This window comes from Haliotis asinina, chromosome 15 (genome assembly GCF_037392515.1).
Source record: "Haliotis asinina isolate JCU_RB_2024 chromosome 15, JCU_Hal_asi_v2, whole genome shotgun sequence".
In the NCBI taxonomy this organism is placed as follows: domain Eukaryota; kingdom Metazoa; phylum Mollusca; class Gastropoda; order Lepetellida; family Haliotidae; genus Haliotis; species Haliotis asinina.
In genome coordinates, this window is record NC_090294.1 from 25,926,241 (window position 1) to 25,988,117 (window position 61,877).

General features: G+C 41.8%; 4 protein-coding genes across 6 annotated transcripts; 3 read left to right on the plus strand and 1 right to left on the minus strand.

Moving 5' to 3' along the window:
- The first annotated feature begins 5,159 nt into the window (after positions 1-5,159).
- LOC137265298 (acid sphingomyelinase-like phosphodiesterase 3b) lies at positions 5,160-11,498 on the plus strand. The gene is made up of 6 exons (XM_067800657.1): positions 5,160-5,289; positions 6,907-7,099; positions 8,603-8,847; positions 9,489-9,652; positions 9,860-10,037; positions 10,821-11,498. Exons 1-6 carry the CDS (start codon positions 5,217-5,219, stop codon positions 11,339-11,341), a joined length of 1,374 nt encoding a protein of 457 aa, XP_067656758.1. The 5' UTR covers positions 5,160-5,216; the 3' UTR covers positions 11,342-11,498.
- Positions 11,491-23,482, minus strand: LOC137265299 (1,5-anhydro-D-fructose reductase-like). 2 transcript variants are annotated; one of them, XM_067800658.1, is made up of 10 exons: positions 23,247-23,482; positions 19,057-19,224; positions 17,158-17,274; positions 16,826-16,903; positions 16,031-16,153; positions 13,996-14,108; positions 13,501-13,582; positions 12,868-12,951; positions 12,108-12,190; positions 11,491-11,920 (listed from the first exon to the last, which is right to left on the minus strand). In XM_067800658.1, the coding sequence occupies exons 1-10, from the start codon at positions 23,319-23,321 to the stop codon at positions 11,848-11,850; spliced, it is 996 nt and encodes a 331-aa protein (XP_067656759.1). In that variant the 5' UTR covers positions 23,322-23,482; the 3' UTR covers positions 11,491-11,847. The 2 variants fall into 2 exon arrangements, with proteins under 2 accessions (XP_067656759.1, XP_067656760.1); XM_067800659.1 differs by lacking the exon at positions 23,247-23,482 and adding an exon at positions 19,384-19,515 and having other exon boundaries at positions 11,769-11,920.
- A 5,196-nt stretch (positions 23,483-28,678) lies between these two features.
- Positions 28,679-36,176, plus strand: LOC137265504 (acid sphingomyelinase-like phosphodiesterase 3b). Its single transcript, XM_067800918.1, has 6 exons — positions 28,679-28,780; positions 30,841-31,033; positions 31,968-32,212; positions 32,935-33,098; positions 33,489-33,666; positions 34,391-36,176. Exons 1-6 carry the CDS (start codon positions 28,714-28,716, stop codon positions 34,900-34,902), a joined length of 1,359 nt encoding a protein of 452 aa, XP_067657019.1. The 5' UTR covers positions 28,679-28,713; the 3' UTR covers positions 34,903-36,176.
- Positions 36,177-38,974: 2,798 nt separating this feature from the next.
- LOC137265917 (acid sphingomyelinase-like phosphodiesterase 3b) lies at positions 38,975-58,943 on the plus strand. Of its 2 annotated transcripts, none has more exons than XM_067801396.1 (6): positions 38,975-39,102; positions 54,644-54,836; positions 55,313-55,557; positions 55,972-56,135; positions 57,137-57,314; positions 57,983-58,943. In XM_067801396.1, the coding sequence occupies exons 1-6, from the start codon at positions 39,036-39,038 to the stop codon at positions 58,495-58,497; spliced, it is 1,362 nt and encodes a 453-aa protein (XP_067657497.1). In that variant the 5' UTR covers positions 38,975-39,035; the 3' UTR covers positions 58,498-58,943. The 2 variants fall into 2 exon arrangements, with proteins under 2 accessions (XP_067657497.1, XP_067657498.1); XM_067801397.1 differs by lacking the exon at positions 38,975-39,102 and adding an exon at positions 54,188-54,267.
- The last annotated feature ends 2,934 nt before the right edge of the window (positions 58,944-61,877 follow it).

Here is a 61,877-nt window from a genome sequence, read left to right on the forward strand (position 1 = left end):
CTGCATTCACAATATTTCGTAACCCGTGAAGGTCCCAGGGTAGAATAGGCCTTCAGCAACTCATGCTTGCCATAAAAGGCGACTATGCTTGTCGTAAGAGGCCACTAAAGGGATCGGGTGGTCAGGCTCGCTGACTTGGTTGACACATATCATCGGTTCCCAGTTGCGCAGATCAATGCTCATGTTGTTGATCTCTGGATTGTCTGGTCCAGACTCGATTATTTACACACCGCCGCCATATTGCTGGAACATTGCTGAGTGCAGCGTTAAACTAAACTCACTCACTAGTCTTAACATATATTTAGAATATTCCGTATGCACAATATTTTGTATGTACAACAACAGTAGATTTTCTAATTTTAGTACCTCATATTTTAGCACCTTATAATAAAATAGGTAAAACGTTACAATCAAATATTTTCATGTAAATATCAATATTCAAATTGTGAAATTAATACATCATTCTTTTCATAGAAATGAGTGCTTTGTTTGCTTGTCTAACCATTGCTGTACATGCTTGTGAAATGTTATTTCTACATGAGAAGACAATACCATGATGTTTATAATATGATACAATTTCTATTTTTTTTTACCATAAATAAACCATGTTTTATCTTTTCATCTTCTCACCATATCTGTGTAAGATTAGGCTGATAATAGTTGCAAATTATTTTTACTTGCTCACTTGCAAGGCCAACGTTGTTGGTGAAATGAGCTCAGAGGACGGATTTCTGCATGATGTTTTGTTTGTTTGCTGTATAAGGTCGTACTAAGCAACATTCCATCTGCAGTCTGTTTGACTAAAGTATTATGCCCGTGAATTGTTGAACAACTGAGAAGCAACAGGAATAGACACATGCGGAAAAGGGCGACTCAAAATCTATTCTGAATGTTCTATGACTTCGTCATCATTGGGATCAGAGTCAGTGCTGATGGGAATGGCAAGGGATGTGACAGTTGACTGTTGGACACCATAACGACACAAGTAACCTGCTTCAATTTCAAACTCGCTTGCCTAAGATGAGACCACATGTATCACATGTGTTTCGATGTGGGAAAGGGGTGAAGTCCTATAAACTCTCAGGAGTCAAGCTGTCCATCGTGATCACCCACCCAGGGACACTCGGCGCCGAACGTTGCTTAACTTCAACTGCCTTGTAACCTCTATCCACAGGACAACCATAACTAGTCTTAAATTCCAAAAGCAGATGCTGTCTCTTTCAAGTCCATTTGAGCATGCATTCTTTCTATTTAAATCTGGATCGGTGGGGAAGCCCAATGGTCGCGATTCTGAAGACCTGGTTCGATTCCCCACCTGGGTACAAAGCCCATTTCTGGTGTTCACCGCTGCGATAGTGCTAGAACATTGCTTAACTCACACAAACAATTTAGATCTGCTATGAAACTTACACAAAATCGAATCAACTGAAAACTATAATACAGATTGAACTGAAGATACCTGAAACTAAATGGTATTTTGTCACCAGAGCCACATGGATAATATCATATAATACAGGGACATTCTCTTTCAGCTCGCAGACAGCAGACATTACTACAACTAGATATTTGTATAGCGCCGATATCCGGTTGGCTCAAGTGCTCTTTTCCCTCGATCATTGTATGTCCATCACAATGGCATATGGTATTTTCAATCTCAACTCCCTTGGGTTCATACCAGGCGTACCGAGTTAATGTGACTTTCCCATCCTTACGAGGTACCCCTTAATAGCTGGGTGAATTGGGGACAGATAGTCACAGTACTTTGTCCATGTTTACTGCACGTTGCTGTACCCGCAACTAGGTGTTTGCACGTATTCATGTGGCCAACATCTGGTCATATACCAACGGAATCGTGGGTTCTTTTAAGTGCACAGGGTTGTGTACTGCACATTGGGTGTTGTAACAACACGGAAAGAGTCTGCACGCAAAGATGACTCCCAGGTTTTAACGCCCGATCACAGGTTGGCTCGATCCCGTGACCTCCAAGCTCGCTGGACTAGTACCCTGACAACTCGCCCACCGCGCCCCCATTAGTGTCTGCCAAATTCGTTGATGTTTCATTTTAAAGAACACTATCCTGGGGCATCCATGATTATATTTGTGCAGTGATGGGCTTGTGTCAATAGTTTTTTTTTTGTTTTTTTTTTTTGTTTTTGTTTGTTGTTGTTGTTGTTGTTTTTGGGTTGTTGTTGTTTTTTTTGGGGGGGGGGTTGTTTGGTTGTTGTTGTTTTTTTGGGGGGGTGATTTTTTTGTGGAGATTAGAGGCTTACATAAAATGGGCTCAACCTTATGCTCTTCAGATTACCTTATGGAGGCGGTGATATTGTCACAGGGTCTAATTCAGTACAGCCATCATCCAAATATCCAAAAAATAAAACCTATATAGCCAAGCCATCTGAAACTTAATTGTAATTATTTATATGACTTTAATCAGCATGGTTAATCATTATCACCACGGCATTGTGCATTGTCTTGTCAGGCACCTTGTTCAGCTCTGTCACTTTCATTAATTACTGTGAATGGCAGTTATAGTCTTAACTGGTCAGCATGCCTGTCCGTGTTGGTTTACTCCCGGGAAGACGATACGTGTGATGTTAAAACAAAGCATGCAAGGATTTTCAGGTCAACTGCCCCTGGAGAACAATACAGATTCTGTGTAATTTTAACCATATGGATGATACTAAATCAGGTAAATAAATGAAATACTCCGACGAACCATTATTTCTACCCCTTAAGAACACATATCACATTCATCCGTGTCCATTTTAACGATAATATGCAATTTGTATGCATCGAATGTCATTATTCTCATAGAAAGTTTACGTAAACAACATAGCACTGAATGGTTTCCTCAGTATTAAATACATTCAAAGTGCATACAATTTTCATAATAGGAATTTATTACATAGATAAAAATGGAAATCATAAACAATAACACTACAAATATCCATACGCCATTCTTAACATCACCCGCTCCACTGGAGCTCCATCAGCTACGATACTGCATCTGTGGGTGAGAGGAGGAGGTGTGTGTGTGTGTGTGTGTGGGGGGGGGGGGGGGGGGGGGGGGGAGAGGTGTGTGTGTGTGTGTGTCGGGGGGGGGGGGTTAATGGCTTAACGCGGTCAAAGGTTTCACGCTGTCTGAGAGATTCACCTGCATCCTCAACCTTGTCTTTCGCTTTGACCTACTTTGTAAGTGATTATTTTCTGTCAGTTTTTGTACTATGCCAGACAGTCCCGCATTCCCATCACTTTTGTTGTCCTCACCCACGTAGTATTTCTTCCTGGAAGTACCAACTGACGCCTGGGCTTGGTTTTTTCACACGCTGGCATTCTGTGAAAAAAGCTGCGCAAGGAAACAAATATGTCTGGTCTTTCTGGGGAAAGCCAGTATTCCCACGAGTAGTCTAGATCTGTCCGTTTGCTCTGAGACGAAACCACTGCTAATGTTTGATCATCGAGGGAGAGAGTTTATTTCAATAAATGGGTCATCGGTCCATTATACAGGTACGTTGGTGATACAATGAGTTGTCGAAGCACCATAAAATATACACAGGCTTAGTTCTTGATAGGGTTGGGGTTGGCGGGAGGGGGGTGGAGGGGGGAGTCTCTTGCATGGACCCGTTTTGCGAATCTTAAGAGACGCGAAGATGTCAAAGACACACAGTTCGTGCTTATTGCAGTTTGCGTCGACGGCATGCTTGACGACGCACTCGTGCCTGTTGAAAGTGCCTGCATATTAAACCCAGCCTTCCAAGGTTAATAGTCACCCATCCAAGGACATTCCGACACCAACTGCTTTGTAAAGTGGGATCTGGGCAGAGGACAACCACCACCACGTAGGTCGGAGGTTTACCATGGGCAATACATTTGAAACATCTTTAATAAACGACCTACCACCATCTTATACTTACTACTGTTTTTTTTACATCCTGTCACCAGAATCTGGAAAATAAGGAATTAGATATTGTTGAATGGACATTAATGAAAGTTAGTTATGACACTGGAGACGAATCCACTTTATTTTCAGTGAAATATTCCAATGATCAAATGAACATTCTAAAACACTTCTCATATACTTTAAAACTCCAACAATCTTATAACTGCCATCTTATAACTGATATTTGTCCACTAGATCTGTTAACATCATAACGAAAAGTGTAAAACCCCACGATTATCTTCTGTGCACTACCATTTAAATGTTGTTGCAACCACACGTGCTGTCACACTCGGTTACAGAGAAAGAAAGACTGCCAGGTCTTGGACTATCTTTAATGAGTGAGTTTTTTTTCCGCCGCACTTAGTAATATGCCAGCCATAGGGTGGCCCTTGTAAATAATCTAGTCCAGCCCGGACAATCCCATTATCAACAAAATGATCTACGCAGTTGGGACTGTTCTGTTGTGTACACTACTGGCAAACAAGGATGAGTTGAGCCTGACAATTGACCTGTATTAGCATGTATGAGTGTCAATAACTGGCGCTTGCCATTGTGAGCGAAGGGGTCCCTGGTTGCCAGCGTTCAAGTGTAGTGATACACCGACCACGTGGGAGTCTCATGAGCAAGGCGTGTGCAGCGTGTGGAATCAATTTCATTGTCATGTACTACACGTGCACTAGCCTACACCTGCTCTCCCTTTCACAAACCAAATGGGTTTGCTCATTGCCGTGCACCGCCTACTTCTCGTAAACGCGTTCTCTGCGCTGGTCCAACTTATCCTTGTTTGCCAGTAGATTGATAAACGTGAGGTAGGAAAGGAAGGCCTGGAAACCTTCGCCTTGCACTCACAGTTGTGTGTCCAACTTTCTGGAAACAGAAACCAGGTTTATGAAGACTGTCTGTATCAGTCGCTATTTTGACTGAATTAAAAACAAATACGGTTTTGAAGCAACATTTTAGTCATGTGTTGGTTACAAAATAGTTTGCCCATTATGCTGCTACTGTTGTTTGCTTCATGTTTGTGACCTTGAACCCAACATGCACTTTCCATTTTCTTTCCATGTCAGCTTTACTCTAGCAGGGACTTCAGTAAGAAAATGAGATGAAGATAAATATGTATGTTTTCTCAAATATTGTCATCTAACCAAAAAATGAACACCGGAAGATTCACTCTTCGTGTGTATGGAATGCAAAGGGCAGACGGTATTTTGCACACGACACTGCATTTTCAAGCGGTCACCGGTAAGACCGGTAAGGTAAAAGCGCTGCGGAGAAAATGCAGGATGAAAGTTGGTTCAAGGTGTGCGCTATACTTCTGCTATATCCAACATGTGCACATGCACACGAAGGTAAGGAACCGTTTGTAAATTATGGCTATGCGTTGGGATGATGATGATGATGATGATGATGATGATGATGATCGACTGCTAAATGTAGAATTATTCGATCAATGACTTCTCAAAAGAAAGCATGAGTTGTCAATGTCTCCTTAACAAGCTTCCACCAATCACCCACGTTTAATGCAGATATACCATCATCCATTTGTGTCGAGGTTATCATTTAGTTGAGGGTCAAAATGGAGTTTCGATCGACTTATAGAAATAACAATAAAGAATAGGTACGTGTCCTGAATGGTGACCGATAGGCCAGTCATCCATGATTTTGTTTATATTAACTTTTAAGCGATTGCATGCGATCGGCAAAGCAAACGTGTCCGGCCTTGTCAAGATGTAGAGAGTCTCAACAGAAAACATTCAATTTTCGCAAAGACACGAGGGCCTGTGGGTGGGATCCTCAAATCTGTTCTATGGAGGTAAAAGGGGAGGGGTATCATCAATTTGAAATTGGTAGTGATCGCTGAGTTGGTTAGCAGTGTGTCATCGTACGTCAACTGCGTGGGATGTGGCTCGTATTATTGCAAATCGGGTTGGATTGTTATGCAGCTAGAGGGCTGTCGGTGGAGTCAACCAATCTTTTTGAAAAAACAACAATAAACAAGGATATATATACTATACTATTACACTGTGTTGACAGTGCAGAACATTGTGCGAATTTACTACTGATGTATAGACAGTTTTTTAAATGAGTGAGTTGTTGAATTGGGTTTTTACGCTGCTTTTTGCAATATTCCAGCAAAATCACGGCGGGGGACATCAGAAATGGGCTTTCACTCATTGTAGCCATGTTGAGAATAGAGCGTGACGTCACGTCTATGGTGCCCCAAGGGTGTATTTAATTCTCGCCGAACAGGATGTCAGATATTATGCAAGTCTAATTTAATCCAGGACCTGTATTATCGTGCACCGATGTTGAAATGTTTATGTCCAAACGGAAGCCGTTGTAAGGACGGATCTGCTTGTGTGCCACGCCCCTAATAACGTCCGATGATGAAACGCTTGGTTTTGCTGAGACGTGTACTCGGTATTGCTATTTCTTCCTGTTCATCGATAGGGTTGTGTCATAACGGTTTAAACTGGGTCGAGAATGAATGCGCTAAAATTAAAATAGTGTTCTGTGACATTTGGGGTGAGACTGGGGTCCACTGTAACATGTTTTACTTAACGTCTTGTAATTCGATTCTAGTCGACCACACAACTGATATTCGGTAAGAACTAGTACATTATCATCTTCACTTTAAACGTCAACATCATTAAAAGTTCACTGTCATGTCGTTACATAAAATCTTCATCATAATTTGCTTAATGACACAAGGAAAAATTAGATGAGGACAAATGCCACCAATAGTAGTAGCCATGTTTCCTTCTACATCACATGTAAACTTTTGGCTCCTGAAGTATTTCTTCTTCAAAATGTGTCGTTATGCCTCAGTTTTACACTTGAAAACTTAAGTTAATACCAAGCAACCTTTACTGCATTAATAACATTTCGTTTCGTTTCGTGAAAACAATTACCTACCTATGTGAAAACAGATTGTCCAAACTGTACCTCATTTGTGTCTGTTTAAGGTTTCTTCTGGCACATCACGGACCATCATTACGACCCTACGTACTGGTCTGAAATGCGGTCCTGTAGTGACGAAGTTCCGGTGCGTGGTATCTATGGCGACTACTGGTGCGACTCCCCCTGGCGGCTCGTAAATAACAGCATCAACGCCATGGTCAGCATCAAGGACGATGTTGACTTTATTCTCTGGACTGGGTAGGCATGATATATCAATCATACTACGTTAGTGCAATCAATAATCAATAAGTACAGTACAAGCAAGGATCATACTTAAAGCAAAATGGGGGATTCTAACCGGCGAAAAGCGATTCGTAAACGGATTAAAATAATAATCCAACACGGCCAATTTCAAATCTTTCGCTCCTTAGCCCCAAGTGAACCTATTTTTAAAAGGAGAAATACATTTGTATAGAAATGAAATTCAACCCATGAGAAATTCGATCGTGGTAGATCAGCGTGTAATGTGATAGTATGTTAAACTACTTAGTCTAAATAATCCATTGCAATTGCAACGTTACAAAGTTTATTATGTGAAGGGGGCTGTGGGGTAACCTGGTGATTAAAGGGTTCGCTCGTCACGCCAAAAGACCGGGTTCGTTTCACCACATGAATACAATGTGTGAAGCTCATTTTTGGTGCCCTTGGCCGTGATAATGCTTGAATATTGCTAAAAGCGGCGTTAAAGAATACTCACTGACTCACTCACTGATTATGAAATTAATATTGTAAAAACAACTCCTTTGCTATTAATAGAGATATGCCATAGATTGTTGTATTTAAAGATGGTGGTGGTTTATTTAAACACGAAAGGTGATTTTATGAGGCTGTCCAACTGCAATGTCTGCCCTCATATAAATATTTGGGTGTTGTTGTTTCTTTTGAAAACACTTACCCCGTTCAAAACGCACTGATAACATTGCTTTACAAGCAAAACGGGTTCTTTTGGGTATCCTACGCTCGTTGTCACATATCAAACCATTGCCTTTGAGATTGTATTTTTTTGCATTTTCTATTCCAAGGTTCTCCCAATCCTGATGTATGGTGTCTAAGTTTGGGATTATCGGTTAGTAAGGAAATTGAATCTAACCATGTCCTGGTCTGTAAACGGGTCTTGGGTGTAAAAACAGGAACGTCTAATGAAGTTGTCAGCGCTAGGCCCGGAAGAACGCATTACACCGAATGAATGTCTCTTCGAAAATAATTTTACTCTTTTTAAACTATTTTTCCGAAATAGAACATCAGGTCATGGCAATGTTCAAACTCCATGTATGAAAAACTGTATAATTTCCCGCTCATATTTGCATGTGCATTTGTTGTATTATAATTAGCCAATCAGATCGTCGGGGAAAGTTAAGCCCAGCGCTTACGACCTAGTTTTGCATACTTCCGGCACAGCAGCTCAATCTTTCTCGATTTAGAAAAGAAAAACAAATGCACCTCAGTGGAAGGCGTGTGTATACGCCCCGTACAATCTTCAGAAATATTGACAAAATCCCTTAATACGGGTTAGACCATTAAAATACGATACATTCCTCGATGTGTGCTTATCGTCCGGTTTTTGATCATCTATCCGTCTTTAGTGATAAACCTATATATTACAAAGTACGAGAGACTGGATAGAAAACAGGAACTTAGCTTATTGATTTTCTCACCGTAGTGGGGGACTATGATTACTCCTGTATTTCTGCCGAGTCACAGGGACAACATAGGACATGTTGATGATCAATACGCCAGTGAGACATACGTCCTGAACATCCTGAGACGTATCACTGACGCCTTGAAGACGGCATTCCCGCGGGTCAAGGTCTACTCCACGATGGGGAACAACGACTGGTATCCGTCCGACCAGCTCCCAGGCACAACGCACTTCCTGTACAACGCCACTGCGGAACTCTGGGAAGACTGGATTGGTGATGGAAATCAACTAGAAACCTTTCGTAAAGGTAGACAGGCTTTCTGTCAGGTACAGCGGAGCCGAGGATTAAATGATTCAGTTTTGGTATCTGTGTTGCTCCATCTTGAGTAAGAGGGATATGGATTTCATATTAACGCATATCAAGTTGAAACGTTTCGTAAAGCCACTATCTTGCTTCATATTGATAGTTATTAAATGTACCTGGTTTTACAGACAGTTCCTACGGTATTGTGATGTGGTTTAGTATTTGAATATTATATGTATATTACAGAATTTATTTTAATGTATTGGTGTTCCGGATCTTTCATTGAATTCGAGCGTAATGTAAACATCTGTGTCCCTTAACCGTACCTGGATCCGTTGATAGAGGGTTCGTTGTGATTAATATCCTTTGCTTGTGTGTCCCTTACTACATGAAGTTTAGCATCTGTGACTTTTGGTGTTGAAATAAATACGCCATGTTATAACTGGTGTGCTGCTGGTGTTGAATCTAATGTACTTCCAAACAGTTAGAATCACAGCGGGTTACACCAGAAATGGGCTTCATTCATTGTACCCATGTGGGGAATCGAGCAAACACTTTAGGTTACTAGGCTATACCATCGATCCTTCCAAACAATATTCTGGTATTTTAATCCGTGAATCCCCGATGAATTAATTTCATGCCAGGTGCCTACTACACCGTGAAGACAGCATACGGACTGAGGATCATAGGACTGAACACAAATATATACTACACGTCGGACAAACTGACCGCTGAGATGACCGACCCAACTGGTCAGTTCGCCTGGCTGGAGGAGGTCCTCAAGAACGCCAAAGCTGCTGGAGAAAAGGTAGTAACAAAGCAAAGTATCATTGAAACTGATTTTAGATGATAAAAAAGTAACTTGCTTTTAAAACCCTTAGGAGTACATGCTTTTTTATCACACATGAACGTAAATATTCGGATTTCGAAAAGCATCACATGCCTGACGACGCTCTGGTTTGATTCTATTGTTTGGGGTGTTATGGTGCTTTCATTACTGCTTTCCCTGCTGAAGGTGTTGATGACCGCCCATGTCCCACCGGGCATCCACGTCCCAGGGAAGGTGAAGCGTTTTTACACCCATTATAACATCCGCTTTCTTGACATCATTCGTACATACTCCGACATCATCGTAGGCATGTTCTTCGGTCACGACCACTACGACGGATTCAAACTCTTGCAAAGGAATGATGGTGAGTCGCTATTTTCATTGGTTGTTTGCAAACATCACCATGTTATGCGTCCATAATATCGAGGAATGAAAATAGTAAGAGACAAAACGGCCTAGATCCAAACAAACCAGAGATGCAGATAGGGCAGGTTCCAACATATATTTCCTCAGCATCCACAAATTCCGCCCGTTTGGAGGATCAAGCGTAGCTATAATTGTGTTCTTAGAGCTTAATATTTTGAAAGTGATAAACATGTTTATTATAAAAATATTATCAATCACGATATATTCTGAGTATAATTTTGACATGATATATGTTATATTCCAACAACCAAATTCTGTGGTTGGGATGGCTGTTGCAAACAGCAAACAATAAACACGTTGCTTTTGATGAACCGAATTTGTTTTGTTTTGTTTTGTTTAAATAAAAGATTTAGTCATATGTAGTACTAACCGTCATCATTAAAATGTCGGTAAATATCATTTAAGTCCTTAACGTTTGTCTGTTTGGCAAAATATGTGCATATACGATTTAGATAATTATGCGAAAGTATCTTTACTTAATTTATGGACAGTTGTGCATTATATCCTACTCAGTGGAGCATTGGAAGAATTGCGTTTCGTGTTCGTCCAGGAAGGACATCACAAGATGTTCTTCAGACAGGAGAGGTGGATACAAACTGGATAAACTCTAATCCCTTAGCGCTTTATCAATTTATCAAAGTATCGAACATGATTTCTCAAAAGAGTTAACATGACTGTGCGAGATGATTTGGTCTATACTGGTTTTCTGGGTACATTTAAGGGCGTCCGGGTGTACCAATGTTCATGGCTCCATCAATCACTCCCTGGCGGTATAAAATCCCTGAGAAAAGCGGCGATCCCCACAACCCAGCCATCAGACTTGTCAAGTACAACCAGAAGACCGGAGTCCCACTTGACATCCACCAGTATTATATGGACCTGACTGCTAGCAACAGAAACAACGCCTCTGACTGGAAACTTGAATACAAAGCCAGTGAAGCGTACGGGCAGTCTGATCTCTCAGCAGTTTCCGTTGATAATATCATAAAGTCCTTCAGGACTGATAAGTATCTTCTTGATAAGTATATTAGATACATCTCTGTCCTGGCTAACGAAGAAACTGCCGTGAATGCTTGTGACGAGAAGTGTCGAGCTGAATTAAACTGTGGCTTCATCCACATGACCGAGGATTCGTTCGATTCCTGCTACACAGCAATAGTTGGAGGTTCGGCAAGGTTGTGTTCTTCATCCTTTCTTATAGTCATGTTAGTTTCCGTATACATGTATTATGGACTGCTCTAGAGAGATGTTCTGATTTAGAGAGAAATTCTGTTTAAGATCTATTTCTGAACACAACAATTTGAGAGTCGTTTTTTTTTATTTTTATACTTTACATTTTACATATAAGGACATTTTATATTCTGCAATCCACTTACGTAAATAAAACATACCCAATCAAGAGACTTGTTTCGTCCTAATTATGTCGATCTTACGTAACTCATACTGTCGTAATGGGATCGGGTGGTCAGACTTACTGATTTGGTCTACACATGTCATCGTATCCCAGTTACCTAAATCGATGCTAATGGTGTTGATCACTGGATTTTATGCCCCAGACAATGTAATACGGTCGCAATATAGGTGGAATGTTGTTGTATGCAACTTAAAACTACACTTATTCACTCACTTTGCAGGTCATACGTCATTATGTTAGGGTCGCTATGGTGTTTACAAAATATTGCTGAGCTCGATGTCAAACAACATAAAATGTAGTGCATAATTAATATTTTTACTATGATTTGTACAAATCATATTTTGTTCTTGGAAGACTCTCCGTTCTGTCCTGCTGTGTTAAAGGGATGATACTTATGCTGGGGAACACTGCAATATGAAACAAATGCACTTAAACTATAAATTCATTATACCATACACGATACCAAGAGTTAGTTCCGGCTACATATAACACGCAGATCACAATGTAGAAATAATGTTGTTAATGGACGCAAAGAATCAGAGTACAGCAACTGTCAATAACATTTCATCAAACAAAGGTTTTCAGTGTACTCACAAGGGAAACGAACAAGCCCTAAAGTTCCGGTTGAGGTTAGATATGACTTTCATGTCGTCCTCCGTCAGTTCAAAGTCAAGAATCTGTGAATATCGAAAACATCATCCATGGAAAACTCTGTAAGATGAGGACAGGCAAACTATAGGGCTAACAGGGTTGCGCAACACAGAGAAATTACCTGTTTTTCCACATACTAGCGAAACGAGCAAAGGCTGCAACGTGCTTCCCTAGATTTGGTTCGAAAGATATTTATATCATAAAATAAAATGTCAGAAAAACTAAAGGTAGACACCCATTTCAACAGACTGTGCTTTCAGATTCCTAAAATCAAACAGGAAGACTGGTCAGTTTCGCAGTTTGTTGCGTAACTGTATTTGCGCTACAGCTTGTGGGTAGAATGTGTAAACCCATTTCTAGTGCCTCCCGCTGTGGTGTCGCTGGAACATTGCTGAAAACTTTCTGCTCAGACATGAAAAGGATGCCGTTATTGCACAGAAAAGTAGTGAAGGGAAGGCAGTGTATATGAATGAATGCGGTGGTTCATTTTTTTTTCGAACGAGGTTGAACGGCGTCTAACGTACCTATCAAATAGTTTATAAGAAGCCACCATTTGGTATGTCCAGCAACCAAACTTGTATAGTGTGCTGAACTGTGATTTTACAGTGAGTTAAAGAATATTTACTCATGTTGCGACTTGGGATAACATAACATGTTCCAGAAAAGGCCCTATGATAAAAGTCATAGGGTTTTCCTTATATACCTGTATATTCTCCTTGATCCTCGATGGTGTGACGCTCTTCGGAATGACGGAGGTGTTCCTCTGTATCCCCCAACGCAGTGCAACCTGTGTTCAGGAAGACGACATATTGAATTTAGGAACGTGGCTTGTAATGTTAAAAGATGGAGTTGATGAATGTTGTTTTGACGATCTGACCTTATTTCACGATTTACGGATAATCTACATACGACTAAAACTACCGGAATATATTCAATGAAAATAATGTCATAACTATTGATAATCTATACCTTTAATGAGGTAAGTAGTTAAACATCGAAGAGAGCTCGAGGTCCTTCCTCCCGTGTTACACTTTGCTGCAAACCTCTTTAGGATGGTGCTCGTGAAAAAACGGATTAGAATTGATTTTCATCGAGCCATGCTTGTCGTGAGAAGCGACTAGAGGTACTGGGTGGTCAGGCTCGCTGACTTGGCTGGTTCATGATAGATTGATGTCCATGCTGTTGATCACTGAATTGTCTGATCCAGAAAAACCGCTGTCATTTAGCGGGAATATCGCTGAGTGCGACGTTATAAAACAAACTAGCCAACATGAAGATGAATTGACTAGAAGTTGAGAGTACATGATTGTTCTTATTTTCTATGGTCCCAATTTACCTGTGCTGCCGTTTTACCATACTTTCTGCCTAGTTCCTGTAATACTGGGTCGTTGATGACAAGTGGACGATCCTTCACTGACCTGAAATACATGTAACGGTACGTATAAGTAATACAATAAACTCGGTGCGCCTAGTGGCAGCAAGAGTTGTATACTCCCCAGGGAGTTGAGATTGATAATACGATGGGACGCTGACATGGACATCTAGTGATCGATGGAAACAAATACCAGCGTCTTGAGCAAGCAATAGTTGCATGGATATGTGCGCTATATAATATCCTATAATAATATTATTACTACTAAACGCCAGCCCTTATGATTACATATTCGTTGTAGGAGATCAAGCATTGTTTTCGGTTTACCTTTGGTCAATATTGATGTGAATGAATGAAACGTCATTCAACTGAAAATATGTCGAAAGTATCCATTTCCTAACGCTGGGACTCTGACATACGGAGAGGTTTACTTATTCTTATAATAGCGAGGTGACTTACTGAAAAGCAGGGTTGTCAGCTGACCCAAGGGGTGCGTATGCCGTGATCGTCACCCCTCTATCCTTGCAGAAGGATATAAGTTCATCGTTGGTGAGATACGGAGACACTTCAATCTGAAAAGTATAAGAAATACGTGCACAAGATTAATGACATCGTGATGAACTCGTCAACGGTCCTGAATTTTGTTGTTGTTGATGTGGTTGTTGTTGATGTTAGTTTTTTGAGTGTTGTTTTTTTGTTTTGCTTTGTTTTGTTTTTTGTATTGTTTTTGTTTTGTTTTGTTTGTTTTTTGTTTGTTTGTTTTCTATTTGTTGAATTGTATTGTTTGTATTATTTGGGGGGGGGGGAGGGGTGTTGGTGTTTTATTTTGTTTTGTTTTGTTTTGTTTTGTTTTGATGTTTTGTATTGTTTCCTCTTTCCTATTAAATAATAGAGCGTGGACCAGACAATCCAGTCGCTTGCATCATGATTATCGATATACACAGTTGGGATACGATGGCATGAGTCAGCCTCAATGATTTGATGACATATGGGATTACTTACGGATTTAACCACTGTGAGACAAACATGGCATATTTCCAACCCTAAGCCATACATTCTTCGTGATGGAAGAACGCAATGTGTATACACCCATGAAGTACAGACGATGGATAAAGTACAGAATGTTCACTGAAATCTGTTTTGCTAACATTTCGAAACTCTCGAAAAAGATGAATGAATGTAAATGGGAGTATTTTAGGTTTTGCATATTTCAAGAAAGACTCAGATAGTTTGAAACACAGGACATGTTTGTTCGGCAATGTAGCTCAAATTACCGTAGCCGATCACGTAATATATACAACACAACTCATCGTCAAAGAAAGATACTAACGTACAGTGAGCATTGACTGCTGAATATTTTCTGGGTGGGGGACAAGCAGTTGTCACTAAGGTGCGATAATCCCCCACCGTAAATGATCAAATCAAACTTATTAAGTATATATGTGAAAGTCGTAGTACATAATGAAATTAAATGTCTTGATATCGTGTTCTTAAGTTGTTCAACACTCAAATATTTGCAACACTCACACTGACATTGACATGAATGTCATGGTGTATGAAACGTCCAAAGAATAGTAGTAAAGACATTGGTTATCAAAAAAACATCCGAGAGAAGTCTTGAAAGTGTATGAACAAAGTCTAGTGATCCGTTCTTGAGATACCTTGTTGACAGGTTTACCTTGCAGATTTTTTTAAAAGTCGGTGTGACCTTGACACCTACACGAAGGTCACCAAACTGGTGTAAGCCATGCGCCTTCCCTATATGGATTTTGGTATTACACATGAAGAAAATATAGTTAACGGTTCTTGAGATATCTCACTGACCAGCGTAATATGCAGGTTAACATGCTGAAATCTTCCAAGTGCCTCTGTTACCCTGAAAATTAGGTGAAGGTCACGCAAATCGACTGGGCTCTGAGCCGTCCCTATATTGAGCGTGGAATCAAATATGAAAATACGAGGGTAAAACGTAAAAGTTTCTTTGTGACCTGAAATGAAGGTCACCAAAAAGCTGGGACCTTTCACTTACTGTGATGAACCTGGGTACCAAGTATGAAAAGAATCTAGTCAACAGTTCTTAAGAATTCCAATTTGTAAGTTTGACCGTCCGGACGGACGGAACCGAATGCTATATCCCCTGCTTTGCACTAAACGCGCGGTGGAGGATAATAATGGAGCTTAGTGGGGTTATCATAAATGGTAATGCTTGCAATGATACAAGAAAGTACAATGCAACACGCTTATGGACGAAATGAGGGATGAACCGAATTCTCGTTTTGAATTAGCAGCTATATATCCGTCGGAATGCTTACAACGAACTGCGCCTTTAACGAACTAGAATGTGTGGCCCCTTAATTACACTTACAACCGTAATTACTGCATTTCGACACTGACGGACACATTTCAAAATCACTGCATTGTCTGCTAAGTTGAAATTACAGGTTTCAGAGAACTGATGCTGTCAGTTGTGTTGGTAACACATTTGGTAACATACCTGGTTGGTAACGGGTTTAACCTTAAGCCCGTCAGTTTTCAGCAACCGTTCCATTTGCTCTAGGTTAAAGTTGGACACGCCGATGGATCTAACCAGTCCTTTCTCAAGCAAGGGTTCCATTGCCTGTTCTCAACCAAACAATGCATTGTAATTTGAAGTCATTTCATAAAAATAGGTGTAAATTTCTAAATGATTATGAACAAATATATGATTGCATATACGCAGTTGACAGGGTATATACGTTCAATGTGTTAGCCTCTCAGAGTGAGCGAGTGAGTTTGGTTTTACGCCGCCTTTAGCAATATTTCAGCAACATCACGACGGGGAACACCAGAAATGGGTTTCACACATTGTACCCTTATGAGGATTCAAACCGGGGTGACGATCGATCGTTTTAACCACTAGGCTACCCCACCGTCTCTCAGAAAACATCAATAATATACATATGCACGTCTTAATTAACACCATTGGATAGTGCGATACGTTCGTGGTATCTTCAGCTCTACATTGCCTTCCGCCATTTTCGATTAAAGAGCTATACACCTGAAAAATATACATGGATGTTGCGATACTTTCTACCATGCGTATATATCATGTTAGTAACCATGGACGTATGTATATAGAAATAGACTTACTCAGAATATCCGGATTACAATCAAGAATGTGTATAACAATGATACTGTGTCTAAGTTTACGATATCAACATGTACTCGACTGATCTCAGGTTATTGACTTAAAATCTCAACTTAAAATCTCATTCACGCTCATGTTATAAAGGTAAATACTAAACCTGACCTTCCAAGTTTCCACATAGTCTATGTCAGACATCAGTACGTTGCCGTCAGCGTCTCTTGGACAGATTTCATCGGACTCCTTCTCACAGGCAAGAGTACAGTTTAACATTTGCCACTTGAACATTTCAGGTTTAAGCATTTCGGATGACATATGATTTGCGTTTTCTATATTTTAGGAAAAAAACAATTGAAATTTAAAATAGATTTAAAGCAATTCGTTTTAGTTTGGCATTTCAAAGAAACTTTGATGGTAAAGGCATTCTCTTGATATAAAGTTTCATTTCACTTTTGTAATCGGGCGAAAAGGAATGTTCGGGTTAGCGTAGTGTGTACCTTGAAGGCAAACGGTGTATGCATCAGGTAGAGGTCAACATAGGACAGACCCAACTTGTCGAGGGAATCCCTCAGCGCCATCTCCACACGACCAGGTTCGCGGTGGGTACACCATAGCTGATGAGTAGGAAAGAAATAGGTTTACGTCCTATTTGTAACGATGCTGTTGATTAGGTTTGTTGGTTTGTTGGTTTGTTGGTTTGTTAGTTCGTTGGTTTGACACGCGCAGTGTATATGGCCGTGGATGTAAATAATTCAACAGACAATCAGACAGACTGACAGTGTTATCGCCCTACAGAGTTTGGCAGCGATTGATCAACGTGTCATTCAGATTCGTCGTGACCTTCTTTATGCTGTCTGCTCACTGTCCCAATTGTGACAAAAGATGCCAACACGAAATAGTAAATTCCAATTTCGGGCGGACGTGGCTCCGAATTTGGTCAAAAGACAGTGAGCATCGTTGTTAATCAAGTTACAATGCAATATTCGAAAATAACATGGCATACATGTCTGATTATATCACCATTACCATAAAAGTGTTTTGATAATCATTATAATATCAGTGTCACTACAGCAGAATCGGGAAACTTGAGCTACTCAAAGTCAGCCCTTCCAACGGGGTCACATCGAGATGGAAACGTAACGCAATACGATGGCAACACGCATCACGAGGGTTGTACGCAGACACGTTGCCTTCTTAAGACTTGGGCAGCATCTTGTTTCCCGCGCGTCATCTTCGCAAGGTGAAAAATGGTACCGATGGACAGACGAAGCCAATACGAGGATGGCACGAAATCACAAGATGCCGTCTTGGTAGCAGTGCCAAGGGCAAGAGGAAGGCACGTATACATCACGAAAATGAACCTTGCACTGGGTGTTGGAAATGTATTGTCAAAGATTTTTTCTCCGGTGGCGAAGAGACTCTACCGGCGACAAAACAATGCCACTAGATGCCCTTACGAATGGCCCGATTGCTTTACGAGCCTTTGTGAATTTGTACATTTAATTTGCGTTTCCATTTTATGTCAGAATCGGTTTGGCATCTGCATTACAACCAGCATGAGTTGCTCGGCAACATTCTAAAATCAGAATCTTAATGGGAGTCACAGGTTAATCTAATGACGACTGACGTTATGTGACGTCGCGATAAGATAGTTTATGAAGGTGAGTATTTTTATTTCGCTGAAACATCGTCAAAGGCACAGTCTAAGTAAACTTCGTCTCAGTGTATTTCGTTACACTACACCACTGAGTCTAACAAAACCTAGTAGAAAGTCGCGTCAGGTAACCTTTGAGCAATCAATGACAGTCCAATCAAATCCGAGACGGTTAAATAGATTTAACCAATCAGACAACGGCTGCTATTTAGGGATCGGAGGGACTTTCAAATTATTCAGGTCACCGACACAGATCTCTCCACAAACAAAACTCAGCATATAACACAGTTATTTGACCTGCAGTATATACGCTTTGGGGTTCTGTTGACATGGTTACCATTAGCTAACATTTCCGCAAGATAACATCCTTGAATATTGTCAAAAACACTATTTTCAGCGACTGTTTACTCACCGTTGTCATGACAGTACGTACGCCGTGTGCATCACCCGGAAGCTATCGTAAGCTAAATAGCATTCGGAATCGTTCGGGTACGAACCTTTTCGAGATAAAAAGTTCATAAGGGATGTGCGAATGTGCTTTTTCGCGATTTGGTAAGCTGTGTTCTGATTGGTCAATCTCAAAGGTTACCTGACGCGACCTCTCATAAGGTTTTGTTAGACTCAGTAGTGGAGTGTAACGATAAGTACTGTGGATAAGTTTACTTAGACTGGTCAAACGCATCACTTATATCGTTTAGTAGAACTGAATTGTTGATGAATACACAATAATTTACTTTCTCACCTTTGTGACAATGAACAGGTCCTCCCTTTTGACTGTGCCATCGTTGATCTTGGCGTTGATCCCGAGACCTACCTCCGCCTCGTTGTTATAGCACCAAGCACAATCAAAGTGGCGGTACCCACTTTCAATAGCAGCCTTGACTGCCTCTGTAACCTTCCCTTTCTCAGACTGGAAAACATATGTAAGCATGACGATTACTTAATTTCATGACAAGCACATACATGCATGCATGAACATACAGACACACACACAGACACAGACACACACACACACACACACACACACACACACACACACACACACACACACACACACACACATACATACCCTCCACGTCCCTAGGCCAATACTTGGCATACATCGACCGTTGTTGAAGGAGACGTTGGGAACTCCACCTGACATGTCGACTCAGCCACGAAACTATACCGGTAAACTTCCTATTGTCTCCTGAGCCTATCAACCCCCAGTCACATCCACATAAAACCACATATCACATGACGTTCTCCTGAAGATCGCTGCAGGGAAGGTGAGAGTCCCGAGAGCTATGTTTTCCGAAGCGCTTGTAACAGTCTTTTTTTCACTGGGCCCCGGACCATGCAAAGCGTACTGCATGTGGCGCGATCGGGAAACGAATCAGTGTGCAGACAACGCTGTCGAGGTGACCTCGCATGAGCTAGACTTTTTGTGGCTTCTACAGATATGACTGCCAGGTAATCTGCAAATCCACCTTGGTTACGACATTCTTTTTCACTAGCATAGTCTCAAGTTACCAGAGCGATGTTTGTTTGAAACCCAGTCTTCAAGTGTGCAGATGTTTTAAGGCAACCACATGGAAAGTGAAAGTCGTGATAACTCAGTTGTCCCATAACGTAATGGTTCAAGTTACTACACAGGTAAGTTCTACCATAATGTGTATATTAGAATTTATCCTAACCACACGGGGAACAAATTATATTATTCCAAGATCATCATAGGAAATCAGGGGCTTTAAACATTTTACAGATGTGACGAGTCGTTACCAGGTTTGGACGAGAGAACACCTTAATCACTATCTGGCATTATGAATGTTTCGCATATCAAACTACATTGTGTCGAAGAAACCAACGTAAATGTAGGGGTAACCGAGGTTCGACACAGCAGCGAAATGATGACTCAATAAAGTATACCCTAGGCCCAAACATTGCTTCAGACAGTCGTAAGTTCGACACAGCCGCGAAATGACTGAAGAACATTTACCCTAGATCCAAGCTTTTTCTTGAGACAGTTGCAAGTTTCGACACAACCGCGAAATGATGACTGAAGAAAGTTTACCCTAGGCCCAAGCTTTTGCTTTAGACAGTCGTAATTAAGTTCGACACAACCGCGAAATGATGACTGAAGAAAGTTTACCCTAGGCCCAAGCTTTTGCTTCAGACAGTCGTAATTAAGTTCGACACAGGCGTGAAATGATGACTGAAGAAAGTTTACCCTAGGCCCAAGCTTTTGCTTCAGATAGTCGTAATTAAGTTCGACACAGGCGTGAAATGGTGAAATGATATCAAGAAAGTTACCTTTAGGTCCAATCTTTTACTTGAGACAGTCTTAAGTTCGCCACAAAAGTATTTGGCTGTGCAGTATTACACATACATAACAATGTTTACAAGACTTGAACCATAGTGTAAATATTCAACATGGCGGTGGAACGTTGCTCGTCTTAACCCAAAGAACATAGGAGAACACTCAACAACTAATCCTAACTCACAAATTTCATATTAACTTCGATAAAACATGTATAAAAGCTTCGTTTTGTGATGAAATAATTCTAAATGAAGGCTTTTAATCCACATCAAAATTTGCAGACGTGGTAATGTTTATATCATGCCGACCCGTGAAGGTCCCGGGGTAGAATAGGCCTTCAGCAACCCATGCTTGCCATAAAAGGCGACTATGCTTGTCGTAAGAGGCGACTGACGGGATCGGGTGGTAAGGCTCTCTGACTTGGTTGACACATGTCATTGATGCGCAGATCGATGCTCATGATGTTGGTCACTGGATTATCTGGTCCAGACTCGATTATTTACAGACCTCCGCCATATAGCTGGAATATTGCTGAGGGCGGCGTAAAACTAAACTCACTTACTGACTCACTTATATCATGCCACTATATACGTTGCACTGAATGTAGTGTTTACATTATTTACATAGTGTAACCTTGATACTCCCAATGAGTGAGGGATCGAGTGAGTTGAGATGTACGTGGCAATGTTCGAGTGGCCTGTGTTGCCACGTTTAGCAATATTGCAGCAATATCACGGCAGGGGCACACCAGAAATGGACCTAACAGATTGTGCCCATGCGAGGGAATCAAAACAAGGTCTTCGGTGTGATGAGCGAACGCTTAAACCACTAGGCTACACCACTGTCCCTTATTCCCAATGAAGAAATATGCTTGAGATGGGTTGATCTGATCTCCTGTATCCGAAAGCTTTCAGTGATATTATATTGTGAAGTACATTTATCCCAGAGATGATTGTGTGTATCACAGTTCTAAAATACGTCATATTTTCCTCAACCATACCTGAACAATTGAACGTCTTGATTTTTTTGTTGAAGAGTGAGATTTTTAAGAAGGTATTTTTTCCCAGCGAGACTAGTATTGTGAACAGATAGGAGTTATTTACCCCTGAATCTGGGCCCAACAAAGCCGTCAGGCTGGAAATGGAGATGACTAGTGATAATCTGAAATGGTGTCCTGCCATTTATTTACATATTCAAACACATATACAACTGACAAAAAAAGAACATTTATTCCGGAGAGTACGCTGTTGTTATTACACTGGCGTCAGCATTAGTTATACATGTTGTCATCCGCTGTCGATCATGCATACTTTATTAAATGTCATAACGGAATGCGCTGTGTGGAAAAAAAAAACAATATAACCGTAACGAGTTGAAGCATGTACTTTGCCGCCACACAAAATTATTGTTGTTGATTTGCATTAATGGTACGTTAACCCACTGTATGTAAATGCATCGAAAAACAATTAATACATTCGTAACTGTACAACAAGACCATCAGCTATTGCCAATCGCTCACCGCCAGCTACAGTTACAGCTACAGCTACAGCTACATCTGCAGCTCCTACAAATACGTAACACATCCACCATTACTGATGCAAACAAAATTCATGAAATGTCCTACCATGTCACACAATTTCAACTAACACGCATATGTACAACATACATGTACATTACGAAACAGACATGATTCAACACCTCGCACACATCAACCACTGAAACATTTAATCCACAAATGAATAATTGTCTGTGATCCATACCAACACAATGTATCACCACACGGCGCCTTACACGAGTAATCACCAGTCAACCAACCACCATACAACTTCACTTCACTTCACTTCACATGAAGAAGAGACTAGAATCTGTCTCGAAACGTTGTGACCTTGTATAATAAAGACGTTGAACCATAAAGCACTTTTAGTTTGATTCCTCCAACTTCTAAATGCCTTTGAAACAACTCACCATACAACAACTGTATACCATAGATACGTATCCCCACAATACAACCTTCACATACCAATCAGTCCCGTCAGTCTCAAGCCACACCGCTTCAAGCACAACACATCACTTATCACCCTTCATTTACCACCCACACCACTTCAAGCACAGCCTATCACCAGTCACCCTTCATTTACCACCCACACCACTTTAAGCACAGTCTATCACCAATCACCCTTCATTTACCACCCACACCACTTCAAGCACAACATATCACCAATCACCCTTCACTTACCACCCACACCACTTCAAGCACAGCCTATCACCAATCACTCTTCATTTACCGCCCACACCACTTCAAGCACAGCCTGTCACCAATCACTCTTCATTTACCACCCACACCACTTCAAGCACAACATATCACCAATCACCCTTCATTTACCACCCCACATCACTTCAACCACCCCACATCACTAATCAGTCGTTACCCGTACGCTACTTCAAGGACATTTGACGAATAACCCGTCGCTTAAACAGTCATATACAAAGCACCTCGCAGTAACACGCCCATGTACGGAGAGAGAGAGAGAGAGAGAGAGAGAGAGAGAGAGAGAGAGAGAGAGAGAGAGAGAGAGAGAGAGAGAGAGAGAGAGAGAGAGAGAAGCACATACCCATAACCACCACGTACGCACCTTCCACGTCCCTAGGCCAATACTTGGCATACATCGACCGTTGTTGAAGGAGACGTTGGGAACTTCACCTGACATGTCGACTCAGCCACGTAAACTATACCTGTAATCTTCCTATTGTCTCCTGAGCCTGTCAACCTCCAGTTACATAAACCACATATCACATGACGTTCTCCTGTCATGTAGGTCGCTGCGCGGTTGGAGAGAGTCCCGACAGTAATGTATTCTGAAGCGCTTGTAACAGCTTTTCGACTGGGTCCCGGACCATGCAAAGCGTACTATACATGACGCGATCGGAAAACCAGTCAGTTTGCGGTCAACGCTGTCGAGGTGACCTCGCATGAGCTAGACTTTGTGTGGCTTCTACAGATATGGCTGCCATGTAACCTGTTATGAGGCTGTGTATACCTCGAGACTGTGAGGTGAATGGGGTTATTGCTGTTTGGAGTGTGCTGACTGGTGATGATACGTGTCCATGTATGACATAATCAACGAGCTGCGAGTGATAACGGACTATGTCAAAAGTGAAAATATTATTTCATAAATGAGTGCAAATATCAATGAGGTAAAGAATTGTTAATGAAAGTGTGGCCCCCTCATCAACATACCATCTAGAGTGTTCAGTTCTCACCAATATGGGGCAGTGGGGTAGCCTTGTGGTTAAAGTGGTCGTTCGTCACATCGAAGACCTGGGTTCGCTTTCCCACATGGGTACAATATGTGAACCCATGTCTGGTGTCTCTCGCCGTGATTTCACTAATACAATACGCTCTCACTCACCTAACCAATCAGTGTAAATGCATTAATATGAAGATACGCTCCTAAACCATAAAATAGCGTCCATGTCATCTTCCCATTACCCCGGCCCTGACCCACCCTTGGTTCTCCCTGCCTGGGCGATGCAGACAAGGCACTTACTTTGCATACTTAACAGCCGAAGAAACGCAACTCAGGCATGAAATGAATGTGCGTTGAATAGATAAACGATAGTAAAACATATATCAAAATGTTTAAAAGTACATATTATTCTTTACACAAATGTTTTTTACCCAATACAAGCACATTAAAGCAGCAGTTGGCACGTATGTTAAACAGGTGTTCGCAGCTAAAGAGGAGTGTAAATATCTCAGCTTCCCGTAGAAAGTAAAATCCAGGTAAAACGGTAAAACGCATAAAAGGTCTTCTTAAATGTGGGGATAGGGAAGGCATTCAAATAAACGTATTTTTTCTGATTCAGCTTTGTCAGTCGAGTGAAAATATTTTCAGTCCCCCATATTTCCATGTCTCCCCTCGAAGAGGAACTGTATACGTTCTGAATAAAGCCACGGAACGCTTGTGGGCTTTCGGCATCGGTACACTAAACATATGGTTCCACAGTAAAAGTAGTAACTGTTTTAAAGGTTCTATATAGCCTCCGTTTGTTGTATCCAGACTCTGTATCTCTGAACATGTGTTTTGTAAACATATTGTTGCAGCAGTCTCTGGGACACATGTTCTTGGGTTATATGTGGTTTGGCTTTATTTCGTTTTTGTTTGTTTGGGTTTTATGTGTGTGTTTTATTTTGCTGGTTTTCATTACGTTGTTCGGTGGTCTTTATGTGAGTTTTCAAATTTTAAATATAAGTTACTTGAATTGTTTTATGTTTTTGTATATTTTTTTTTCATTTTTTTTCTTTGCTATTTTTTCCTTTTAATTCTCGTTTTAGTTGTTCTGTGTTTCTGTTTTGTTTGGTTTTTTATTATATACTTACTCAAGTCAAGTAACCCAAGTGGGAATAAATTTGCATCTTTCATTGGAAAGAACACCAAAATCAACCACGTTTTAAGTCTGAAAGCTTTCGAAATTGAGATGATATATTCGATCGTCCATTTTGTCGGTGTTGGTGGCGCGTTTTTATTTCTTTTTAGTCATATATTTCCTTTTCTCATATGTGAAACATCACAGCCGGCCCGATCCAGCTCCGTCCAACAGAGACACACGCTTCAGGTCAGGCATCATTTGAGAAAATCATTCCTAACAATCGTCCTGTGTGGCTGGTCTTTCACCTAGCCAGATGTATTTAAACACTGTCACACCCGTAGCAGTTCCAGAATTAGTGTTTTGTATATGATTATTTACAACAACGTCTCGACGTATGTCTCCACATACACGTACAACCCCACTTCTCGAACCACACCACCGGTCCAGCTCAGCGTATTTCGTCAGTTGAAAGTATGTTGTTTCTTTCCGATACTAAGCCAAATGCGAGTCGGTGAAATGTCGTAAATATTCCATTCACCATTATGTTAAAGTGAGTGAGTGAATTTCGTTTTACGCCGCTTTTTGCAACATTCCAGGAATGTCTCGGAGGGGGACACCAGAAATGGGCTTTCTTACGTCGTAACAGGCATTACACATTGTACCCATGTGGGGAGTCGAACCCGGGTCTTCGGCTTGATGAGCTAACGCAATTAACGAGAAGGCTACCCAAGGGCCCTTTTCAATGATTATGTCTGGAAGGACATGTAACAGTCAGGCTTCATCATTTCTGAGCAGAACCTGACGCATGTTAAGGTGCAGCCGAAACCTAAAAAAATCCCCCAAACAAATGTTCATGCTATTAGCAGATTTGTTTATTTGTTGTTTGGCACCGCACGGGTTAGACATGCTCTTCTGCATGTCATCGTATCTCAGTTGCGTAGACTGATGCTCCTGCTTTTGATCACCGGATTGTATGGTTCAAACTCGATTATTTAAAGACCACCACCATATGGTTGTAATACTTTTGAATGACGCGTCAAAGATATTCCAAAATACGCTCCCTGGATGAGAGTATAGTAAAAGGCCCTTAATAACGTAGTAGCCTGCAGTACCTTCCTGAAATCTATCTAAATATAGCACACCGGTCGATACTCACAACGTACTATCCATACGTGCAATGTTATACGATTCGGGCATTTTACACATTCATAATACTGCCACACAACAACAGAAATACTATATCAATTGGGTTGTCGATAATTTCTTTACCGCGTAACTTACAGTTAGAACATAAACGCATACTTGTGGCCCGTCCAGTGTCGACATTTCTAAAACCTTGAATAAAACACTGCAGTCACTGCAGTCACTGCAGTCACTGCAGTCACCTATATCTGGCGAGTGAGTGAGTTTTAGCAATATTCCACGGAGGGGGATACCAGAAATGGGGTTCACGCACAGTACTCATGTAGGGAATCGAACCCGGGTATGTAACGAGAGAACGCTTTATGAAGGACTCGACCACCCTGCATCAAAAAGACGGTGGGGTTAGTATAGAAAGCCTCCGATCGATCAAGTTAGTCTACGCCCTACGACCAGTATGGGTTACTGAAGATCAATTCTACCCCAGATCTTCACGAGAAGAGGTGAATATCAACACATCCGCCTTTATTGCTATAACCTCTGCCATATAAGTTGCATTGCCACCTTGGTAGTGACCGTCATTAACTTAGAAAATTGTTTCGGAATGCAAGTTTTAATATACATCTTAGCTTCATAGTTTTTATGATTCGACCCGTGAAGGACCCGGGGTAGAATAGACCTTCAGCAACCCATGCTTGCCATAAAAGCCGACTCAGCTTGTCGTAAGAGGCGACTAACGGGATCGGGAGGTCAGGCTCGCTGACTTGGTTGACACATGTCATCGGTTCCCAATTGCGCAGATCGATGCTCATGTTGTTGATCACTGGATTGTCTGGTCCAGACTCGATTATTTACAGACCTCCGCCATATAGCTGTAACATTGCTGAGTGCGGCGTAAAACTAAACTCACTCACTCACTCACTGTTATGATTCACACCGAGTTCTATTACGGATTGATTTCCGCAAATCAACCTTTAAAACCATGTAATAATGGACCAAGAATTCAATACATAGATTAGATTTGTACAAAATGGACAAATGGCCGAATGTTGTGTGTATCAAGTGGAAGTTTCTAACTGAATCTACATTTGTACTTAACGGTGTGTCAGTCGTCTTGAAACCATTTGCCTGATGCAGTGTGTTGATCAAACAAAATGTGGGTAGTCGCGAGTTACGTCCCTTGCACCTTTACATAACAATATTGTAAGTGCGCATCTAACATTTGCGTTGTCGGGAGGCCATTCTTTCACTTCTTGAACGCCACAATCAGCAATCCTTCTGCTATTTGACCATATTCTGCAAATTGTCAGGTTTGGACCAGACAGTCATGATGATCGATCTAGGAAGCTGGGTTTCGATGGCAATCATCAATCAAATCATCCAGTCACCCAAACGTTTTGATCGGTCACCCGAAGATTCGGGATAAAATTGATCCAGCCGATGCTTATCTTACGATGCAACTAACGGGATCTGCTTATCAGGCTCGCTGACGTGGTTGACAAATGTCATTGTATCCCTTTTGCGTAGATTGATGTTCATGGTGTTGGTCACTGGATTGTGTGGTCCAGACTAGATTATTTGCAGGCCGCCACCATACTGCTGAAATATTGCTAGGGGTGGTGTTAAACTCACTCACTCACTCTAAAGGCAGTCATTGCTGGTATCCTCCCAAGACTTGAACTGCTATAGACTGAAATAACGAAATATACCATCTAGCGCGCACCTAACCTCCTGCCTCATCCCATAGGTAATGGAACAATCCTCCCCGAAACGAATTCTCCCCCAAACTGCATATCTTAATGAATTGTGAATTAAATGCATTTAACGTGTACGTTAATAACATTTCCTGATTTATTAATACGTCTACTCAAAGGGGATGAGTTGTCCAGGACCTAGTGTATAAATTATTCTTTTCGTTGTTATAGGAAAGCTTTGTGTTCAACATTATCAGTGGTTTAAAGCTATTTTACTAAAAATATACAACATGAAAGACCGCTCTTCAGAAGGCAAAGGAATGGCTAAATAAGTACTGTTCTTGTCAAAGTGAGTGACTGAGTGAGTTGGATTTTACGCCGCTTTTAGATATATTCTAGCAGTGTCACAGAGGGGGACACCAGAAATGGGCTCCACACATTGTACACATGTGGGAAATCGAACCCAGATCTTCGCCGTGTCGAGCGAACGCTTAACCTACAAGGCTACCCCGTCGCACCTCTTGTCAAAATGTTTCACATACACATCGTGCTTATAATTATTCAGCCTTGATTTCATTTTGGATTGTTCTCTGGTATTAAAGAGATTGGACCAGTCCATCATCAAGTGAGGGATGTTATTAACTGAATGTACTGTAATAACCCCCACTTTACCACACTAAATGTAAGTGAAATGTGAAATCAGCTGTTACTGCATTCGAAAGCAAGCTATAGCAATGGAAACTGATACAGCTTTGAATGCACCGATGCATGCTATCTTGCTGCACAATTCAGTAAAAGGTAACATCGAAGTTAAAATAGGGGTCAAAAGTTCACAACACAAAAGCAGACGACACTACCCCGATTTCATTTCTCAAGATAAGCCCAGAACGGAAACATGGCGGCAGTGCTACTAGAAACCCTCATTATTCTATTGATAGTCCGGGCATCGAAAGCTCAAGAAGGTAATTCATTATGTTTACATATATATTAAACTTTGACATTCCAACGTTGGATTTCAAGGCCAGCGCCTCCTAACCGAGGTGAAAGTTAGATTGTAAATGATTGTTTTTTGTTAAAATGCAGCATTGAGCAAACAGGTAGACGTATTATTGAAATCGAACGCATTCATGTTTCTTAAGAACGACCATGTTTTCACTATCATGTCATTTGCTTTGTTTTGATGGCTTGGCCAGTAAACAACTGCCTGTTCTAGAGTAAGGTGTGATTGTATCCCAACAGTACATGACATCAGGAATGCTCTGCCCGTATCACTGATGCAGTGATGCGTGAACAAGATGCACAGCAGGTACACAGTCCTTCTGCTATATGCTATTATTATAAGTCGTCAGGAAACTAGCAGAACCGGTTGTCCGTGTGGTCTTGAACGTCTTCATTCCCTGTGCGGAGCTTCGTCTCCTCGGACCGGCAGAAAAATTCTGATCGTTGTTTCCTTTCCCAGATGCGCTTTATGTTTGTCAGCTACATGCCGTGCCTGTATATGTTACCGTTAAGCATTTGAGTCTTACTGTACGTTGGTCTCTCCAAGATTTAGCTTTCGCTGTTAAAATCAGCGTTAAAATCAGCTTGCTTAAAGTACTTGCTTAAAATATGGGAGTGGGGACTGCCGTATCGCAAAGATCACTCTTTTTGTGGAACAGGGTCATGCTACATACGCGGATCCAGAGGAGGGGTTGGAGGGGGGGCCCAACCCCCACAACACCCCCTTTTGTCCTGAAGGTTGATTAAGTGACCATTGAAATTGAATGATGAAGCGTGTGCCCCCCTCGTTCTCAAGAGTGTGACCCTGCGCCAACCCAACCCCAACCCCCTCCTGAAAAAGCTGTATCCGGTTCTGTGCTTTCTGCTTGACAATGAGCCAAGGTCACTGTGAGAGCACGTGGTTGGGCAACTCGTCACAGGAAATAGAGTGAGTGAGTTTGGTTTTAAATGACTTTAAGCAATATTCCAGTAATAACACGGCGGACAACACCAGAAATGGGCATCACTCATTGTGTCCATTATGCCCGGGAATCGAACTCGTGTATTCGGCGTGACGAGCGAACGCGTTAAACCCTAGGTTACATCCTTGCCCCGCAGGGCATAGAGATGACACGTTCATGTGGATCGTTCATTCATGTGTGTAATACACATAAAGCAAATACGACGCCGCTCTCGCCATTCTACCTGTTTGACGTAAATGGCCAGACAATCACTGACATGCAGCATCACCTAGGTGACATGACAAGCCACAGATCAGTCACCAGTCTGATCTTAAACCCTTCCATCTTTTACGTTTGTTGTTTGATGAGGAACTCAGCAATATACCAGCTACGTCGAGACAATCTGTAAATAATGGAGTCTGGACCAGACAATCATGTCATCAACAGCATGATATTCTATATCCACAGTTGCGATACGGTGACATGCGTCAGCCAAATCAGCAAGTCCGATAATCCAGATTCTTTGGTTGTTTAACACAGTCTGGACCAGACACTCCAGTGATCAACAGCGTGAACATCAGTCTACGCAATTCGGATAACTGATGTGATGTGTCACCCAAATCAGCCAGCCCGTTAGTCGCCTCTTACGACAATAATGGCTGCCTAATAGCTAACATTCCAGCAAGCAATTAAACATCGAACCCGGGACTTCAGCGTGACGAGCGGGCACTTCATGTCATGTCGAGGACCCGAGGTCGATTCCCTACCTGGCCACAATGTATGAAGTCCATTTCTTCTGGTGTCCCCCGCCGTGATGTTACAGGAATATTGCTAAAAGCGGCGTAAAATTACACCCACTCACTCAAGCTTTATGGCGGCGGTCTGTAAACAATCGAAAATGTTCCAGACAATCCTGTGATCAACATCATGAGCATCGATCTACGCATCTGATATACGATGACATGTGTCAACCAAATAAGCCAGACTGACCATCCGATGCCGTTAGTCACCTCTTACAAGTATGGGTTACTGAGGATCAGTCTTCACGGGTAATAGAATATTAGAATATTCTTTTCCCAAAGGTTACTTCTGGCATATCACGGACCATCATTACGACACAACGTACTGGTCTGAAATGCGGTCCTGTAACGACGAAGTTCCGGTGCGTGGTATCTATGGCGACTACTGGTGTGACTCCCCCTGGAGGCTCATCAACGACAGCATCAACGCCATGGCAAACATCAGTAGCAGTGTCGATTTTATCATCTGGACTGGGTACAGTATAGCACACATACGGATTTAAGCAATGAATTCAATCCAATGTTTACTTTTTTAACTCGTAGATTTGCAAGACGTTTTAAACTAAATTCTCATAAATAAACAGCTCAACAAAACGTTTCCAGACTATTAGTCCGAACATTTAAAATTTCGAGGTCGAACTCCTTGATATCGTTCAGTGCAACAATGAGCCTATTGTGGGTAGAGTAGAGCAATAGTGGAATGAGTGAGTGAGGTTTAGGCCGCACTCCGCAATATTCCAGCTATATGACTGCGGTCTGTACATAATCGGGTCTGGACCTGGCAATCGAGTGATCACAAGATGATCATTGATCTATTTATTTGGGAATCTTTGACGTGTCATCCATGTGAGGGAACCTGCCCATCCGGCCCCCTTAGTCGCCTCTTACAACAAGCATGGGTTGCTGAAGACCAATTCTAACTTAAATATTTACAGGTCCAGTAGTGAAACGAGCTATTGTACTATAAAGTATAGCAAAGAAATTTAAATTTTAATTTTAATTAAAATACTCAAGAAGTAATTACAATCTATTTATAATGTCACTTACACAATTATGTGGGGAGTCTGTTTTATATGTTTTATGTAACAATGTGTTTGAGGTGTTGTTTTGGACCCTTGTTCAAAAGCACATGCTGAATAAGCCATAATAGGACACTGGATATATTTCGGATGCAATATTTCAAATATAGAAACTTACCTAATTTCAGAACGAGGGAATCAGGCTTTTCGGCGCGTTTTGGATAAATTCCAGTAATATTACAATTCTGGAGTTGTACACCAGAAATGGGCCTGCAGCTATGGTGAGAATTGACCCTGGGTCTTCGTCGTGGCGAGCAAACGCTTTACCCGCTGAGCTATCCCACAAAATTTCAGAAAGCTGTGTAGAAATCAAAATCTCCGATGTTGCAGAGATACAGTGGCCCACATAAAGGACCAATACCTGAACGAGTCTTTTAATCTGGAGATAATGGGAGTTGTGACTGACGCCCTGAAGGTGGCATTCCCAGGGGTCAAGGTCTACGCCACGATGGGGAACCACGACTGGTATCCGTCCGACCAGTTCCCCGTCATGTCGCACTTACTGTACAACGCCACTGCGGATCTCTGGGAAGACTGGATTGGCGATACAGAACAGATGGCAAACTTCCGGAAAGGTAGACTTTTTATGTAATCAGAGCACACTTGTTTTGGGTTTTTTTCTTCATGATGACGTTGTGTATTATGATAAAGTAATGTTTATCCTGCTTATATTATGACGTTTTGTTACGTTGAACGTAACGGCCAACGTCTTCAGCACGCAGTCAGGCATCTAACTAAGTCCTATTTTTCGGGACCTACGTTTGATATTCCAGGGCCCATATTAAACAATAACCCATAGAAGACTAGAACTGGAAAGATTCTGTTTTGAATCAAATGTTACCTTAAACACAAGATCTGTTTTCTGGACATGTTGAGCAGACATTCTTATCGGAAATAACATATTAAAAAATATTTACAAGTGTAACTATCTTAATAAATTGTTTATCTTATTCGTTTTACCAAAATAATGGAAGTTCAAAACATTGTAATTTCTGAGCAGCTGCTTTAGATATGCAAATAAATCTGCCAAGAGGGCTAGGTTCACACTGTCTTTACAGTCATGACACATTCTGCTAGGAGTCCATCCACAGCTAAGGAACAGAAGCTCAGAATTCACCACCATGACACGTTGATACCCTATGCCTTCTTGATCGGATATTGATTCGTGTAGAAATTATACAAAACTGGAATAAAACTGTCGGAAAAGGTCACCTACAGAACCCCTTTACGCCAGCATCATTACTTCACTTGATGTGTTTTTTATCTGAGCAGTTAATTTTTCGGTAAATTCTTTCAGGCGCCTACTACACAGTGAAGACACCTCAGGGACTGAGGATTATAGGACTGAACACAAACCTGTACTACACGTCGGACAAACTGACCGCTGGTATGACCGACCCTGCTAGTCAGTTCGACTGGCTGGAGGGGGTCCTCAAGAACGCCAAGGCAGACGGAGAAAAGGTGATATATATTGTTAAGCTCAAAATAGTGTACTTGCTGGTGCTGACGCAGGATATTTTGTGAGTCAAAAGCTGTGAACACTTTATTCGGGACACTCTTTGGACATGGCATTCATTAATTATAGCTTGTCTCATCAAAAGGACAAAAGACGAATTTGGATCGTGCAATGCAGGAATGCTGCACGTCGATATTGTAAGTTTTGCTAAAGAAAATATTAGCGGTGCTATAATTTATCTCTTTACTGTTTACAATGGCAGGCTACATTGATTTGTTTTGCCAAACGTTTCTCTTAAATATTCCCTTATCTTTAACCGGCGCGCTATTAAATGAACTAAAATAATGTGAACTAATAATAACAGTTAAAATCACTAAACCACTTTTAAATTGCAGGTGTTGCTATCTGCTCACATTCCTCCCGGCGTTCACGTTCCTGGAAATGTTCAATGGTTGGCTAAGAATTTTAACACCCGCCTCATCGACATACTCAAACAATATACCGACGTCATCGCCGCCATGCTCTTCGGTCACGACCACGCTGACGGATTCAAACTATTACACAGGAATGGGAGTAAGTCCTACATTTGTTAGAAAGTTAATCTTCATTAGTGTTGTTCGCCATTTTGGCAATGTTCATAAGTATGTTTACGCTGAAACTGAACTCCATGAGGTGTTTTCTAACGGGCCATTCAATAGCAACGAGCCTAACTGGGCTTTTATTGGTTCATGAATATACTTGTTAATTGTGCCACCGGTCATAAACATTAATCACTGGATTGTTATGTGTCCTGAAGTACGTGCGTAACAACGTATCAGAGAGGTACACACAGTCTGTGGTCTAGACTACCAGTTGCCAGACTTCTGTTTCTCTGGAAGTCGCGGTGGCTGAGTGGGTTAGACGACTGACTTTGTAAGGTGGTCATTCGGTACCAGACACACATTGTGTGATTCCGAAATGTGATTGGCTCTGAACGCGTAATCGCAAATATAAAATGTTTTAAGGCCTGTCCTTTCACAGACAAAATATAATATAGTGTTCTCTTTTTAACACAATCAAACTATGAAATATGTGTTTATGTCAGGAGTTGGGGTAGCCTATTGGGTACAGTGTGTGAAGCCCATGTCTGGTGTTCCCGCTGTGATAATGCTGGAATATTGCAGAATCACAGCGGCGTAAAACCATACTCACTTACTCAAAATGCAGGATCTCGACAAAGGACAAATAAGTAAAACGAAACTCACTCAATTTAAGTTTTACGATCAAGCTATGATTTAGATGTATTTTTTATTTGTAGGGACACCTGGCATACCAATGTTCATGGCACCGTCGATCACACCCTGGCGTTACAAGATTCCTGGGAAAGCGGACGACGCCCACAATCCGGCCATTCGACTCGTCAAGTACAACAGAGGCAGCGGCATGCTGCTGGACATCCACCAGTACTACATGGACCTGAGGGACAGCAACAAGAACAATGCGTCCAATTGGACAATAGCCTATAAAACCAGCGAGACCTTTGGACTTTCTGATCTCTCGGCAAACTCCCTCAATAGCGTCATTAAGAAGATGGAAACAGACAAATCCTTACTTGATAAGTATATCAGGTACAACACCGTTCTCGCCAACGGTGAAACAACTGTCAATGAGTGTGGCGTGAAATGCCGTGCAATATTCACGTGTGGCTTCACCCACATGGACAAACCATCCTTTGATTCTTGTGTAGACGTTCGCGTCGGTGCTGCGACAATGCTCCGTTCTACCACCACCACTTTTATCGCTTTTGCTGCATTGTATATCCTCATGTAGGGCATTTCTGTATTCTGCGGAAACATGAGGACATGGAGATGGCTGCTGTTAAAGATCGACAATCCAGGATTATTTGGAGACATTATATATTCTGGTGTATATTTGTCACTTAGAATGAAGAAAGACCAGGGTTTTGTCATGGTTACTGATTATTGGCTCGTCACAGTTTGCCTTCAGCTTACCGTACGCGTGACTGACGACGGGCAGTTTTTTGAAGCGTGGTAGGATTTGCAGTGTCCCTTTCGGATTTGAACATGGCAGCTCAGTTACATGTTTAGTCATATCATCTTTCAGTGTCCCCTGCGATGATGATGTCAAATTAACATCACGGATATATCATAGGCATTCACATCTGTTTGACACTGTTAACTGCAAAATAATATTCTACATCTTTAACTCTGTTGTACCAACCTGATGAAGTCATGCAGATGCACTGGTGTGTTAATGTTGTTCCTCTGCAATCGTTTGGATATTAAATTAGTGTTACACCTTTTCACCATAACAGGTAAATCGTAAATCACTGTTGCTTGCACATTTTGCCCTCTGTCGGAATTATACTCCATTGTGAACGATTAAAAGCCAATACGTCACACAACATTGTTCTTAAAATAAATAATGCATGTCTCTCAATAATACTGTTAGCCCTGAAGGAAAAAATATGTATTTACATTATAACATTAGAGTAAAAAAGTTCGAATGAATTAATGCAGCGTTGCATTAAATCGACTCTCGCGTCGTCTACCATCCGAATATTATTTCAAGCGAACCCCATAGTGTTCTACCCCTTGGAACGTGTGTGACATTGCGCCTTTAAGTACTCATGATCCATTTACAATAACAGCTTCAGATATGACGGTGCCATCGCTAGCTACTCACAACGCTTGAACAATTCTCACGTCCCTGAGTGTAACAATTATTTTATTTGCTGGTTATTTTAGAATTAGGAGCCTGTAATTAAATTTCAGGTGTCAGGTGAGTTTGTCATAATACAAGAGAGGCGTTTGAGACAAGATGTTTTGTAATTTTGTATACATGTACCCACTGTTCACATAATGTTCTATCGTTAAAGTTACCGGCAGTTTGAGCGTGTTTCCGGTTCCCGAGATTCCATGGTGTATTGGGACATGACAACTCTCAGCTTATACAGAGAGGGTTACGCCTTCTGCATATATGATAAATTGCTCATTGTCAAACGTCGTTCTAAGCGTGTATGTATAGTGCTTCTTCGTTCGCACAGTCACTGATTTCTGTCTCATTAAAACGTTTTTATGAAACTTTTTAGTTCTTCTTATATATTTTCGGGGTTTTTTTCTGATAGAGTTCCTAAACTAACAAGGGGCTGGATGGGAGTGTAGGTGGCCTAGTGGTGAAAGCTTGTGCTCGTCACTTAAAAGACCGGGGTTCGAGTCCCCACATTGTGCCAAAACCATTTCTGGCGTCCCCCGCCGTGATAGTACTGGAATATTCCTAAACGCGGCGTAAAAATAAACTCACTCGCTCTAAATCAACATTATATGAAGTCCATTTCAGGTATCCCCCCGCCGCCGTGATATTGCTGGATTACTACTAAAAGCGAGGACTTAATCAGCATGACATTATAGCATCATAATCCTACATTTTGTCGGAATATGTTTCTACATGTGCCAGCACCCGTATTTACAGCACCAAATCTGTTAACACGGAACGATTATAAACATGTATTGCCTCGGCGATTCTTCCAACGCTATGCTAACCCATGATCCTGGTGTTATCGGCTATAAAGTCTGATGCTTATTGGCTGGGGAGCATTCCGTTGTTTTGCAATCTAAGGTGCATTCTTATGATTTTGGGCGAATTGTTGGCTTTTCAATTCAGCCCAATCAAAGCGACAATTTCGGAGCGGAATAAAAATTACAAGTCTTTTTTCAGTCGACAGACTGATGTTCCGAGTCATTCAGCAGAAGTATGGGTCAGAAGTATTGGTCAGAAGTATTGGTCAGACGTATTGGTCAGACGTATTGGTCAGAAGTGTTGGTCAGACGTATTGGTCAGACGTATTGGTCAGAAGTGTTGGTCAGAAGTATTGGTCAGACGTATTGGTCAGAAGTGTTGGTCAGAAGTGTTGGTCAGAAGTGTTGGTCAGAAGTGTTGGTCAGACGTATTGGTCAGACGTATTGGTCAGAAGTGTTGGTCAGAAGTATTGGTCAGACGTATTGGTCAGAAGTATTGGTCAGACGTATTGGTCAGAAGTATTGGTCAGACGTATTGGTCAGACGTATTGGTCAGAAGTGTTGGTCAGAAGTATTGGTCAGACGTATTGGTCAGAAGTATTGGTCAGAAGTATTGGTCAGAGGTATTGGTCAGCACACTAATGCATAACAACCTATACCCAGCAACATTGACCTCTACCTGCACTGACGCTGTCCCCACGCAGAAAGGGGCCCAACCCTTCTCGTTAAAATTCAGTCAAATGATGATATGGATAGTATCTGCAATTTGGTTCAGTTTGTGAATACATGATTCTAACAATCACGTGATTATCTGGGTCAGTGTCTCCTGTTTATACTGCACTGGCTATATATGCACATGGAATATTGCTGAGTGCAGCGTTTTGCGAAAAAAAATGCACTTGAAAGCAGGCGACCTTTTTCGTAGCCATTAGAGTATTTCTTATGTGAGAGAACACATTCTAATTGCCTGTGTGTTGTGAAGTCTGTCGGCCTTTTGTATATATCATTAAATGTTCATACCACCAGAGGTATGTCACTTAAATACGTTATGACATAAAAGGGTGTATTTTTGAAAAGCATGTTTCATGTTTGTCATATACTGTTGATTTCCCTTATTTCTCATAGGATAAACATGTTTGTGCTATGGATGTTCACTGAATTGATTGTAAAAGTTTATTTCATTCTGCGGCCATATTCAACATGATGTTCGGCTCCCAGATGGGTGCCGGTCCTGATATAGTAATACTCGACACTGTGTCATTATTCGTTCATTCATTCGTTCATTCATTCGTTCATTCGTTCGTTAGTTCGTTCATCTGTTTGGTACTTGAGTGAGAGCGTATGGTTTTACGCAACTTTTAACAATTTCAGGACACCAAAAATGTTCTTCACACATTGTTTTCGGGAGTCGAACCCGGGTCCACTCCGAGACGAGCGGGTGCTTTACCCGTTGTGTAGGGCCGTCTTTTACAATCAGAATTATGAATGTCTCAGATCTTTATCTTAGATGCATTGAATCTATCAATGTAATGCTTCATACAACATTATACTACGTTTGTAATGCAATGCACAAACGACGTAATATAATCCAGTATAAAGTTGAGAAGACTAGGAACTCATGATTTAAAGCGGACATATCCTTAATTCACAATTCAGGAAATGCGCCACTTCACATGACATAATACGAGTTGTTTCGGCAACTTGTTAGAAGCAAGCGTAATCTGAATTTTATGAAAATTATTTCTTTAATCAATTTAATTTTACATGATTAAAATGTCATTAAGCACTGCGGACGAACATTGAGTGCATAATTTAAATGTATGTATACCTGAGTTATTACGTTTATAAAATCGTGGTCAACATGGTCAAAAGGGAGCAGTTCCTCGTGAGCAAACCACCCCAGGCACCCACTGTTTGTCCTGAAACTTTAATAGTTTAATAAATGACCAACTGGGATAAATGTTCTGTGTGCACCCCCTTTCCGAAATGTGCACACACACACACCACCCAGTCTGGACTGGCACCCCCGCACTCCTTTCTCAAAAAGTTGTATCTGCCCCAAGGGCGGATACAGCATTTCGAGTAAAAAAGGAGGAGGGTACACTTCATTTTCACCCGAGTTTCACCACAAAAGGGGGTAGGGGAAGGGGCGCTCCCCTGCACCTTACCCGCATCCCCACCGACCCCAACCAACCCACCCCTCTGGATCCGCCTATGTACCCGTCAGATATATTCTTACAAGTATTATCTGGCTTAGAACATAGGAACAAGATGGGTGGAAATATTTACGTGGACGATCCCGGTTTCTGCCACTAACTGATGTTGCAGGCGCCATGAAACTTTGCACACGGCACGCGGCCTACTTTCACGTGACCAAGCAGACGACAAGCCGAAGACACAACACAATTGTTTGAGCAGAGCGAGATGGTGAGCTGGATAAACGTTCACACTGTATTTCTGCTGTATTCAACATGTGTATGTGCACAGGAAGGTGAGATTACAATATTTCGCAATTATATACGATGAGATCATGTGTAAAATATGACTTGAAAGTCGTGTACCCCTGCAGTATACGCATGCTATGTCCCAGGGGAATCCTATGAGTCCATTACACTAAGCTGCTTGTTGATGTGTGAATGTGATAATCAGTTCCGGTGACCTGGTAAATAACGTGTTCTCATACAACCTCCAGGCTTAAATATTTTAATGAGAGCCGCAAACAGGAAATACCTGAAATCAGAAAATATATCATTGTTGAATTTAAATATTAATTTGGAAGGAACCCCTCATAAGTTGTGTCTGTGGAGAAGTTCCCTCGCCCTCGGTGGGGTGGGGTGGGGTCACACACACACGCACGCACGCACGCACGCACGCACGCACGCACGCGCCATAAGTTATGAACGGTCATTAAGTGGTTCACGATATATTTAAGTAGTATAGGGAATGACAGTCCGAAAACACTTTTCAAAAACCCCCTCTAAAAAGCCTCATTTACTAAATGAGGCTTTGGTGGGACCATTAGCTCTTGCTATTATTGCCCCTACTACAAAGCCACGCCATCACGTTTACCGTGACTTGGCAGGCGGTAACACTGTGCCGTACGGTACGATCAATAATTCTTCTCTTACAAACCCCCTACCCGGCCCATCCCTCAAGTAGTACAAGTTAGGTTCGTCGGCTTTTATATCCACTTTATCTATGTTGTAAGTTTTGACCGACCATATAGGATCGGTGGCTCGCTTACGGCTATCACCCTCGTGTTCCCCAGGCTGGTACAGATACCTCACTAGGGCCCTATCCGGTATCTGTTTCTCCTTCCCACGCAATGGAGCGGCCGACTCTGCAACTATTGATTTTAGTTTGATAGCGTCTGCCGGTTTCTTACCGGTGAGACGGGTGACTTCATGGTTGATTGCCGACACCACCTCGGGTAACCTCGTGACCCATTCGGTCGATCGTTTTCCAGGGGTGGTCATCTCCCTAGCATACTGATGGCCGAACAAGCGCTCAGCCAAAGTCCTATTAAATCTCTCAACTATAGCTTGGCTGCGATGGGCTCCAGCCGTGCCACGCCTGACCTTCGTATCGTGTTTGGCTAGCAGTTGTGACACGGCACCCATGAACTCCCGTCCGGGGTCAACTTGCAGCTCTGTTGGCCACGTCAGCGGACTGCGTTTGTATATACGTTCGAATCCTCTGGCTACCTGGGCCGAATCTTTCGTGGTCAAGGGTTCGGCTTCCTTGTAACGACTGGCTACGTCCACTACGGTTAAGGCATACTTGTACCTCTTATCGTGAGGTAGGAACAGTAGGTCTGCCTGGTGAATGCTATTAGGTATGTTAATACCGAACCTCCTTCTAGGTACGTAGCGTGGTGCAGGCAAATAGATCTGCCACAGGGCTTGTTTTTCAAGCCACGCTTTGGCTTCCTCCGGGGCCCCCTCCATGCAGCGAACACAAAAAGCTGCGAACGTCCCAGAAGGAGTCTACTTATGCAAAAAGTTTGCTGTAGCGGGACACGAAGGGAAGAACCGGCTGTTATTACTACTCGATCCCCCGACTGGGGAAACAATTCCAGTCTATGGCTACAAGATACGAGAAACGATTCGGGCTGCCGGGGGAATAGAACGCCTACGGTTAGTGCGGGAACCGTTTCTATGCAAGCTCGGTAAAATCTGCTACTCACCTATATCAGAAAAGAAAGACGATAGAGAAATCGAATTACTGCTTCCAGACATTGGACGAGAATAGGTCCGGCAGCTCGCCTAGTATTTTGGTAGATGCAGTCGTGGGCTTACAAAGGACGAATACTTATCTAGGCTAGTTTTTCGTATTCCAACTGCTTTTCGTGGTACCCTACTACTTTTTTCCCCTCAAAAAACAACACTCTACTGCATAATGAAGGGATCCCCACGTTTCGTCTTGGGTGTTTCTACCTTCTCGGTCGGTGTGTGCACTGATTTGCTGTGCTTCCAGGTCTTGTAGACGACCTTCCAGAGAAAAACAGCGGCTAGCGAAAGGTAGGTCCACCTTTGGGCTGTTTCTAGTATCTGCCGCACCTTCTGGATATCCAGATGGGTCTCTTCTTGTTCCTCCTCAACGTTTTCTATTTCCTCTTCCTCATTGTCCTTATCCAGCATCGACAAGATGTCGACCAACAAATTCGTGGTTTGCTCCATATGAGCCGGCAACGTATTCGTGGTTTGTTCCAAACGAGCCGACATCGCTGCAGTTTGCTTCACACTAGCCTCTAGCCTCCCCAAGCGGTTGTAGAAGTCCTGGATGGTGGACACAGTTGGCTCTGCAGCAGGCAATACACTCTCGCTAGGGGGTAAGATGGCCGCAGGCAATACGCTGCCGGCAGACGTCTCACTAGCGGGAGCAGGCAATGCGTCTGTGCTGGTCGGAGGTTCTACAGCAGGCTCTCGCCATATGTCGTAGAGTCTTGTGGATCCAATACCGAAGCGCTTTTTGACCTCGCTTGCTGGGAGCACCCCTCGAAGGGAGCGTATTTCTTGGACCTTTTCCGAAGACAAATCTCTTCTTGGTGGCATGGGGTGTTTTTCCTGGGAATATATATATATATACCATACTTCCTACTTGTCTATATAGGAACCAATCCTCTCCCAGGAAACTTCTAATAATGCTTAGCAATGCTTAGCAATGCTTAGTAATGCTTAGCAAATGCTTAGTATTATTAAGCATTTGCTAAGCATTACTAAGCATTGCTAAGCATTGCTAAGCATTATTAGAAGTTTCCTGGGAGAGGATTGGTTCCTATATAGACAAGTAGGAAGTATGGTATATATATATATATTCCCAGGAAAAACACCCCATGCCACCAAGAAGAGATTTGTCTTCGGAAAAGGTCCAAGAAATACGCTCCCTTCGAGGGGTGCTCCCAGCAAGCGAGGTCAAAAAGCGCTTCGGTATTGGATCCACAAGACTCTACGACATATGGCGAGAGCCTGCTGTAGAACCTCCGACCAGCACAGACGCATTGCCTGCTCCCGCTAGTGAGACGTCTGCCGGCAGCGTATTGCCTGCGGCCATCTTACCCCCTAGCGAGAGTGTATTGCCTGCTGCAGAGCCGACTGTGTCCACCATCCAGGACTTCTACAACCGCTTGGGGAGGCTAGAGGCTAGTGTGAAGCAAACTGCAGCGATGTCGGCTCGTTTGGAACAAACCACGAATACGTTGCCGGCTCATATGGAGCAAACCACGAATTTGTTGGTCGACATCTTGTCGATGCTGGATAAGGACAATGAGGAAGAGGAAATAGAAAACGTTGAGGAGGAACAAGAAGAGACCCATCTGGATATCCAGAAGGTGCGGCAGATACTAGAAACAGCCCAAAGGTGGACCTACCTTTCGCTAGCCGCTGTTTTTCTCTGGAAGGTCGTCTACAAGACCTGGAAGCACAGCAAATCAGTGCACACACCGACCGAGAAGGTAGAAACACCCAAGACGAAACGTGGGGATCCCTTCATTATGCAGTAGAGTGTTGTTTTTTGAGGGGAAAAAAGTAGTAGGGTACCACGAAAAGCAGTTGGAATACGAAAAACTAGCCTAGATAAGTATTCGTCCTTTGTAAGCCCACGACTGCATCTACCAAAATACTAGGCGAGCTGCCGGACCTATTCTCGTCCAATGTCTGGAAGCAGTAATTCGATTTCTCTATCGTCTTTCTTTTCTGATATAGGTGAGTAGCAGATTTTACCGAGCTTGCATAGAAACGGTTCCCGCACTAACCGTAGGCGTTCTATTCCCCCGGCAGCCCGAATCGTTTCTCGTATCTTGTAGCCATAGACTGGAATTGTTTCCCCAGTCGGGGGATCGAGTAGTAATAACAGCCGGTTCTTCCCTTCGTGTCCCGCTACAGCAAACTTTTTGCATAAGTAGACTCCTTCTGGGACGTTCGCAGCTTTTTTGTGTTCGCTGCATGGAGGGGGCCCCGGAGGAAGCCAAAGCGTGGCTTGAAAAACAAGCCCTGTGGCAGATCTATTTGCCTGCACCACGCTACGTACCTAGAAGGAGGTTCGGTATTAACATACCTAATAGCATTCACCAGGCAGACCTACTGTTCCTACCTCACGATAAGAGGTACAAGTATGCCTTAACCGTAGTGGACGTAGCCAGTCGTTACAAGGAAGCCGAACCCTTGACCACGAAAGATTCGGCCCAGGTAGCCAGAGGATTCGAACGTATATACAAACGCAGTCCGCTGACGTGGCCAACAGAGCTGCAAGTTGACCCCGGACGGGAGTTCATGGGTGCCGTGTCACAACTGCTAGCCAAACACGATACGAAGGTCAGGCGTGGCACGGCTGGAGCCCATCGCAGCCAAGCTATAGTTGAGAGATTTAATAGGACTTTGGCTGAGCGCTTGTTCGGCCATCAGTATGCTAGGGAGATGACCACCCCTGGAAAACGATCGACCGAATGGGTCACGAGGTTACCCGAGGTGGTGTCGGCAATCAACCATGAAGTCACCCGTCTCACCGGTAAGAAACCGGCAGACGCTATCAAACTAAAATCAATAGTTGCAGAGTCGGCCGCTCCATTGCGTGGGAAGGAGAAACAGATACCGGATAGGGCCCTAGTGAGGTATCTGTACCAGCCTGGGGAACACGAGGGTGATAGCCGTAAGCGAGCCACCGATCCTATATGGTCGGTCAAAACTTACAACATAGATAAAGTGGATATAAAAGCCGACGAACCTAACTTGTACTACTTGAGGGATGGGCCGGGTAGGGGGTTTGTAAGAGAAGAATTATTGATCGTACCGTACGGCACAGTGTTACCGCCTGCCAAGTCACGGTAAACGTGATGGCGTGGCTTTGTAGTAGGGGCAATAATAGCAAGAGCTAATGGTCCCACCAAAGCCTCATTTAGTAAATGAGGCTTTTTAGAGGGGGTTTTTGAAAAGTGTTTTCGGACTGTCATTCCCTATACTACTATTTATGATAACGTTCCAGGCAACTTGTACTGTTAACATCTCGTTTGTATCGGCCTTGAAACCTGAATACATGCTTCTTTTCACATTACTCTCCTTTGTGTAAAACGCTCTCGAAGGGTCAGCCAGCACTATTGTTATTGTGTACTCGTCACCTAATTCATACAGATACTCGTACATAAATGCCATTACAGGATAGCCCATAACACGACGGGTGGATAGGACAGGTGTCTAAGGCGTCTTAACCACAGTAATTTGAGGAGGGTGGATATTTTCCACTTTTCTGTTAAGAAGAGGTGGATTTTGTCCGGGGTGGCAATTTTGGTCTGGATTTTGTCCGGGTAGATTTATCTGGTCACCCAGTAACAGATCTGTATCTATTATCTTTGAATACGAAGCCCACTCACTTTTTCTCTTTAGCTCCAACAACACCTCATACCTAAATGCATAAATGCATTCAAAACGGGTGGACAAAGATGGATAATTATAAACATGCAAACAGTAGAAACTACAAACAAAACTCACCGAGACTGGTGCTCCTTCTAGTGACGTCATGTTTGGATGTGTGAGTTTCAGGACGCGACCGACAAATCACGGAACGGAGCAGAGAAGTCTCCGAAGATGGCCGAGCGTGTTTCAAGTATTACCGACATCGTTTCCGGTAGGGGCGTTGCTTTTCTGATATTACCGCCAAGCTACCGATATCGCTGCAATTGTTTCGCGAGTGGGCTGCGTTTGTTTACATTTGAGATGCAATTCATTCAAATTTGCAGCCCCTAGTGTGCAGTACACAGCCCTGTGCACTTAAAAGAACCCACAAATGGTGCATGACCAGCAGATGGTGGCCACATGAATGCGTGCATACACCTGCTTGCTGGTACAGCAGCGTTCAGTAAACTTGGTCAAAGTACTGTGACTACGTGTCCCAGCCAGGTGTGAATAGGGCAACTCGTTGGAATGAAAGAGCCGCAAACACATTCGGTGCGCCTAGTGACAGCAAGAGTTGTATACTCCCCAGGGAGTTGAGATTGATAATATGACGCTGAAACGGACATCAAAGGATCGAGGGAAACAAATACCAGCGCCTTGAGCAAGCAATAGCTGCATGGATATGTGCGCTATATAAATATCCTATAATAATAAATGAAGACTGACATGGGCTCTCGCCTACCAGTACCAAATGGAGATGTGCATTATTCAGTTTTCCATTACCTTAAGGCATCATAACTGACGTGCGGAGGAAAAACAGCTGTGAAACTTATGGACTGACCGCGGTGACAGTGTGACAAGTCTTTGCAGTTTAATAAAGACTCTGACATCGGTACTCGCCTACCTGTCCCAAAAGAAGATATGAATTCTTCAAATTTCCATCCACTTAGGACGTCACAACTGACGTTAAAGTTAACGTCGGTGCAAAGGCATACCCAGTTCCGACTGTTGTCATAAAGAGATCATTCCATTTGGTGTGGAGGGGAAAACAGCTGTGAAAATAGTATGCACTGACCACGGTGATGGTCAGTGAGGGTGGGCATGCCCCGTCCAACTGTGGGTATTGAGCCTAGCAACGGGGTGACATTAACTTTCAAAATATGAAATGATAGACAAGTTTGAACTTTATCTTATTTAAGAATGAATTAGGAAACTGTACTTAAGATGACCATGTTGACACTTGATAGTTTGTGTAAACATACTCCAAATCCCCAAACAAGTGATAACACGGTATTCAAGCCTCGTTCTGCAAACATTTTCCGCACTGACCTTGGATATGTAATCAAACACACAGCTTAGTTGGAGACTCTTGTTGTTCACACCCCACGATCAATTCATGGCGTTTCATTAATGCTTGAGGACACCCTCGGCTACCTATTGTATTCCGCCTTGTTTGGATCCTGTCCCAAACCCTCAACCAATCGCTGCGTCGAAAGAAACGACACAATATCTGTAAAAAAACTGGTGAAAGAGCTGAGGAAACTGTTTGGTTCGTCGGGTGTTAAATACTGACCAATTATTGAACGTTTTGAACCAGCTCTAATTCTTGTATACGATGCGACAGATTTCCTTAAAACTATATAACATTTACGTGTAGTATATTTCAACATGATTCGAGACTAAACCTTACAAGAAATGGTTATTCGTTGACACAGAGTGCAGCTCTATAATTCTTCTGTGTAACACATATGTAGTAAATATTTTCATAATTCAATATACATACCCATGAAGGTCCCGGTGTAGAATAGGCCTTCAGCAACCCATGCTTGCCATAAAAGGCAACTATGCTTGTCGCAAGAGGCGACTAACGGGATTGGGCGGTGAGGCTCTCTGACTTGATTGGCACATATCATCGGTTCCCAATTGCGCAGATCGATGCAGATCGAATGCTGTTGAATCCTGAATTGTCTGGTCCAGACGTGACTATTTACAGACCGCTTCCATATAACTGGAGTATTGCTGAGTGTGGTGTCAAACCAAACTAACTCACTCACTCAGTATACAAGTCCCTTTGGGGACTGGGCTGAAGAAAGTACAAACACACTGTGGATTACGTTCGAAGTGTTGGAACCCGTGTCTGGGAAAGTCTGTTTAAAAGTGTGTAAGCGAACTATGCTGCCTTCTTTAGCAATATTCCAGTAATAGCGTCCAAAAGAAACAAACGCCACCAATTATTAAACTAATTCAAACTACAGTAACATTATATGTTTTTTCTGTATAAATCAATCATTCAGCAACTGTATGTAATGGATAACAAGAAGAAAAAAAGACGCAGCTCGTGATCTAAAATCACGTGAATGACACTAGGGTACATTATCAAGTATTTGTTCACCAAAGCAGAATCGATTGGGAGCTTTTACAATTTTCTGGGCAGCGCATATTGTTCATTACCGGGTGTGACCACTCCTAGCAGTCATGCAGGCCAGAACCCGGCGTCGATCTGAGTAAATGAGTCTTCTGACGTCTTGATTAGGGATTCGACGCCATTCCTTTTGCAGGGCAGTTGCCAAACCGTTCCTCGTCAATATCTGATTTTGGCGTTTGCGAATGTGACGTCCCGGTTAATCCCATAGGTGCTCAATTGGGAACAGATTTTGAAGAGCTTTAACTTGCGTTCGTAAAAAAATTTCACTCTTTGCCAGTTTCGCTGTTGCCAGTGTCGCACATTCCTGGTTCATCTCAGCCTGGCACGTCAACGTCATGCCCTTGAAAGGTCGATTGGCACGGAGACCATGAATGCAGAGTCGTCTGGCCACAGTCTGTCTACTGACTGGGTGTCCAATGCTGTTGGCTTTTGATCACGTCACAGTGACGTATCGGTTCCTCAAGTGAAACAGCCGTAAATATTGTTCCTCCTTTTGGGTAGTGACCTTCAATATACAACTCTTTGGCCTGTCTGTAGTACTGGTAGTCTGTCATAGACAAGAGACAAGTCTTCCGACTGCGGATAAGCAGCATCCCATGGCCCTAGTCCTATGCTTTTGTGTCTGTTCCATCTGTAACATACCGACTGCTCTCTCTCTCTGCTCTGATCTTAAACGAGGTATGTTCCTGATTGTCAGTCGATTAAAATGATGTAAGAGAATAAAGCTGATCAGCTTTTATACTCTAATTTGATACGGGTAATTTTGTGCACAGTTTCCGTTTTATTCGTGTAAATTCTTCTTTTTTTCACAAAATACGGATGTTCATGTGTTTTCTGGGAACAGACATGTTGTGTCCGAGAGATGTGTGTTTTGCTATTTTCAAACAGACTGACAATTATTTTAACAATTTACAGTCGTTTTTATTTTGATGGCGTGTCTTTTGAGCGCTAGTTTATTACGGTGGACGACGCCAGAAGCGGGTGCCTCTGAGCCGACCAGTGGTTGTTGCACACATTAATGCCGAGCGCCAGGCAGTGACCAACAAGTACCATATTTTGACGTCTTTTGGGTTTTTTTCGCGATCGGGGATCGATCATCGAACCCCCGACCTTCTTCTCTCCATGCAGCCGTTCTCACTACTACACCACGATATGGGCACTAGAAATAGGCTTCAGTCAATGTATCCATTTGGGGAATCAGAGCCAGACTTTCGGCATGTGGACGAACGCTTTAACCACAAGGCTACCGCTCCGCTCAGTATGTCCAGATACATATTGATACGTCCATGATAGACTTTTTAACGACCCACATCATGCTTGCTCATAAGTACGACAAAGACTTATCTGTTATGTTGGCCGAGAGTTGAAGAGTGCTTTGTGTTGATGTATATGGTTATATGGTTTTGGACAATACATTTTGATATTTGCTCCAGATTGACAGATTTAGTGTGCCATATTGTGTAGATAAGGAAACATTATGGATACAAACCTCTGGTTAAATGCATTTGGCTATGTCTCTATGTAGATTCGTGCATCGGTATGAGGCTAGACTGACCACCAGTAATTTGATGTATAAATCTATGATGAGCAGCAATTTAGCATCAACAACAATAGGACATGGGTAGCGAAATGCACACAGAAAGCTTCATGATTGAATATAATGAAATTAGATATGCAGAAATTATTCTAGGCTTGAATACGCTGATTGGATAGTAATTATAATACTTCAACAAAGGGAGTGGAAGCAAATTAAAATACTCACTGCACAGGGAAAACTAAAATATTTGATCAAGCTGACTGCATGCTAATGCTAGTTAAAACTATTTCAACACGCAGACAGGATATCAATTGAAAAGGGTGCTTTCAACCTGAAAATCCCTGCGTGTCGCCCATATTTGTTGTTACAAACATCACAAATGTCTGCGTCACGGTAATAAACCATTTACTTGATAAGATTTTAAATGTACCATCTCCAACAGAATGAGACTTTTAAAAACAGATCAGAATCTTAGCCGATCAGAATGTGACGGCAAAACGTCACTTCAAATCAACTGATTTCTTTAACATATAGCAAACAAAGATACCAACTGTTAGTTCTCATGGTTCTTATTGTGTATATTTTATCTTAACTAACATGCTGGTTTTCTTTCAGATTTGTTGATATTTATTCTCACAGTATGTCTGCTTCTGAACCAAAAAAGATCCAGGTTAGAACTGGTCTTCAGCAACTTCAGCTGTCTTAAGAGGCGACTAACGGGATCGAATGGTGTGAAACTCGTGTGAAATCCTGCGTCATCTACTCATGATAATTTACGGCCGTCATCACACGTGATTGATATGTGAAATAATGAGATGTATATGTATATGACAAGTCGTGGAAAGTAGCATATTAACGTGAAGATCAAGAAGAAATGGTTGATCGGGTGGTCGGTTTGTTGTTTAACGCCGCAGTATGCCAGCTATATGGCCATTCATATGAAAAATAACCGACCACGCAATCCAGTGACCAACAACATGAGCATCGATCTGCGCAATTGGGAACAGATGACGTGTCAACCAAGTCAGTGATCCTTACCCCCGATCCTGTTAGTCGACTCACACGACAGGCATAATCACCTTTTGTGGCAGGCATGGATTGCTAACGACCTAATCTACCCTGTACTTTGTGCTCCATTATTTACAGACTGCTGCCATATAGCTGGAATGTTGCTGAGTGCGATGTAAAACTAAACTCACTCACTCACACTTCAATGTGCCGGGCGCACACTAGGCTACCCTACCGCTCCTAACAGCTTGAAGGTACATCCGACCATTAAATGTACTTCGTACTGGCAGTAAAACATTATCCGACAACATTAAGTACAGACTCGTTGTTATCAGTCGTAGGTAAATAGCAAAGTGACATTCAAATGTAATAGCTGTGAGACGCTCTCAGACAGGTTCTACATCATACACATGTTGTATATATGCTGTACAATTATGTGAACTACAACATGCCGTCTCACCCCATATTTCCTCTCGCCAACTGCACTGTCACATCTCATTTTGGTCAAGATGAACTGTCACGGTTTTGCAGTTTCAGCTTGTTTCAGCTTGTTAGAATAAAGCTACCGTGTCTCGCCTTCTCCAAACCTTTACCCACCCTCAAATTTGCTTTATGCTTTCTAAGCGCTATAATGAAAGGACGTGTTAAATAATTCAATTTTGCATTTCATTTCACCTTTTTGAGGAACTCCAGGTTTATTGTACTTCACCCGAAAATTGGTTGGGGTCGAAAGAGGTCATGTATACACAGGAAATTAAAGTTTGTATACAGTTTTAATATCAGTTTTGTAGCTTTATACACAGTATTACTAATACCCTCTGCCCTTCTCCCCTCCATCTCTCACTACCAGAGAGGTCTAGAACAGGCCTTATGGAATACAAAAATGGTAAAGTTTAAATTGGCACCAGTAAGAAGCTTGAGACCGTGTGTTCAGCGTATGACTTTGTTATGGATCAGTCTGTTAAACAGTATTCGACTCAAGATGCAGCACTACGCGCAATCTATCCATCATCGACAGTGCTATAATTTCATTATACTAACATTATCATAGCGCCGTTATCCAGTCTGCTGCTCAAATGCGCTTTATGTTTCTCTGGATGTCATTCTCAACGGCACGTCGTATTTTCTCAACTCCCTAGGGTATATAACTGTTGTCCGTGTCACGATGACCCTTGATAACGAAGTTGCAGGAGAGTCGCACGAGTGTACTACGGCTACCTACTTGATCGGACCTGTTGTTGTTGTAACCTGTTTCTTATTCAAAGTGATATTACCATTTGAATGGCACGGATTATTAGCACCAAGCGCTCCACTAACTGATTTGGACAGTATACGTAAGACTGGGTTTTCGCCCAGTATGGCTACTTCCGTGTCAGTCATCCCTCACCCCTTAGTTGCCGTATCCACCGTATACGTCAGGTGTTAATATGTCTGATATGGCTAGTTATTAATGGTGTGACGATTCATCGATAATCATCAATGCATGGATCCACGGGCCGCCGATACTGTAAATCGATACAAAGTTTTACATTGTATTTCCCGATACTATGCTTTAAATGAGCCACGATGCATCAGTGTTTAGCTTTGAACATTGCCAAATCGCGATATCTGTAAAAAAAAAAAAGACTCACTTTTGTTTAAGGATTAAAATTTATGCGTACTTATTTTACCATCAAAAGTGAACGTTTCCCCAGATTTTCTTGCGTCAAAATCTGTGTCAGATATAACGCTCCCATGTTATTAACTTTTACAAAGTCCGAGTATAATCTTAATTATCTCGTTTCCGAATGAACATTGAACAAATCTGGCGGAATTTGACTAAATATTTTAAAATTGGTTTTGTTTTTATCTTAAGGTGGTTTTGGTGTTATAATGAAAGATTTTAGCATCGTGATACGTATCGCCACCCTTCTATCGGGGTCCGTTTCGTATCCTATGATTGTACACTACTTTACCGTCGTGACTAAAATGTTAGTATCGTGATGTATTGTATCGCGGGTTGTAAATTCCAGTACTAGTGTTAATATACCTTATTTGGCTAGTTATGTGTCGTTGTTCTTGTAGATAGAGTATTTACTTTCCCCCCACTTAACATCTCGCCGCGCCAACATTAAATCTACTTCATTTCACACTGACCTGTATGGGGAATCGAACCCGGCCTGCGTCGTGACAAGCCAGCATTATAACCACTAGGCCACCCCGCCACCTCCTGTCCAATCAGAGGTAGTTCAAGGTACACACTAAATGTAAGCCAGAAATCATTAAGAATGACATTTTATTTCATATCCGCCTTAGCAACTAAGAATGCGTTTTTAGCTTAGTTTAGGTCACGCGTCTAATCGTACGATATTGCGAAACACACATACCATGGTTGATTTCGATATTTCTGTGGTCCAATAAATCCACAACAATGTCAGGTGACAATTCAAAGATTTACATCACATGATCCGATCCTAGAAGGTCGATTTGACATTAAATGTCTAGCCATGTGTATAGATATTTTACGGCATTGCTATTAATAGCCCTTGGGAGTCTTGCTTTCGAAAGCAAGAAAATCTTGTTTCATTGACGTTTATACACTCCGGTCTTAACATTAAAATGATAAAGGTCTCACTCAAGACCTAATTAACACTGAATAAGAAAGTTAGTGTTGTGTTCTGTTACGATGCATCACTAACAGTCCAAGTGTTTATCAAAACATTTGAATGCCGTTCCCTCTTTCAACGTTTATGTACACGTAACCTCTAAAAGATTTCAGTGTTTAGTTACAAGTGCACACTACGAGATTTGATCTAGCGAGTGAGTATGGTTTTACGCCGCTTTTAGCAGTGTTCCAGCAACATCACGTCGAGGGACACCAGGAATGGGCTTCACACATTATTCCAGTGTGGGGAATCAACCCCGAGAATCTCACCTCAAGGCTACCCTACCGCTCCCGATTTGATATATAGCAGGCATATGATTTACTACACTTTGCCAGACGCCTCAACACAATGCAATTGGATGTGACACATGTTGACGTGCCCTACTGCTCATAACTTCACACATGTGAAACCCGTGAAGTTGTCAGGATGCACCTCTCTGGTCACTCATGTATATCTCGTCCGCCGCGTTGATGGCAGAGTGACCCGTGACACACCTATTTCGAGGGGAGTAGGCTTGTGATTAAAGGGGCAAGCCATATGTCAAAGTAAAATTCGACGTAGTATCGAGGAGAGCGTTTATTATCTCCCTGCAATTTTGAAAAAAAAAGTTCCCTGCGCTTTAGACTTTGCAGAGACGTTGAGTACAATTTTGACTATGATGTTTTGTAAATGATCTATTGCTAGTATTTTCCCAAAGAAATAGTATATTTGACATTGAAATAGTTTAATGTCTGACATTTTGTGATTTGACAACAAAACAAAGGCATAAAACAAACGCATTTGTTCATTCAACTGAGCCAGCTGAAAGGGATAAAGTTGTCTTCGCGTGTATGTTTAATAAACTGTAACATTTGCAGTCATACGCTATTTTCAGTGTATTGTTTGTTGTACCACAGTACTGTTAAGCAATATAGATAACTGAAAGAAATAGCAAGTATACACTTAACACCACACGAAACGTTAACTTCCTGCCTTTATGAATTACTGAAAAACTGTCAAAGATATGTTAGAAGTCGTTAGTTTACAAGAAAGCTGAACAACGCATATCTCTACAAATTACGAAACACAATTCTCAAATTAGTTCATATTTATGTGAAATGCATCTTTCTCAGAAGAATTAAAATGCCCCATTTTTAACCACGACGAAATAAACCAGAAATCTAGATATTCGAAAGAAATGTTGAAATAAAATTCTGCTTTGGGACAAAAATCAACCATTTTTATTCAATTTTTTCAATTATTAAAACAGGAAACAAGAACATTTTAAGAGTGTTAAAATTGTAAAAGAATCATTCCGATGATTTCAGTCTTTTAAAGCATTTTCTGCTGATGTGCATTAGTGAAAACTAGTAAATTGTGTCTTCAATATTGCGAAATGTAACATTCATCCATTGTCTGTATGCACACAGCAATATCAATCACCCAAACCTAACAATGTTCAAGCAGTATTTGCATCAACTTCACGTTTAGAATGATTCTATAGGTTATAATGAGAGCCCAGAATGCATGATATCATGCCCAATTACGGGAATTATGCTACGATCAACAGCCGAAGATAGAGAAAGAGCCTTTGGCATAGTGTAAATTTGAGTAACATACAATACTGTTGCCAACGCCCTCGGATGTCATCGTATCACGCTTATAATACGTATTCAGTGCTACAGGGCACCCGTAGAAAGACCAAGAAGAGGACCTCTACGCATCACAACAATAGATGAAGATATGTGCCTCTGTCGTTAAAGGAGGGTAACGTTTCTTTAAACATTTTAGTGCATATGTGTCAATAAGATCCCCCAGGTGTCACATTGTAATAACCTGTCTGCCAGTCGGGGCACAGATCGACGCACTTGGTTTTACCAGCCTTTGTTTTGTCTAATCACGAGAAGTTTCAAGACATAACTATGCTGTGTTAATTATTGCATATTGTAAAGGCATGGACACTGTCAGACTGACATACGTATGGTAGGTATTTTAACCATGACGTCCAGCGTTTACTTCAAATATGTCATATTATAAATGCTAAATTAACATTATGTTAGCACAGATATGACAAACCGAAAAGCCAATATTTCCAATTGCCAAAAGATCCCTGGGCCTCACATTTGAGCAGCAGCAGTACGCGCGGAAACACTGCATGGGACTAATTCATGCGAAGGTGATGTTTGGTCCAAACGGTTAAAAAAAAGACAGAAGCTACTTACCTAGGAAATATTTACTCCATCTACAAGAGAAACTAACTTATTATATCCACTCCTTAAACAGACAAGACAAGCAGCTCAGATAAACAACTCCCAACCGTTATGGTATTGTATTTCAGCCCATACCAAAAGAAACTTTCGCAAATATTCAGACGCAGGTATAACAGCATGCAACATCCAATAGATAGTAAAATTGTTAAGCTTTGTCGCTGGTGGGATATTCATACCCGGAAGTTCCCATCAGCTGGGCAAAATGTGGGTTGCAAAAGGCTCATATATTGTACACAAACGTTACACTTTCGCAAACGTACACGTCGTCTCTTTCTTGCAAAGGTTTCTTCTGGCATATCACGGACCACCATTATGACACAACGTACTGGTCTGGAATGCTGTCCTGTAATGACGAAGTTCCAGTTCGTGGTATTTATGGCGACTATTGGTGTGACTCCCCATGGCGACTCGTCAACGACAGCATCAACGCCATGGCAAACATCAAGAGAAACGTAGACTTCATCCTGTGGACGGGGTAAACTCTTATCATTCATAAGTCTTCGATTTAAGGTATGTTTGGATTCTGATAATACTCGAATGACTCGGTGACACAGGGAACATTTGAAAGGGTTGAACATGGCCAGTGTATTGTATTAATGCATTGTGTTGTATCAGTTCAGTTACAGTATATATCCGGGACCAATACACTAAGATTCTAAGATTCACTAAGAACTAAGATTCGCTTAGAAAGTGACGTCTCCGTTAGTCCTGCCACCTGTTCATAGGAGAACTTTCACTGGATGGTTGCTTTCTGGGGTGAAACTTTGCAGTAAACCGGTCCGAAATACCTGAAGAATTCCTTCCATTTCGGAGTGCAGTTCAACATGAGTGACTGTCCTTTCGTCCTTTCAAACTCCTGGACAGATTTTGCACTTTCGAAATGAACTGGTATTTGATAAATGTGTTATAACATAGCTGTACCATCAAGCTGTATTATTCAATGTGTTACAGAGATAACGTGGCCCACATCGCGGATCAGTACACCAATGAGACGTATGTCGTGCACATACTGAGAAGTATCACATACGCCTTGAAGACGGCGTTCCCAGGGGTCAAGGTCTACGCCACGATGGGGAACCACGATTGGTATCCGTCCGACCAGTTCCCCGTCATATCGCACTTCCTGTACAACGCCACTGCGGAACTCTGGAAAGACTGGATTGGCGATGCAAGTCAGCTTCAAACCTTTCGTAAAGGTAGACAAACATCCAATTATATTGGACAGAAATAGTGATAAGTTAACTCAAGTTTGTTTCCGAAAGGCAATATCTTGTGTCAGTTTGGTGTGGGTAAGATAAAGGGGTATCGGTGTTCTGAGGCATTGATGTCCTATTAGAAATATTACTGCACAGGTTGCATGTATGAACATCTCGGAAGAGTTGTGTCCCTTATACATGTCGAGATCCGCAGACCGCGGATTCGTCCTGAATATTTTCACGGGTTTGTCATCGACGTAGTTTGACCCTTTTCTTCAGTGCCTTAAATCTTGGTGTCCAAATGAAACTGAAAAGCCATGTCACAAAGGTTCCATTTGTATCAAAACATTCACTCTCTCTTCCAACAGCAGCATAGACACGAATTCATATTTTTACGAATCCATTTCGTGTCAGGTGCCTACTACACAGCGAAAACAGCCCAGGGGCTGAGGATTATAGGACTCAACACAAACTTGTACTACACATCAGACAAACTGACCACAGATATGACTGATCCTGCTGGTCAGTTCGCCTGGCTGGAGGGGGTTCTAAGGAACGCCAAGGCTGCTGGAGAGAAGGTAGTTATATTGCAAATTAGTATTTGTCAAAACAGTTTTCACTTATGGAATCAAAAGTCTATTCCTGAAAACACACGAAATAATTTTTCAAAATGCTCATCATATACTATCCAAAAAACGCAAAGGCGATTTGTATTTTTTATAAACCTATTAATTACCTATTGTGCTCAAACAATCGTCAAACTATGTCACAAAAGTGTTAATAACATGATTTAATTTACACAATTGCACAAGACAAAATTCGATTTTACCTGAAAATGGTGATTTTGATGAGATTTCTTACAAGGATTAGAAGGCATCGCCACAAAGCAACAGAAATTGACATTCGTTTTGAAGGAGTTTCAAAATCAAATCACTATGTCACGTCTAGACTCTGCGACACGGGGCATCGCCATTGAAAGAATACATGCTAGAGATATCCAATCTTCTGTTGCCAGACATCTTAATGTTAGTCTGGGCAAGATATCATGGCTTGCAGCTCATTGCAACCAAACGGGTATAACAACCGTACGGGTGAGAGCCCATAAGGGAATGTGCCTGGACTTCAGAGGATATCATGTCAAACTGTACAGAACAGGTTGAAAGAGATTGGTCTCAGAGCCAGGAATCCAGACGCCAGGGTTGTGCTGCGTCGTCACCATCGATCTCAGCGTCGCCGTTATCTCAAAGTATCCACTTGCATGTAAAGGCATTACCTTCTTCTAAACTTATGTAAATGCACTAAAGTTTATTTGTGGACACGTTATACCTGTTTGAAATTACAACATTTACGCAACAGATTTCTCGTCTATGCGTTTCAATTTGGAGCGTATATATTCCTGCTTCTATTTTTGGAAATGCTCAAACAGTTCTCTGATTTTGTACATTTTGAAAGATACTGTGTTAACGCTTTGATGTTTATTCCATGAGCTAATTATGCACATATTGATATTATCAAGGGGATATACTCGGTGGTTTATGTTAAAAGACCACAACTTTCTTTACTCCTTTCCCTGCTAAAGGTGTTGATGACCGCCCACGTCCCTCCAGGTCTGTACGTTCCAGGGAAGGTTCAGTGGTTTTACGACCACTACAACACTCGGTTTCTTGACATCAGTCGTACATACTCCGACATCATCGTGGGCATGTTCTTCGGCCACGACCACTACGACGGATTCAAACTCTTACAAAGAAATGGTGGTTGGTAGCCATTGGTCATTAGTTATCAACTGCTATGTTTGATTATTATAATAATTCTTCAATTATTATATCGTTCAAATGTTTTATGTCATGGATAACAACATTGCTAACTTTCATCATCGTATTAAAATGCTCCTAAAATGATTATCCTTTCAACATTATATAGCTGTAATAGTGCCAATGCGGTGTAAAATTTCAATTCATACACTTACTCACTCATGAAAATATCGTCTGTTTAGGGTCATGCCTTGCTGATTTCAGTGGGGCTGTGTCAGCTATACATTTTTTGATTTGTGCTGCAATAGAATGGAATCAGAAATCTTGTCAAGTAAAAGTTGTCGATGAAGACGAAAATATAAAGCGTCTTTTAAACTTAACAACACTGATTCTGTGTATATTACGTATCAGTTAAAAATACGTTTTAGTACGGCCTAATTAAACTGACCCATTACTTCAGAAACTACAAGCAATACCGCCTGCCGAGTATCGTGATCCTTGATTATGTGATATTTGGAAATCGACATTAACCTGCAGCGTTAAAATTTAAACTATGTCCGAGAACTGGTTCCACCACCAACCGAAAGAAGCGTGAATAAAATATTTCGAAACACTTTACACTCTTTTCATGTGGAGGATGGCTCGCTCAAGATTGTCTTTGTTCGTTTCAGGGAGTCCAGGTGTTCCAATGTTCATGGCTCCATCACTCACACCTTGGCGTTTCAAAATCCCTGACAAAACCGGCGATCCCCACAACCCGGCCATCAGACTTGTAAAGTACAACCAGCAGACCGGAGTCCCACTTGACATCCATCAGTATTATATGGACCTGACGGTCAGCAACCGAAATAACGCCTCTGACTGGAAACTTGAGTACAAAGCCAGTGAAGCGTACGGGCAGTCTGATCTCTCAGCAGTTTCCGTTGATAATATTATAAAGGCATTCAGCACAGACAAAACTCTTCTTGATCAGTTTATCAGACACCGTTCCGTCCTGGCTAATGGAGAAACGACAGTCAATGCCTGTGACGAGAAGTGTCGAGCTGAATTAAACTGTGGTTTCATCCACATGACCGAGGATTCGTTCGATTCTTGCTACACAACAATAGTTGGAGGTTCGGCAAGGTTGTGTTCTTCGTCCTTTCTTATTGCCATGTTAGTCACCATATTTTGTATTTTGTATTAGGAGAAATGTCTCTTTAACATCGATCTCTGTGTTCAGTTATGTGAGCATCACTTCGTATTTTACTCTTCGTACTCTTCGGTTTTCGTTCGTTTCTTAATTGATGTATAAAATGTAACAGGCACTGTTATAAAGTGAATCGTCGATCCAAATATCAGTTGCTTGAAACGAGAGACGTGCTTAGAAATTTGGATAACCTTGAACATCGTGCATCATGCAGTCTTCATCCAGTTGCTGTAACACATTCTGCATAACTCGTATGAATAGTATTGACTCAATTACGTGAGATCTTACACTTTTTATCGTAATGACATGCAGTACCTTGTGACTCACCGTTTTGTTTTCACTGTTATATTTGTCCCAATATTTATCTCATAATATATTTATGTTTTACAACCTTAGTTCTCTTGTTTTTGTGAGTGTATCAAATAAACAGTACATTAAGTACATCTGCTCATTATTATTTTGTCAATATAAATTAATCATATCAGCGAAGGACCTTGCGGTTTATCGCTATTGCTATTGTTTCCGCCTCTTTGTATGAGTAAAACGTGTTCTCAGTGTAGCATAATGCTCACATTAATAGTTGCATTTTTTGTGACTGTACTTTTATGGTATCTCTATTTGTTTCGTTTGTTTTTATATTTTTCATCACACGTTAATCTCACCCATATTACCCCTTTCAGGTAAACCGAGGTAGATCCGGGTTAGAACTGAGTCTTTTTCTTCTTTTAAATTCGTTTCCTCAAAAACTTCAAACAACGGTTACAGAGTATAATTATAGAAGCTTATCAACAGTGTAAGGATTTACACCGAAACATAGCTGTATGCAATAAGTTGTTATCCACATTGTCGAATGCATCGTTGCCTTGTACGTCCTTTGAAACTTTGTTCATGCAATTATGCTGGACAAAATAAATTAGGGATATTGGTATTTTTATTCGTGATATTTAAAGGTCACATGCAACCAAAAAATCAAACATAATTAAAACACATTTATCACTTATTCATGACATATAATATACATTGCTGCTTTTAAAAAAAACAAATAAACAAAATTATAAGCGTACAATCGCGATTCAAAAGTGCAATATTTTGTACTTGGGCTTACTTCCCCCGAAACGAAGCCCTCGGGAGACCGAGCCCAGTCTTAGCACCTGGATGTGCACTCAAGTGTAACGACGGATTCTGATTGGCTGTTTCATTTGCTGATCTGCTGAGGGTTCATTGTGTGTACAGACAGATGATCTGTTTGATGGGCATTTTAGAAGTATAGCGAGTCACAAGAAAGTAAGATTCTTTATGGATAACAACTTCTTTTTGTGTACTTGATGCGTAGTTTCAGTATGGATTCATATAATGTTGTCAAACAAAATCATACACACTAAAACAAGTCGTTATCCATGAAGAATGTATATAGAGATGTTGGATTTTGAAAATACATGTTCTCCGAATTTGCGCTCGATCCAATCAAAAATGACATCAGTAGAGATGGTAAACTACTGCGAGGCTGGAATCTGTCATTCGTCCAAGTACAAAGCAGGACTTGAAAATGACAAGAGTTTGCGCCAGTTTCCGTCAGATCCAGTCATCCGAAAAAAGTGAATGTAGTTTGTTTGCAACCCACTGACATAAAAACATGTCATGTGTATCACACGTGCCTAATTACATAATGTGGCAGAGACGGGACGCGGGGGCGCGAGTCATAAATCAACTTATTTTCTTTATGTCGTATACTCTGATAGGTGTTAAGTTCAAATTACACGTGGTCAATGATTGAAGCTGTGTACTGCATGTTGTCTTTAGCAGACAGGCAGGCAGACATATAGGTGTGAATAAACCAGACAATGAGCTCTGTGACAGAGACTGCTTACCACAATCAACAAGTTTTTTTTACGTGACGAGTAGATCATTTACTTGTTTGTGTACACAACCAACATTAGACTACTGCTCACAACCTCAGACGCTGGGCATGCATACTGTTTCAAGCTCCGCGAACCTATTCACTGCGCATGCGTTATGGACGCAGCGCAGCACAGGTGTTGAAACCAGTTTTCCCCCCAGCGCTGGGGGGAATTTAGTGAAACGTTTGAACTCCGATTTCGCGGGCTTTTTTTTCATCGCGTTTTTTTCAACTTTATAGGTTCAATTGGCAATTTTTATGATTTGTTTCGGTAAGTGCATACCGAAAGGTACCAGAATCTGCAAAGTTGTGTTTTACGTTGCATGTGACCTTTAATCAGTATGTCAATGAGCAAATAGATCATTATTCAAAATTTCTCCATACATGTATCATATATTTTGTCCGGTATAGTTAAACTTTGTTTGTTTTGTTTTAGTTTGGGTTTTTTTTACCACTAAGGTAATCTTCGTGATAATTTAACTTGAGTTTAGTTTTACCTATTAGAGCTATGTGGCGGCGGTCTGTGAATAATACAGTCTGGAACGGGCACTCCAGTGATCAACAGCATGATCCTGAATCTATGCAAATGGGATATGATCAGGCTTGCTGACATGTGTCAACCAAGTCAGCGAGCAAGATCAGTTGATCCCGTTAGTCGCACCTTACGACATGCATTGTTTTGTTGAAGATCAGTTCTTACCCGGATTTTCGCGGATCTCTGTTCAATTACGCATAACACTGGGGGGAGTTAGTGAGTGGGTTAAGGTCGATTTGAACAGATTTTCATTTAACAAGGTATGTCACCTTAAGTGAGAAGAAAGCATGTCGTTTTTAGACGTTTAGCGATTTGGCGAAAACAACGAGAATGGGATGACTTAGAAAGTCAACCACAAATGGGATTTGAAAGCACAACAATAGAGTTTTGGCATGCCCAAGAGACCTAACTCTTCACAGCGACAGCGACGATGTTGGAGACATTTTGACTGGCGGTATCCCAACTGAAGGGAAATCGGAGAAATCTTGATATTGACATAAACCATATCATACTCCTGAAGGATGTTTTGGGCATTTCCCGTGAGAATGGGGCTTACCTTAAAATTGCGTTTGCTGATCATGTTATATTCAACTTATAAACCGACCGATCGCGAAGATATACTTAAAATATAATTTTAGTATTTGGTATTGACTGATAAAATCAACTGGCCGCCAACTACTTCGGCTTGCTCGCAGTACCCGTCTTGTGAGGAACACACGGTTCATACAGGAGACAATCTCATTCATCTCAGCGCTCCTTCATAGCCTAGTGAATAGAACCGCCGAGCTAGAGAGGGAAGGGCTGGCTGTTGGAAACCGGGTGTCAGCACTACATGTTGGAAATTGTCAAAAATGTCATGTTTCACGATCATATTCAGTGCTGGCAAGACAAAGTCATATCAGTCTTCAGAACACTGAAATAAGTTCATTTTTATACCTGTTCAAG

Excerpts from the sequence above, each read along its gene's own strand:
- LOC137265504 (XM_067800918.1), top strand. The coding sequence starts at position 28,714 with ATGGCGGCAGTGCTACTAGAAACCCTCATTATTCTATTGATAGTCCGG. Across the intron at positions 32,213-32,934 it reads GATGGCAAACTTCCGGAAAG|GCGCCTACTACACAGTGAAG; the intron begins GTAGACTTTTTA and ends AAATTCTTTCAG. Across the intron at positions 33,667-34,390 it reads ACTATTACACAGGAATGGGA|GGACACCTGGCATACCAATG; the intron begins GTAAGTCCTACA and ends TTTTATTTGTAG.
- LOC137265299 (XM_067800658.1), bottom strand. The coding sequence starts at position 23,321 with ATGTCAGGTGAAGTTCCCAACGTCTCCTTCAACAACGGTCGATGTATG. Across the intron at positions 14,109-16,030 it reads TTAAACCCGTTACCAACCAG|ATTGAAGTGTCTCCGTATCT; the intron begins GTATGTTACCAA and ends TATACTTTTCAG. Across the intron at positions 13,583-13,995 it reads GCTGACAACCCTGCTTTTCA|GTCAGTGAAGGATCGTCCAC; the intron begins GTAAGTCACCTC and ends CATGTATTTCAG.
- LOC137265917 (XM_067801396.1), top strand. The coding sequence starts at position 39,036 with ATGGTGAGCTGGATAAACGTTCACACTGTATTTCTGCTGTATTCAACA. Across the intron at positions 54,837-55,312 it reads GACTTCATCCTGTGGACGGG|AGATAACGTGGCCCACATCG; the intron begins GTAAACTCTTAT and ends AATGTGTTACAG. Across the intron at positions 56,136-57,136 it reads CCAAGGCTGCTGGAGAGAAG|GTGTTGATGACCGCCCACGT; the intron begins GTAGTTATATTG and ends TCCCTGCTAAAG.
- LOC137265298 (XM_067800657.1), top strand. The coding sequence starts at position 5,217 with ATGCAGGATGAAAGTTGGTTCAAGGTGTGCGCTATACTTCTGCTATAT. Across the intron at positions 8,848-9,488 it reads ACTAGAAACCTTTCGTAAAG|GTGCCTACTACACCGTGAAG; the intron begins GTAGACAGGCTT and ends ATTTCATGCCAG. Across the intron at positions 9,653-9,859 it reads CCAAAGCTGCTGGAGAAAAG|GTGTTGATGACCGCCCATGT; the intron begins GTAGTAACAAAG and ends TCCCTGCTGAAG.